General features: G+C 43.0%; 1 protein-coding gene across 1 annotated transcript; it reads right to left on the reverse strand.

Annotated features, from left to right (window-relative positions):
- Nucleotides 1–9,398: 9,398 nt before the first annotated feature.
- Nucleotides 9,399–17,579, reverse strand: TMEM179 (transmembrane protein 179). Its single transcript, XM_051622181.1, has 4 exons — nt 17,278–17,579; nt 13,469–13,606; nt 11,821–11,899; nt 9,399–9,957 (listed from the first exon to the last, which is right to left on the reverse strand). Exons 1-4 carry the CDS (start codon nt 17,577–17,579, stop codon nt 9,778–9,780), a joined length of 699 nt encoding a protein of 232 aa, XP_051478141.1. The 3' UTR covers nt 9,399–9,777.
- Nucleotides 17,580–72,089: the final 54,510 nt, after the last annotated feature.

Genomic DNA, 72,089 nt, shown 5'->3' on the forward strand with positions numbered 1-72,089 from the left:
ATTTCCAGCTGACCTCAAGGAATAACTCAGGAACCTCTAAGATAATAGTGTGGAATTGTTTCTTATTAATTCCTTGCTCTAGGATAGCTGTTGGGAACCTTTAGGCCCACCTCTGAAGAGACAGTCTGATCTTATAAGAAGAAAATTAACCAATTGGCATTTACAGAATCACAGAATCACAGAATCTTAGGGGTTGGAAGGGACCTCGAAAGACCATCTAGTCCAACCCCCCTGACAGAGCAGGATCACCCAGAGCACATCACACAGACACTTGTCCAGTTGGGTTTTGAATGTCTCCAGCAAAGGAGATTCCACAGCCTCTCTGGGCAGCCTGTTCCAGTGCTCTGTCAGTCTCACAGTAAAGAAGATTTTTTCTGATGTTTCTGATGTTTACGTGGAAAATTTTTAGAAATTAATTTTTAGAAAATTAATCTGCCCATGTAGCCTGTGGTCCCCCTCTACCTCTACAGCTGCTTTTCAGCTGAAATGGGAGCATACTCTCTTTGCCTCCCATGGCATTAGGGTTCACTGGTGACAGATGGTACCAAAAGGCCTAAGGCAGCTTAGGATTGTTGGCCATATCCTTGACCAAGCAAGCTATGTCATGGAGGTGCTGGGAAATGAGTACATGAACTAAAGTGCTACAACTGATTTTGAGAACTACTTTTTAATCTCATATTCAACAATTTAAATCCACCTTCAAAAAACAGGCACAGAAATACTGACTTTTCAGATAATTTAATAGTATATATCACCAAATCATAAAAAGCCAATACACAGTCCAGCAAAAAGCATCAATATATAAAACACAGTTAAATCTTTATCAGTAACACTAGAATGTATCACTTATACTGAACCCAGTCCAGCTCCTACTAAAGCCAAAGTAATCTCTGTCAGTGACTCCATTAGCAGAAGGACTGGACTCATAATTTTTATTCACAAGGTTTTTACAAAGGGCTATATTAAAATACTAGCAAAAAGCTTCCCTTTTGAGACTGTATCAAAACAATAATAAACTTTGCTCCAGTTCTGTTTCTGTCAAATGCATGCAATTAAAGCTCCAAATCAGCAGTCATTACACTGCAAAAGACCATACAAATAATGAGAGATAATATTCAAAACAGACCAGGCTGTATCCTCTGTGTGTGTGGACTGGTGTGGCTCCAGCATGGCTCACAAAGCTCAGCTATAAACACCAACAAAGGATCTGCCCCTCTACTGCTTTCAACAGCTAAACAGATTATGAAAAAGTGTTCAGTTGTTTTTTTTTTCCCCAAACACCCACGATGAGGAGAGCTCTTCAGCAGCATAACACAACAGTTAATCTAGACTCACGTAAAGCTTTCCCCACATGGCTGTAAGAAGAGAGAGTAGCTCACAAATACATAAGTCACAGGACAAGCATTTCAGAGAGACTGAAATGTTTTCAGGCACTGCACTAACTTATAAGTAAGAAAGAGCTGCTTCAGATCTTTGCAGGTGTTACTACACAAAAATCAAACCTTTCAAAACTATGGGTGTTAATGGGCTCCTTTCAAAAATGATGAGTCTACAGAGATTTGGGAACAGCCCTTCCTTCCCCACACAAGCCACAACCTGCACAGGGCCAGCTGTAGAGCATCTGGATCTGCCAAAGTGAAAAGAAGAGGTTTCCAAAGCAGCCCCTGCAAGCCAGGTGGCAATGCCAGCACCTTTGCACCAGGTATCTGCACAACTGACACAAGTGGCTCCCTCCAGAAGCCGAGTTTAGGCAAACACAGACTTCAAGGAGATGCTCTGCAATTTGTGAAGCCACATAAGGAGGCTGGACTGAGCAGGCCAAGCAGAAGCTGACATTGGTGTCAACGCTGCCACACCGGATCCCTCACATCACAGCCTGAAAGCTGAAATCCCTCATAGGAAATTCACTACCTGTTTCTGTTCTGATTTATGACACTCCTGTACTCCTCAGCAGTTCTTGTCCTCAAGGAAGTAAAGATGTGAGAATTAGGATCTGATCAGCTTGATAACAACAAAACCCTCTGCAAAGTTTGCAGGCATGTTTTTGGAGATGAAAGGATCCAAGGGAAGGAGATGCCAGTGGAGCTGTTGGGTTTTTGCTCGTCGTATTGTTTTGTTTTGTTATAAACCTTCAAAAACCTCTCAGCAGTGTAATTCAGATAAAAATATATTTATTTCTCAGTTGTGTAGCTTGGGCTGAAAAAGACCATGAGTTTTATTCAGAGAGTATTTTACCAGTATTGCTCTGATGCCCTCAGTCTGCACTGGCTCTGGACCTCACTGCCACAGACGTCCCCCTGGGAGGGTGTTGTTCAGCACAAAGCTTCTCAGCATCATTGCAAAAGGAGCATTTGAAACTCCTGAAGACTGTGATTTAAATAAGGAGACTTTGCAGCTTTTGAACTAAACTGCTAGACACTGTTTAAACAATGATGTTTTAAAACCCTTTCAGTAGCCTGGAAAGTGGAAAGGGTTAGCTGATGCAATCAAAATCCAGTGTGTGGCAGGAAGGAAGCTCCACTTCAGACACAAAGTGTTGGACTTCACAGTGTTAGCAGGGAATAATAATTCCCTCTGCTGCAGGAGTGAGTGGGGGAAGAGGTCTGGACTGTGTTATGTGGGTTAACATAAAAGATGATTTTCAAACATTTCCCTGCCTTAAAATTTATGGCTTAACATAACATTCATCTAATTCCACCAGGTTCCTCAAAAGACTGCTGGCACCAGCCTTGGGAACCTCTTAGAGCAACGTGGCACCCGAATCAGGCCTGGCTTATGTAAAGGGAAGGGTTTGATGCCACATCTCAGAACCCAAATGAGAATACGGAAAATCTGTGACACTTTTCCTTATTTTTTGACCAAAAGTAATGTTTGCCATAGGAGCTGCAATTTTTCTCATATTCATAAATACTCTTCAGAATCTGTATACAAACTGGAGACATATTTGCCCAAATCTATGGGGGGAAACTAAGGAGAAGATAAAGAGTAATTTTGTCACAGAACTGTTTACTCACTTGTGTTATTAATCACTCAAGTTGTCAACAGTAACAATGAATCTTTATTCCTACCTCCTGGTAGGTTGTCTCAACCCTTGCTTTACAACATTCTCAAGAAGAAAGGGGGGAACAAAAACTTCTCAAATTCGGTCTCCACCATATACAAATAATACAAGCTATTTCAGTGAGCTGCTCTTGATGCCCAGTACTTTATCTTCTTGATAAACACCAGAACTACCAGGCTAAAACTGCTATTTGGGAGTTTCAAGCCAAGCAGAAAAGATCCAACTGGAGGATTTGAGGGGCATCAAGGATAACACCATGGTGGCAGCACTTGCCATATAGATGGAGGTTTGTGTCTCCCAAGCAGTGGGAGATTAGCCCTCTGTCTCCTGGTAATCTGCCTGTGGGGAGGGTGGGGAAGGGCCATTACAGGCATTTTAACAAGTAGCTCATTGCTTTCTGCCACCCCTGTGAAATGCAGCTTTTCAGGTCACATATACAAGTGATGGCTTTCTGTTTTGGTGAGACAAAAATAATTGGAAAAAATTAAACAAACAAAAAATTAATAAATCAGTGTTTGACTAATTGAAAGGGGTATTCACACAGCCCTTCTTGGATGCCTATGCCCATTTTTTAGGAATAAGAATCTGACAGGAAGCTAATAAGAATTAAGTCCTAAATCCTTTAGCTATATATGAAAATAGGATTTGGATTCAGTTCTCCTGACTATTCTGTGCAATCACTGTTTAACCAGTTACTGCAGCTATGAGAGGTAGAAAAGTTTAAGCACTCAGGTGAATACATTCATGTTCATCTGCATTTGCAATACCAGTTCAATTACACTCTTTGGCATGGACAAAAGAAACTAAAGAGAAAGCATTGGTATGTAAATATCCTTCCCAACAACAGAATGGATATTATCAATTACAGGCCTGCACTGAAATAAGCAGTACCTGCTGTTTGTTAAGTCGCTGTCTATCCTCTCAGAAACAAATGTTTTCTGAGACAGTGCAGTTGTGTTTTTCCATCAAAGTGTTGCCTTTTGTGCAGTTGTTAGATTCATAAATTATTGAGTGGAATTTTGTCACTTAAAAAAAATAAATTAAAAATCTCATCTGTGTGTATTTGTGCATACTAAAATCAGCTCAGGTTAAGTTTCCTGTTTCTTATGGAGGACAAAAATAAAAACATGTACTTCAAGGCTTTAAGACCATGCAGAGAAATAATTCTAAATCAATTGCAGAGTTCATGAACCTACATGAGTGTTTTCTCACTGCATGTAGGTGTGGCAACTAGCCAGGCAAACCCTGCCTCTCTTCCTAGATTGCCTAAGCATAAGGAAAAGACATTTGTGGTCTCCAAAGAAAACATTCCAATGAGATAAAAATGGGCAATTTCCATCAGCAAAGGAAATGGTCTGAGACACAAATTTAGGATCTGGATATAGACAGGATTTGCATTAGCTTGAGGATATTCACACCTAAGCCTTCGATTTAGAAAAAGAGACAAAAGTTTTATCAAAATCCAGATTGGTTGTCATAAAATACTGTAATTCTTGCCAGTAAAAATGACCATCTGTATTTTTGTTAAATTTACCATTAAAGTACCACAACTGATTTTACATGCAATGTGCTTGAGGTGGGGGCCTTTGGAGAAGGGACGTGATAAAAGCCACATTCACCCAAACACTAGGTTTGCACTGAACATTTTGCAGGTGTCATCTGTTCTGAATTTGCATATTTGATACTGCATTTTCTGAGACCATCACATGGATCAATGTGTGATCTGAGGTCGTGCAGAAACCCTGTTTCCATCATAAAGCCTCTACACTGGCCTGTGGTTCACACTTCCCTGGCAAGGGGACCCATGTTCTGCACCCAGATCAGCCAGCAGAGACTTCTGTGCACATGCACCATTGCTCAGGAGATGGTGTCCAACCATCAACGTAAGAGATAAGCCACACGAGGTGTGAACAGCTGAGATTGGACCAATATGCAACAAAGACTAAAACATTCTGGAGGCAAAATGAAGGTGAAGCATGGCTTCATATTTCCCTGATGAGAGCCTTCAGGTGTCCAGGGGAATCCTGATTGTCCCCTCTCAACCAGCTGTGCATTTTGCATGCAACAACCATTGCACAACGAAAACAAAGCCCTCAAATGAGGAATCAATTTGTGCAATCTAGGCCTCCATTTCAGAGAACAGCACAGCCTTGAGCATTCTAACCTGCTATTTACATTGGGGATTTAGAAGAAAGAAGGCAAGTGCACATGTTTTCTTAAGGTGAATTTTCAAATTATTTTAAACACCAAGGGTTAGATTGTTTAGATGCTCAAACACCATCACTCAGCTTGGACACCCAAGAACTACACACTAATTTGCTACACCAAAGATCTGCTTGAGTTTCTTCAACCATTAAGACAATAACTAAGTTTTCAAATCAATTCTCTCATCTAAACTTCCACTACCAAATAACTGTATTATAGATACATCTTTTTTCCCTTTTGTCATCTTATCTTTTCTAACAGCAAATAAATTACTGTTTACAGAAACACTTGCTGGCAGCTTTGAGGCAGAATATTGTACTGTGTTACAGAAGAGTGTGGTTTGGCACCCAAAGAACTGAAGCTCCTACCAAATTTCTGTTTGTCGCCTGCAAGTCTGTATTTTAAATGAATTGATAAAATTACCATGTTCCTGCCAGGGTCATTGGCTATTTATGAGCCCATGGTACAGAATTCCTGAATTAGAGGAAAAGTACTCCTTGCTCATGCACTATAACTGTAAAGTGTGTGCTACTTTTCCTTGCAGCTCTGCTTCCATTCTGAATACTATATAGGTTAAATCAACAGTGTTTGATGTTGGTGAGAGAACACCTTGAAGGGAAATGTGACTCTGTTCCTAACAGAACTAATACAAGCTGATATAAGCAGGGGAGGAAACCTGCATTAGAAACCCATCTCACACCAACATCCACCTCTTGGTGTCATAACCTGTGTATTATCGTGCAGAGCCTAATACTAAGAAAAAGGCAGTGTAGAAAGTTAAGGAACCTCACAACTACTCTAACATAAGCTGTCTGTTAAAAGAGCCTGTATCCATATCACAGAAGAGCAGTGGAATTATTTCTGGCCTGTACTGTGTACACTGTACATACACACATACACTGAATGTTTTCATGGCAAGGTCTGTGTACTCAGGCATCCATCATTGGTTATTATAGCAACCAGTTTTGTAAGGGACCAGAGAAACATTACCCTAGCATGCATGTGCCCTGCAGCTTTTAAAGTAAATTATCGTGCTCTTATTTTTGAGATTCCTATTGAAAGTTCACAGCTGAAAGATGTCTCATGAATTAGTGGGATAAGAAGTTACGAGTATTAGTGTCCTTGTGAGGAAATTCTATTTAAAATAAAAAACTGCTTCAACTGTTTCTCCCTTATAATAATCAACAGCATTGATCTTAAAGCTCAGATGACACTTGTTAGATCAGATTTTTCTAACTCAATGTGGACTGCTGGCATGGAATTGGCAGGGAAATTAACCACATATGGTAGCCAGGACACAAGGAATATATTCAATGCAACGAAATCGTTTTGTGGCAAAACCCTGGTGCCTCAGAAAGGAGTATTCAGTTGCATTCAACCAATTAAGGCTCTCCCTACTGCTAACTAATACATTTTCAGCCTGGCAGTACCAGGTTGAACTGAGTGTGCAAGCTTTGGGAGAAGAGGTTGCAGGAAACTGAATGCAAAAAAAAAAAAAAAAAGCCCCAAATGTGTCCAATAACTGGGATTTGATGATAGATACCCTTCCTTCCCTTGAGTCAGCCAGAGACTTTCTCACTACAAAGTCTACCTTCTCACCTGTCCAAGGGCTTCCTTCAAAAGTAACTTTACTTTTAAGCATCACTGATGAGTGCAAGCTGGGTGCCAGCTTCACCCCATCTGGTCAAGTGAGAATAGCAGGGAAGAAGAGACTGTGATGCATGTGGGACTCAAAAAAGAGCCTCAGCTTCTTTTCAGTTTACATGCCAGCTCCGACAGTCAATGTGCTTGTATTCATGGGCACTGAAATACAGCTGGGGTTAGAAGAATACAGCCAGGTAAATGAATTGGAGAGGCTGAGCTTTGATGCCAAAGTTAACATGTATCTGTGTTGGGCTGGACTTCCCAAAAGCTGAAGTACTGTGTTCTTACTGACTGATCCTGGCTGCCCCAGGTACTTTAAAGAACCCACTTTTTTTCTACTGAGCTGCAGAAAAATGGAGAAAGTGTCAGGGATATAGTGTCAGGGTAACAATGCTACTAAAAATGCTAACCACAAAAGTCAACCTGCATAGAAACCGCAGGACCAGTGCTAGCTACTTCTCATGGAAGTGAAAAGGAGGAAAAGACCCTGAGAAAAGAGAAAAGAGAGGCAGAAGAGAGCATCAGGTCCAAATAACTTAATAAATGAGCAGCATCTTCCTCAGAATCAGAGACAAGGGTTGAGCCCTGGTATCTCGGAGCAAGGATGAGAGGAGACACTTGCTATCTTCTGCATCCTGGTTCTTCAAACCCCCATGCAGACCAGGAATGGTGGTCCCAACCCACATGTTCCTTTGGCCTAAGCCTGATTTGGCACACATAAAATATACTACACAAAGTAGCAGCATGATTCCACTGAGGAGTAAGGCATGCACTGAAGTAATTTGTAGGAAGAGACATCACTGCTGAATCTTAAATTCACAGTGAGACTGGAAGGAGAAGTAGCATCTTTTACAGTTAGATAAACAACTGGGGAAACACAGGAAGCAGGCTAAATTTCAGCACCCAAGTTCTTCTTCAGAGTATGAAGGGGAAGGTCCTGTCTGGGCGAAGGGCTTAGGTAACTGCAAGAGTGTGTCTCTTATTACACCAAACAAAACAAAACAAAAAAAAAGGCACTACAGCAGTCCTGATCTCTGAATTTTAAATTGGTATTAATTAACCTGATCTCTGATTCCCTCTTCAGGAACCTCTCCTCTGATGTCAATCCACAACTACCAAAAAAGCCAGTGCTGTGAGTAATGTTGACAGGACCAGCTCCCTGCTTACAGCCCAGAGAGGGTTTTTTTCCCTAAACCTATGAGAATAATTTGGCTGTTAAATGTAATGTTAGATTTTATGCCCCAAATACTTACAAATTGATGGATTTGTTATGACTTCAAATTCTGTTTCTGCTTAAGCAGGTTCTTATCTTCAAGCACCAATTAGTCCCCAGAAGAAAACAGTAAATCTACATGGTTGGGCTTGCCCCAGGCTCGAGTTCTAATGTAGCAGAGAAGACAGTAGTCTGCTGTCATCTCTCCACAATTTTCTTTATTACCAGGCAGTATAGATATGCATGGTTTGCACGTGTGTTGCAATAATTTGAGTCTCAGTTCAAAACCAATGCAGGCAGTGTCTGTGTGCTCACAAAAAATCATCTTCAATTTAAACTAAACTGCTTGCTTAAGTTTTCTGCCAATTTTGGCTCTTCTGTGTAACATGTACCCAGGGATAACTGCCTAATTTTACTACAACTTTACTTCTATGCCCTGCAAATCCTACCCTCATCGAAGTGACTCTTCTTAATTGTCTCATCTCAACCGTCCATCTCGTTTGTTGAAGCACTGGCCAAGCAAAACTGAACACAACAACAAAGTCACTAGGGAGTTATTTCTGAAAATAAAAAATTCACAGCAAAATTCATCAGCCCTGGAACTCCTGCCCATGAGTGGGGAGAACAGACCCATTCAACACTGAGTTACTTATAAAATAATTCAGCTGTTCAAGCTCCTTGCTATGTTTATAGATATATAGGGATACATACAGTGCAAATGTTTACAGTAATTTTGCATATCCCATAAGAAATAATGATCACAAGTAAATTCTAATACCCAAAACTGAATAGTATACCATGTTAGGGATCAAGTTACATTTATAAATGCACAAGCAGTAATACTATCTATTCAGCCTAAATGTTTAGTATGCAAGCTTCAGCAATTGCTAGCTACACTACACTTCAAGAGTCACAATAATATTTGTCATGCCAAAATCTAAGAAGAAATAAAACCACAAAAATTCTCCACCATCCTTCCAAATTATACAGGTTTTGACAGGTACTGTAACAGGATAGTGGTTTCATGAAGTTCATTAACACTGTCCAGTATTAACTGTCAAGTCTGGAACACAGGTTTCTATGTTCTAGATGAACTCAAAATCAGAGCAGGAGCAACAGGTTTGCTAACACTGTCCACACACAGCACAAGCAGAGACAGCAAGAATTTGTACATGGACCAGAATTGGAATTACCCAGAATAAAGTGAGAACAGGGACAGCTTTACTGGCAAAGGGAGGAAAGCAAAAAGCAAAGAGGGACTGGACACAGCCCCTGGTTGCAATGGTTGTTGCAGAATTTTTTTAAGAAATGGCCTTGACTCTGTAGCCTGGTTTTGCCAGCACAGCCCTGAAAAATGACCCCTTCCCTGAAAGGCAGTGATAGCACATAGGAGCTCTGCTGGCAAGAGCAGGTTACAGGTTGTGCTTACACAGGATGGAAAGCTTGCTGTGCAAAAGGCACATGGGGCCATTCCTTCTCTGCATCCTAAAATAAGTATTTCTGCCAACAGTTTCTCATGGAGGATGTGGGGGATTCATAAGTACATCTCCTTTCAGGAAAGAAAATATCTCACACTTTCAGTACCCTGACTCAACCTCAGATCATACTGCTGAATAATAAAATCTAGATCCTGCCCTGGAAATTTGCTTACACTTTAGATCATGCCACTTTTCTCATCTTGCAAAGAGGATCGTGAAGAGGATCTTCCGAGCAACAGTTCCTTCTCATGGATCAGGCTATCTAGCAGGTCCTCCTGTCTGTAGTTGTGATAAACCTTCAGGAAAGCCAGAATGGTAATTCCCAGCCAAGTCAGCCAGGCAGCCCAGAGACCAAACTAGAGAAGAAAAGAAATTATTAAAAAGGTCAGTACTATTTTGTAGAAACAAAGTCAACTCTCCAGGTGAAGATCAAAATCTCAGCTGGACCAAAACCCATGAAGTCAAGCCAAGTCACACCCTGTGAAGTTCTGGCCCCACTGTTCCTCAAGTCTGTTAAGTTATTCCTAGCTTGAAAGGAAAAACTTCTTATGTACTATAAAAAATGTAGAAAAAATGCACTAAATACAATAATTTTAAAAAGAAATTTGTATAATCCAGATGCATCCGCTGAACTTCCCATATCTGACATTCTGGTTAGCCTAAAATTCTTGGGATTATTTCACTTTTTTTTACTTTAGAACTTCAGCATTTTCTAAGACATTTTCCAAAACTTTGTTCCCAAGTCCTCCAGTCCTACTACCCCTGGAGAAGTATACATTTGTAAGCACTTGTATTCAAAATATTATTAAGAAAATCTTACCAATTGAACACTTACTTGTTCACATGACAGAATCATGGAATCATAGAATTATTGAGGCTGGAAAAGACCTCTGAGATCATCAAGTCCAACCTAAGTCTTAACACCATGCACTCAGACAGGAAGAGAAACCCTCTCCCATCCATCCACTTATACGTGGCATGACATAACTGGGTTTAAAGGCTCAAATCTGCAATAGGCTCCACCACTAACTTGCCAGTCCCTTTTGCTTAACTTCATGGAAATAATTGCACTTTGACTCTTACAGGTACTTGAATCGTGACCTCCCTGTCTCAGGGAAGGCTCATTTGCAGTAAGGCTTCTGGCAGAAATTCCATTTTAATTCTATGATGCCTTTAGCAAAGAACCATTAATTGAATCCTTGTATTTCAGTTTTGACACACTGCATTTTTTAATTAAAAAAATACAACAGTATAGACACTTCCAGAAGGTAATACAGCTGTTTCCTCTAATAGCCAATTTAGATAAGCAAGGACAACTATTTTTAAAGGGATTTTATGTTCCTATATATCTTATGCACTTTGGAAATTCTCTCAGGTATTTCTGCCCATGCTTGCAATTATCTCAGTTCAACAGCAAATAATATTTTGAGTTACTCTACAAACCCTGGAAATAAGAGATATTATTTTGGCTTCATATGATCCTATCTAAAGAATTGGAAGGTTTGCATTAATTATTTAAGCACCACTTCATTACTGTCCAAGAGGCAGAGTTAACTTCAAGGAGTGCCCCACACAAGCTAATCCCTCTTCCCATGCGGAACAACCTCGTGCTTATGGATGCAGCCCTGCGTGGACATGGCTGTCCTTCTCAGAGAACTGGTAAGTGCTCATATGTACAAATGCTCAGTGTTGACGTAGAGCTAGCATACTCAACAGAAATGTCTGACAGCCTTAAAGGTCTGTTCTCAAAGGTTCTTCAGAAAACAGCCCTATCTAAATGGCAGTAATCCACCATTATTTTCAATACTCTGATATTTATACAGGCTCAGATAATTTCAGACAAATTCATGGAAAGCAAAGCGAATATCCCCATCAATCTGGTGCAGGTCAGACATTATTCTGAACAGAGACAAAGAGCTCCAGGACTCAAAAGTGTTGCAATATTTGCAGAGCTCATCCTTTGGAGATACAGTAAATTTTCTATCATGAGCAACAGGGTCAATGGCAGAATCAGGTTTTGACAAGTCCACATTCAAAACTACCTATTTTGAGTTTAAAATGCAAATGTGCCCACCACTATCATCCTGATTCAGCACTTGCTGAAGTCAGTGGAAATGTTCCCATCGATTTCAGAGGATGTTAGTTCAGCTCCAGCAATCCCAGATCAAGGAGTAAATGGTAAATGAGCTGGAATAAGACCATGACCTAGTCCGACCTACCTGTGCAATAGCAAACTGGTCATAGAAAGCAGAGTTTTCTACGTTCAGTTCAAGATCTATATCCTGTAACTCTTCACAGCTACCCAAGGAAGGCATTTGCAGGGGAAAAAAAGAAAATTATTTCAGAGATTCTACGCAGGCAAACCAAACATAAAATGAAGCAACATCTTAAATGTGTTTCAAACAGTCATAAAGGCATGTTCTATCAAAAGATACTTTAAGTTATTGCAGTAACCAGGTTGCTTGCCAATCTTCTCTAAAACTAGGCTAAAAGAGGCATGTAATTACTCTCTTAAAAGAAAGAATGTATAATTATGTAAGTGATAACACAAATCATTCATAAGTGGAACTGTAGTAGCTATTATGAAAACAGTATACTTAAAACCCTCATCTCCCACTACCACCGAGCCTCCCACATACACACATCTGGCTTCACCCCAGGCTGGTTGCTTCACCCCTCAATGAAACAAAGTGCATGAGCCTCCATTACCTTTTGACTTCATCAGGAAAAGCCTCAGAAGAAGGAATTGTGTGGGTGTTTTTGTTTCGGATGCTCCAGCAAGGAGATGATACTCTGATGGTAAGATAGAGGCTGCCTACAGGTTTTACAAATAACTTGGACTTTTACTGGTGTGAAAAAAATCCCAGGATTTTGAGGTTGTCTTTCTATCTCTTGGTTGATTTCTGCAGCCTCTTCTCTCTCCTTTTCAGTGCTGTCGGTCATCTTGGGTTCTTATCCGAATATTCGATTAGGTGGGTTTTGTAATCAAACTTTTAACCGAATATTCGAATAATTCGATTAATCGTTGCAGCCCTAAACAGAACATTTACTATGGCATTTTACAACATATGGCAATGTGCAACATAAATGTATGCTTTAAATAGTACGTTTATTCAGTGTCATATGACAAAAAATGTCACCTTTTCCTCCTGCTTCATTGTTTGTTGGGGGGTTTTTTGATAGGAAAAAACCTACCTCAGCTTATCAAGTCTCCTATAAGGAGAATAAACATCATGGGATAGAGTAGATCATTCTAGGATCTGAGAATTTTGTGCACTGTACCAAAGTATCAACTATCTATACTTTGCACTTATAAAGTACTTTTTATTCTTCAGCTCTCAGGGTGTCCACAGCACCACTACGAGGCCAGCATCTTTATACCAGTTTTTGGATGATGGTGCATTGTGGCACCTGCAAGATAAGCGACTTGCCCACTGTGTGACAGTGGGCCAGTGGCAGGGCCAGGACAGCAAGTTAGGAGCCCAAACTCCCAGTCCCCTGTCCTGGTCACAAGACCACACTCCCCCCATTCTCCCAGCATTTCCAAATCTAGTTCTTATTTAGAAATCAAACTTTTTAAAGTAATGGATTTCTTTTGTATATGATCATGACTCTTGAAGAGACCATGAAATACCATGGAAACCATGCTTTTCTTTGTGGGGAACTAAAAGGAGAAAAAAATAAGGTTTATTTGCATTTTTAATTCCAGATGAAAAATTCTGGATCTTCACATTACAATGCCTTCTCCCCCTTCCTCACCTTGCATGTAATATCCACAGTTTATAATATCACTGTTCATTTGTGCACAAATGAAGAAAATGAAGAAAATAAATAAATAAATAAGAAAATGTTTTCTTTAATACTAACCTATTTGGCATGCTTCCTTTTTCAGTAATTGCATCACACCACATGTTAAATCCTACACTCACTATAGTGCTAGCAATAAATGTGATGAACACCACAAAGGAGCTGATCAGCAGATTCAGGAAGGCATAAAAGAAAGAGCTGCAATAAAAGGGAAGAAAAATGTAACTCATAAACAGCTGAAACACAACATCAGCAGTCTCTCTAAGCAGCATACATTGGGCACAAAGATATCAGTTTCCATTTGAAACACAGCTGCTTTAATTAAGAACACCTAATACAGTGAAAAACTATGCATTATGATTTTGAGTCACATTATCTTCATTTGTAAGTGCTTTTGCTATTGCTTTTTTTTTTTCTACCATAAGAGGGTGAAGTTTTAAATCATAAGTACTAAGTGGTGGCTGTTCATACACAGCATGGTTTTCATTAGCTGTAATGATGAAAATCACCATTGTTAAAATAAATGTCATTAGCCCAAATTATATAGTAACTGGAGCTAAAATTATTTCATGACTAAAGTGATAATTGGGACAAAAATTGCCTAGGAGAGGGAAACTAAAAATAAAGCACCACAGTACTGATAACTACAATCAGTTTAAGCAATGTAACACAAGGTACTACCATCATAGGACACGAATCTCAGTTTTATGGGCAATTTGCAGAGCAGTCCCAGCTTCTCCTAGGACTTGTCTGGCTTTGGTGTCAGTATGTTATTTCTGCCAGCTGAATGCCAGTTTACTTTGGACCCATTAAATCTGCCCAAGCACGGCCAGCCCCCAGGCACATGCTGTGTTTGGAGTGGTAGGAGGTGGGATGCTTACAGTGGTCCCATAAGGACAAGGAATTGTCTACTAATTTTCCAACATCATTGTAAAATGCTCCCCCTTAATTCTAGTTAGTGAAATCTTTCTAATCCTTTTCTCATTAATTGAACCAAGCCCTTCAATACTTGAAACTCCTCTAGGTGGCACTTGGAAAGTCTTATTACCTGAAAACTGGGCATCTACTTTAGGGTGGAGAAAGATTGGCAAGTTCAGGAGGCAGGTCATCCTCTTCAGGTTAGGTGGTAAGGATGAGTCTGACCAATTTGCCCAGTGCTATTTTCATTGTGCTTTGGTGCTGTGGCTTTAGAGGGGCTGTCTAGGCTCTCCCCAAAGTGGCAGTTATCCCATCCCAACACTTAGGAAAAAAGTGAAATAAACCACTCTCCAGAAGTGCCCCTGCAGACTGTAGTGGGAGCTGGATGCCAGGACACCTGACTTCTAGATGAACATTGAGATTAATCCTGCTCTTTCCCTTTGGCTTCACTGGACTTGGTGTACTAGATCAGCTCACCTCCACAATGTGCTGGGGTCACCTGTAGAGCAGAGGGAGCTGGTACAATCACACCAGGGCTTTGTATGTTCATGGTCCCTGCCCTGATTTCACACTTGCCTAGATTTCATTCCAAGTGTTGCCAAAGTCGTATCCACTGGGTGCCCCTAGCATGATATGCTGGCCTGAGAGGTAGAAAAGTCTTGAGCCATCCCCTGAATAAAACCAGAGCTGGCATTAGAATTAGTAGCACCTCTAGAAACAGAACAGTTCCCAGGCGTATTCAGTGGATCATAACCAACCCAGGACCTCTAGTCCTCCCTCTACTTAGAATCATAGAATCATTTTAGTTGAAAAAGACCTTTAAGATCATCAAGTGAATGGTTATTAACCTAGCACAATGCCAAGTCCACAGTTAAATCATGTCCCTAAGCACCACATCTACAATGTCTTTTAAATACCTCCAGGGATGGTGACTCCACCATTCCCTGGGCAGACTGTTGCAGTTCCTGACAGCCCTTTCAGTGAAAAAAAAATTCCTAATATCCAATCTGAGCCTTCCCTGATGCGACTTGAAGCCATTTCCTCCTGTCCTATCAGTTGTTATTTGGCAAAATGAACCAGCACCCAACTTGCTACAATATCCTCCCTACCTTGCAGTACAGAAGAGGTGTCAAGGTCCAGAATTGGACCTTCCACTGACAAAGCAGGGCTGAGAGTTGCATTTGATTTGTACTGGGCAAGCAGTTACTGTCACCATGTGCTGGGGGTTCCTCAGGCTAGGGCATCCTGATAGACAACCATGCCAGTTAGGCTCTCTACCTCACCTAGTTGTTTTTTTTGCTTAGATCAGAATTTCAAGCCACACATTCCAGATTGAGTGGATGTCCTGTAATGATAAATGCTAACACTCAAAGTAGAAGTTGCTTTGTAATCCTACTAGTAAATTATCTGAGTTGTAACTCTACTTGAGCTGAACAGTCCCAAGCCCAGAGCATGGCTGGCACTCAGCACCTTCTTCTCCTATCCCTGCAGGTGGCTTGAGCCCAAACTACCCCTGTGTCAAGGGGTGGGTGCTGAGGACCTGTGAAGAAGGATTTTTATCAGTCCTAGTCATCTAACAGCGATTATTTGAAGCCATTGCACATGAAGACTGGCCAACTTGCTAGGATGCATAGCGTGATAACCCTGACTTCCTCAGGCCAACTTTCTCCAGAACTGACTCAGCAGCAGTGATCCTAAAGGGACAATTTTCTTCCAAAAATTAACTAGTTCTGAACTGCAAAACTAAAAAGAACATCTGGATTCAACTAATCCTCTGTATGAATCTGATCACCTAAGGAAGCTGAATTTAAATGTATTAAGAAGTCCATGGTTACATTTACATCTTGTAAATTTTAATACCAAAATTCTGATCTATGATGGCTACAACATGCTTTGTACTAGGCAGCTTGAGAGTGGTCAGAAAGAGCCAGAGAGACAATGTTGCTACCCAGTCCTGCAGTATTACCAAAATCAGGGCCTTCTACAAGCCCACATGTGCTTAACAGCCACTGGCCCATGAAACCTCCAATCCAAATCGATCTGAACACGAGTGATTTCCTCTTGGCATGGTCCCTAAATAATGGGAATCTGGCTTTTCTAGTCTAGCCAGCCAACAGTGTTTGCTCCTGCCTTCCCACCTCTGTGCAGCTTGGGGGGCCCTGACCCCATAGCACCCACAGGCTGAGTTACGTGTGCCAGGGTCTCCAACCCAAGTGGAAGGATAGGCCACCAGAGCACAGCACTCCTGAGCTGCTGCCTTGACCATGAAGCCTCTCACTTATTTCTGCTGGGGTCTGATGTCCCTTGGTTAGTCTGAGCATGCTAACTGGCTGCCAGCACAGCCCTACAGCTGCTGCAGGGAGTGCTCAGTATTGCTCTCATGTCGTAACCAAGCAGTAACTCTTCCCTGCAATAGTCACCATGTCCACCACAAAAGCAGGATAAAAACAGAGGGGGAGCACCAGCTGCTCCTCTCTGCTCCCCCTCACACACAACCACGTTGCTTTAAGGCTTTTCAGGCACCTGGTGTATCTCCTTGGAAGGATCCCTTTTTTCAGGGACATGTAGTGGGACTATGGTCAGAAGACACCTGGAAGCCCCAGCCTCCAGCATCGCCCCACAGCCCCCAGCACCCTCCATGCCCACCACAGCCAAGCTGGCCAGACATCTCCCAGACTGCTGGAGGGCAGCTGGGGTGTACCAGTGAATCTGGCCCCCACCACAAAACCCTGCAGCAGGGCATCCTCCAGAGAGGGCCCTGGACACAGGTGGGGGTGTACGTGGTGCGTGTGCAGACGGACACAGGCAATACACCACCTTGCCCAAACCCCTCCAGGAGCAGGATGATCAGGATGGTGCAAAGCCCAGTGCTTCCCCCCCACCGGGCTGCTCCCACTTGCCCCAGCCTGCAGGAGGGATGGGCAGCCCCTGCTCTCCCCAGGCGTACTTACTCCTCGTGCCCTTTGCAGAGGAAGAAGAGGGTCCTCCAGGCCTGCACTGTGGCCAGCAGCAGGGAGAGGAGCCCGGTGAAGATGCTGAAGCGGCAAGCAGCCTCGGGCCCCCACTCCTGCACGGTGAAGCGCTGCCTCTCCACCGTCAGGTTGGCGTTGAGCCACATGCCCTCGGTGAAGAGCAGGCACCGGCCGTGGAAGTCGTTGCCATTCTCGGAGAGCGGCACCACCACAATGAAGCTGAAGAGGAAGGCCAGGAAGTAGCAGATGCACTGAGCGAAGAGGAAATTGCTAAGCGCCATGGCCGCGGCTCTGCGCAGGCAGAGGGAGGGAGGGAGGGATGCCGGAGGGAGGGATGCGGGAGGGAGGGATGCGAGGTAGGAGGGGGAGGAGGATGGAGGGATGGAGGGAGGATGCCTGCAGCAGTGGGGGGTGGGGAGAGAGGATGCGCAGTGCAATGCAATGCACGGCGATGCCTCCTCCGGGCACGGCAGCTGCCTCCCCCACGGCCCGAGCTGCCCCCACGGATGGCTCAGGGCTTGCAGCGGGAGCAGAGAGGAAGAGCTGTTGTGGGGATACCTTCTCTTTGGGAAAAGCTGGCCGCTGGTACACCCTGGCACTCAGGGAGTTAAATCAGTCTGTTCACCCCCTCCAGGGCTGGGTACCACCGGCTTTCAGTAGGGTATCCCACTCATGACATAGGATGCTAATGTCACCCGCAATGGTGGCCTTGATGCACACCCCTCCTCAGGAAAACAAACACAAAAACAAACAAACAAACAATCAATCAAACAAACAACAACAAACAGCTTCATCTTAGCTTCAGGATCCCAGCAAGTTTTGGCCCCAGTTTCTGAAAGTCTGGCCACCAACCTCAGGTGGTGGCAGTAAGGGACAGGTTGCACAGCCACCCCGAGGACCTCCAGACAAAGTGGTTTTGTTCCTAGCCCACCTGGATCTCTGTCCAACCCATCTCCCAGGACATTGCAAGTGAAAGTAACATATTCACAGAAGTTGAAAAAGTTTTATTGAGCCTTGATGTCAGTTAGGGACCACCCAAGGTTGGGATCACCTGCATTGCTCCAGAGGTGAACATCCACCCTGCTACGCATTGCCAGGGACCAACTCTCTGCTCTGCACCATTCTGCACCCGTCAGCTATAGAGCCAAAAACTGCATGGCCAGGATACAAGAAGAAAAAAGGCATCAGAGAGAGGAATGTGACTTGTGCTCAGCAGCCCCTTCCCCCCAGCACAAAAATCCAAAATAAACTGTCTCCCATTTAGAGTTCCTCCTCCACCCCTATTTTATATTTCCAACTAAACATGAGTGTTCTTTCCAACACAAGACACCACAACTCCTCCCCAGTTCCAGGTAACATAATTTCCTAATCCACTTTCCTAGCTGTATCCAGTCTGAGATCAATGGCAGGTCTCAGATCACTTCTTAATTCCAAGGTTGTTTCTGCTCATTTTAAGTACTGTGCCACTTCCTGGGCAATGTTCAGAGGAACAGGTGAAGGACAGGGACCCCAAATATACTGCACATGGGATTTCAGGTTTGTGTTTCTATCGGGCAGCAAAAAAATATTTTTCTTCTCTTTCAAGAGAAGAGGTTACAGAGATGTTTGTGAAGAAGGAGCTGGGGAGATTCTCAGAGAAGACATTAATTCAACTTTACTGTAAATATTTATTTTTTAAAAAACTTGCTCTGTCCATACAAGAATGTATTTTTTTGTGCAGACCCTGCTTCTTAAATAAAAGCTTCTGTCAGTATATACAAAATGTGACATGCCATTTTTCTGACCCTTAACCAATTCTGATCATCAAAAATTGTATTTCAGTTTTGCAAGATGAGTTATAGAGCACTGACCTGACCCTGTGGGGATAGATGTGCCCTCTTAATAGAAAAGATTTTGCTGATATTTCAGGCTGGTAGTAAGGAAGAAGCTCTTGACCTTGCTTCCAAGAAATGCTGGGTTCCCAAAGGGTTTTGTCCTTTATCTGCAAGGAAATCAAACCTGGATTGAACTGGAAAACTCTTTTCTTTAATACTTGACACATCAGATTTGTCAGATAACATTTTCTGAAGTTAACTTGAGAGGTCAACACCAATATAAAAGCTCAGTTATGGCTTACACTGGAGCCCACAGAAGGGGCCAGCAGATGCCAAGGGCAATTTGCCTCGGGCAAGCCCCATGTTCAGATCTTACCACCAGCAACCACAGGGCTCTGGTGCAGGAAGGTAATTGCAGAGGTGAAAAGTGAGGGTCACTCGTAGAACATAAAAAATTGTCTTTGAACAAACTCAAGTGAACATTTACTGAAGAGTTTCAGAAAATACAGTTAGACATTTGCAAATGTTAACAGACACGTAAAAGAGCTGCACTTAGGTGGCTGACAGCTACTGATACACAGTACTTGGTCAGATGGAGCCACCACAGACTGGAGTGAGCAAAGAGGTAGAAATCAAACCTGTCACTTGTCACTCATTTGGCAGCTGCCTGGATTTCTTACAATTTTCTTTCATGCAAATCCTAAAAAAAATAATACGCTAGGCTGGAACTTGGTGCCTGAAATGTACAGCTGGTTTAGTGAGGTTAATTTGATAGTGTTTTAAAAAAAAAGACTTAAACAGGTTTAGTCTCCTTAAAATGGTGAAAGTGGGGGAGAAAGACAGAAGGCAAGGTGAACAATTATTCATTCTTTCCCATATCACAGGGAATGGCTGACATCAAATCTACAGGTCAGGCAGAAATTTTAAAACTGAGGAAAAGATGCACATATTTCACACAGTACGTAATTATTTTGTGGCACTCATCACAGGCTGCTGTAGAAGTAAAACATGAATAGCAGTTCAGAAAGAGATTAAAGTAACTAATGGAAAAAAGCCCATCAAGGGCTGCTAAATGCAGAGCTGGGGCAGTAACCTTCAGCTCAGGAAGTCTCTGAGCAGCCAGTTGCTGCTAAGGAAGCAGAGTCACAAAATGATCACTCTGCATTTGCCAGACTCCTCCATTCTTCCCTAATCTTCTTTATGGTAATGTCACTGTCCTTGGAGATGGGATCCCAGGTGAGATGGTCCTTTGGTCTGACACACAATGGCCATTTCAGGTTCTTATTCCAAGAACAGGTTCTTATTCCTAGTGCTGTCTCAGCTTTGCCATCCAAGCAGGGAGAGCTGTTCCTCCAAAGTATCCCTGCTTACCTTGGCTTCTGTAAACATATTTTGGGGGGGTTACCACTGGAGCAGACACATGGTCAGTGTTTGGTCCCCTTTGCACTGTGGAGGAAGCTGGGGGGTAGTGCTTGCAAATGCCTAGGACAGAGAGAAGAGATGGACTTGGGACTAGAGGAGGCTGCTCATTCTCCATCTGGTGGTGCCAGCACAAGGAGCACTGTACAGATGTCTTCCTACGATGGCCCCACCATGAACAACAGCATCTCGCACACATCCCAGACCTCCTGCCCACTCCAAGACACCCACCTGGCCTTTCTGCATGTGAATTAAACTCCCATCTCCTGTAGGAAAGAAATCCCAAGGGGACCGTGTGCTGACATGAGACTGAAGATTACTTGCTTAGCATCAGGCATGGTGAAGCTCAAAGTTTGTACATTCTATGTGTCTAAAAAAAGTTACAACAAAGCAAAACAAGCTGCAGGATCAACTGTCATTGCCACTTGAGTGATAAGCAGTAAGCCAACTTGGATAAATCAAGATTAGATTCATGTAATTTGCCTCTATTCCCTTCAGCCCCATACAATCTTCTGTAGATCAAGTAACACTGTATGAGTTGGACTGATGTGGAATGACTGATGAGGACTGTGGTTTTTGGTTGTGTTGCTCCACACTCCCTCTCAAGTCATTAATTATGCCATCTGACATGAGCAGTGCTCTCAAGTTGATATTTGTGAGATAAGTGATGAATTTCCTCTCCTCCTGATAGCTCATTAAGACGTGTTTTATTATGGGAAAATTTGCTGAGGAATTAATTATTCAAGCAAAAACATTTTTTGTGAGCAATCTTATTTATTTATATGCTTATTTTACCTTGGATATATCATTTCTGTGATCCAAGAAAAATAACAGCTGCATGTCTAGAAGGTGACTACCATCCTCATACCAGGAATGTGTTGCTTATTTCTGGGGAGGAAGCACAGTCAGAGCAGTATCTCTGCAAAAGTTTGCTCAGGGAGCAATATGTCTGTATTCTAGGCAGAGAAAACCAGTCCAAATGGCTGCTTTTGAGCCAGCCCTTCAGTCACCCAAAGACAACTTCTCCCTGATTTATTTGAGCTTAAATAGCTGCCTCAGCTCATTCTACCAAATGACTTAGCAAATGCAGTTTGCCTATTTAATGCAGCAAACCAGCTTCAGGCTGTGGAGTCTATTTTATTCATATGATATGTTTTGTTTTATTCTTATATTAATCCATTATTGCTGTTCTACAAGTCTTGACCTATGGTATTTCTCCTCTGAAACAAATAGAAAGGATCCAGGCATCCCTCATATCATCTTGTGGTAGTTACTGCGAGTACAACCTTTTGGAAGAGGCTTCTCATGGCAATCACTGTCTTTCAGAAGGTGACTGCCACTAGTTCTGGGGGATTCTAGACAAAGTACTTAACTGTCAGCATCTGTCACATCTGCATTTCTTCACAGCAACTACTGCATCATAAATCTCTCCGGGCATTATCTCATCTGGGAACATCTTGACATTTTGAGCTCTCTTTTTTTGTGGTTGTTTTTGTGCTTTTGTTTTTTCTTAAGTATCTCTATTCTGCTTGGAAAGATGTCTTGTCTGCAAGGAACTTATGGGCAGAGCAGGTACCGTGTGGACAGACATTAATGGAGCAGTTATCAAGAAGCAACTGAGTGTCATTCATGTGTCCAGATACAATAACCTCCATATTTTAATACCCAAAGGAAAACAAACATATTACAACTTATTCACATACTGAACTGAACAATTCCAGACTGTGGCTAAAATACAAATAAAAAAATTAATAATAACCTTTGAGCTTTTCCAAGCATTATTAACCTGAGATCCATGCATGAGTCAGATTAGTGCATGTCAAGACTCCACACAGAACTTTACAGCCTGTGTGAGCTATGACAGTTGCAGGGACATGGTCCCAAAATGGCACATTATTTACTCATCTGCTTCTCCCATCCACTTTTCAGGGGACAGAGGTAATGACAAGGGTAGGACAAACTCTAGCAAGGCTCTGATCACAGGTTCTGCATAACACAAGAGTGCATCATAAAAACAAGATTCAGGAGTGAAAGCATATTTTCCTCTGGCACCAAAAAGATGTTAGAAAAGCATGGGAGAGTTGAAACAATAACAGGAATGAAAGAGGGCAAAAAACACAACAGAAGAGAGATCAGTGAATTAGAAAACCACAGGGTCTGAGCAATCAAAACCCAGCCTGAGGCCAAATGTAACTCTGCCTCCCTTTAGATTAAATGGGGTCATTACATATTACATCAGTATCTGACATCTGCAGCTTAGCCTGTGACTGCCAGGCACTGTCATATCACCAGATCCAAGAGTCAAGCAGACACTGAGGTCTTGTGCATCTGGACACTGCTGAGTCTGCTCAAAACTCAGCCATTCAGGGCCTGTGCTTTCTGTTCATACAGATACTTAACATCCAAAAGCCCCTCGCATGTGTATAGCAAAGTTTGTCACAGTATTCTGCTCTATTTTTACTGTTTTTTCTACATGGATAAGTACTGGGAGACACTATTTCCCCTGATAAAATGACTATCCTGTCCCTCTTTCTGAAGCCCCTGCCTGCTCTGTAGCATTAGAGGCACTGAGCGGAACCAGCAGGCAGGCTGTGGATACATTAACCACACAGCAGCAAAGACCCTTGTGCTGTCCATACTCCTTCTCTATCTATTTTTACTTTCTGCAGGAAGATGTGTTTAACGGGGCTACTTCTTATGATATGCAGAAATCTGGCACCAGTTTTAGCAAAGACCTCTGAACTCTTTTATCCTCAGGCCTTTACTGATGATTGACGCTTTGCAGAAGATTGCTAGAGGTGCCCAGCACCTGCAATGCTGCTGCTCCACCTCTAAGCCTTTTGAAAATTATGCTCGGGTCTTTTTTTTTTCCCTGAAGATCACTCAAATATTTTGAAGCCCTAATATGACTTTGAAAAAGAATGTCAGCTTTTGCTGGGTTTGGTTTTCTTTGTAAAATCATTTTTAATGGGCAGCCACTAACCAATTTGTATCTTAAGACTGAGTAATTTCCCTGGGAAATTCTCAAGGTCAGTAATCAAGGATCCACAACAAAGACAGCTGAAAAGCAGATAAAAAACAACTCCCTCTGTAAGCCACGTCATGTTTTTAAATGAGTTATTTTGATTAAAAAAGGTTTTAGGTTGCATGGGGAGACATATCACAGAATATCTCTGCTGTTCATTCTAATTAAAGATATGTCAAATAACTATTAAAAAAGAAAAGAAAAAAAAAAGAAAAAAAAGAAAAAAAAAAAAGCCTCTCAGACCCTTGTCCAAGTAACTGGGTGCCACAAATCAGCATATCTTAATTTGTTCCAAGGCTGATGCACTACTTTTATTCCAAAGGAGGTTCTGACCCACCTGTCTTGAGCAGTTTCTGTCCCACTCACGTAGACACATACTAAGAGCAGCTAATGGGTAGCATGCCAATTAATAACATGTAGTTGCTTTATGTGTGACATATTGTACCATGCATTGATTTTTAATCTGCTCAAACTAGCATTTGTCATGCAGGTTGAAAGTCTGATGTGAGAAATAGCCTCTTCATTTTCCCTGACAACTATTAACACTGAGCCAGTCTTCAGTGCGTGTGCCGCAGGCAACTGCTCCTGCCAAAAATAAATGCAAAGACTGAGGAGAGAGACAGTTTGCAAAATTAAACTCTTGCCTCAAAAGTGAATAAATCAGGACACAGAGGCACATCCTTAATTCCTGGAGACAAGAGGATCTTCACAACTGTTTACTTCTGATGAGGCGGTGAGCAAAAAAGAAACCCAAAATATTAAGATGGGGCTTTGCTACTGCCTGTGGATGGGACAGTGCAGCTGTAATGGGGGAAAGCAGGCTCAAACTGATTCTGGAGCCATAGATTAAGGGTGAAGTACAAGGGGTCTTGTGACTTCACAATCTTCTCATGACACAATCATGTCACAGCCTGCACTCACCATCCTAAAGACATGCTCTCTCAACCTGAGTAAAGTCCCACCTCAAAAATGCACATTTGCTGTGAAAGCTGAGAGCCAGCTCCAACATAACACAAGACAAAAAGACATAGAGGGAAACGAGGTGACAATGACCCTCAAATAGCTCTGAAGTGGATTGTGGCCTCATTAGTCACATTGCTAATATGTGAGATAGAGACAATTCTTCCTCAGCTGAAGGTGCTGGTACTAACCTAATTAGATCCAGCAGCAGGTCTGACCTGGTACTTATCTCTCGAGGAATTTGAGAAATAAATTGAAATAAAGAAATAACAGAGCCCTAGATCATCATATTCTTGGTTTGGTGCAGTTTTAAACCCAGCAGATGAAACCACACAAGCCAGGTGGTTTTGCAGAGCTCCATTTCCCAGCTCATTCTCTGCATGGATGTCAAGTGTGCATCAGTTGCTGTCACTGGATTATTTATTAGTTATTGGTAATCATTAGTTATTGGTAATAAAAAAAAATTGGGTAGATCTGTTTGATTTTGAAAACAAAAAAAACCCATGGGCTTTCTCAAGGTCAGAGGACCCCCAAATGTTTCATGTCATTACGGCCTCTTATCATTAGCCTCTCTTGTGACATTACGAGGTGTTTGCAAAATGTGGTCCCTCTGAGGCTGTAGAAACATTAAACGTTCAACTATTTATGCTCCTGCTCATTAGGGAGTTATTTGTTTGTAATGTACAGGGATTGGTTATAAAATGATGTGGTTGGCTTTGTATTTAAAGGTTTGTGGAGGGAGGATAACAGCTCCTGCTTAGGTAAATCCTGAGGTTCCCAGAAGTTACTACATAGCAGAGATGCAGCTGTTTTATGCAGATTTATTGCCAAAGGCCTTAAAGATTCTGCAGGATGCTAACAAAAAAAACCAACCCTAAACTAAACCAAACCAAACAAAAACTAAACAAATAAAATATAATTTAAAAAACCACACACACACAAAACCCCAACAAACAAACAAGCAAGCAAAACACAAGAATAAAAAAGGGGTAAATAAAAATAGGGTAAAATAATTATTGGCAAATCAGAGATTCACATGTGAGCTCAAAATTAACTACTTTGTAGGTTCAAACAAAGGTCCCACCTTGTGTCAGGGACACATGCATTTTACATTGATCAAAGCAGAGCTTTGAATGCTTGACATAGAAGATGAAATATAGATCTGTGATTTACAGAGTCAAAAGACAACAACAGCAATAATGAGACTTCAAAATAGATCTGAATGTCACACTCCTGGGTGCAACCATAGTGATACCTTTTCTTGTGGCGGAGATGAAAAGACAGGGAATATGAGCTCATTATTGTAACAATTACTTTAATAAGCTTGTAAAAAGGGGATTTGGTTGGGTTTTTTGCTGTTTCTTGTCATATTTGATATTCATTTTCCTTGTGATTCATCAACAATTGACAAATAATGCCTCGTACTAAAACGCACAGTATGAGCAAGATTTTCAGGTTTTGTGATGTTTGGATGTCCCACTAACACTGCCTCAACACAGACAGTAACAGACAGACTCATTCAATTCTGTCTATGCTCTGAGCTTGCCATAACTAGGACACATTTAGCTAATAAATTCATTTGACAGTCTCCTGCTATGAGATGCAGGACCTACTAGCTCTGACATGTTGTTACATGGCTTGCAGAGTAGAGGCTGACTGTGTCCAGCCTGCTCAGCACAGCCATTCATGTCTGTCTGCATCCTCCTCTGCGGCTATACCCTAATGCCTACCTGTCACTCCCCCTCTTTAGAAAGGGCAACCTAACAACCTCCAAAAATAACCCCTCGTATGGAAATGAGATTGAGAATGGAAAAGTGCAACAGTCCAAAAATCAATAATCTTGCACAAAGGATTTCTCACCACTCATTCTATAGCTACTAACCACCGTGCAACCCAAACTTCGTGGGATCTCCAATCCTTTCCCCTCCCCAAATGCACATATTGTGGTAAAAATGACAAAATATTGAAGGAAACACAATAAACAAAACAACCATTAGTGACTATGCTGTAGGAGGTCTAAAAAAATTAATCACTTGACATCAATTTCTTCTGCTGCAGACACCAGAAATGTCTATTGAAAATAGCTGATTGACACAGGGCTGGTCTTTTCCTGACCATGTGAATTCTTGTTGTTTAAGACAATGGTCTGTACTCCAAATAAGTATAAAATTTGTCTCTTAATTGAGAAGTTTCTGCATTCTGAAAAACATGCTATATAAATGTGAAGTATTTTTATTAACATTTAATGGGGAATTGAGTGCTAGTGAGTGACACTAGAAAATGGACTGTATTATTTTATACTGTGATATGCAAATATACTCATTGTTATTGCAGATTAGGAGACTGAATTTGCTAATGTTTTTAATAATGTTTATTATATTTCTCTGACAAAAATATCCATTAAAATACTACTTAAAGAACATGAAGACTGCAGACATCTGAAACTAATTCTGATTATATTTTTTTTAAGTGAGTTTTAAAAATTCAAATCTGCTTTTTCCTGGTCTTACAAATAGCCCACCAAATCAATATTTCAGGAAATTGAATCAATATTTCAGTACACTGTGATATAAAGTAAAAAAAAAATTGGTCTATTAACATCTTTTTATTAGCATGTCAATTGCAGTGCACAAAATTTGCACATATGGGTAAAGAAAATGTTTCCTGGAAATGTGCAAATTGCTACTTCACTGAATGTAAATGAAGTGCTAATTGCTCTTTGCAAACAATATTTATGCAAATTATGCCCTAGTATTACATAGCAATGTGGAGTTTACATTAACATTTGTCTCATGTTTTTTTCCATCCATTTGACAGTGCCTGGACCTCAGGACTTGGGCTAATACTTTCTTTTCAAGACATTTTATGGAGATGTGAATGGGTGAAGAATGGGAAAGGACCTGCAGACAGTAATGTACCATGACCTAGAGGAGCAGAAGATCAAAATCTGTTCTGTTATTCTGGTTCATTGCTTGCTAAACAAAGTATTTACAATAAAAGATTTATATTAGATTTGTCTTTTAATTTGTTTGCCTTTTGACTTATGCTGAAAAATTGTCTAGAAAAGGTATTTTTAAAGAACCCTCTACTCCCCCACATACACAGAAAATATCTTAAAGCAACAGTGTCCTGGTTTGAGCCAGGACAGAACTAATTTTCTTTCTTGGAATTTTAATTTTTGATTAAGACTCTTCTAAATAGCTGCAATTGCTGAAATTAAGGGTATGTTCTTCAGTCAATATCTGCCTCTAGGACTGGTAGAGCTCCATGGTTATGGCTAGAGAATGGTATGCAGAACGAAGGCCACTGCTTGGCTCTAAAAAACAACTTCTGCTCCCAAAACAGATGGCAATAAAGGGGTCACACCTGCAACCTGCTTTGGAGAGGAGCAGATCAGACCGGTGACCAAAACTGACTGAAGTGCTCCATCCCATATGCATCATACTCTTTAGAAATTTGAGGAATCATGAGCATCAAGCTCTTCTTCGTTCATGGCCAACCTCCTGGGAGTACTCAGTCTGTCCGCTGAATCACAGAATCTTCTGGTTGGAAAAGAGCTTTAAGATCATCAATTCCAACCATAACTTAATTATACCAACTACTAATATAACTCCACCAAGTTCAATGCTTACACCATGCTCCTAAGCATCACATCTATAAGTCTCTTAAACATCTCCAGGGATGGAGACTCAAACACCTCCCTAGGCAATCTATTTCAGTGCTTAATAACCTTTTCAGTGAATAAATATTTTTCTAATATCTAACCTTTGATCCTGATCTATGTGTTCCTGAATCCCTGCATTCCTGCATCCATTTCCCATCTACCACTGACTCCAGAAGACCAGTGTAGGACTTTTCCATGGCCTGCCCCGCAGCCTCAGTGGTGACGTGAGCATTACTGGAGGGCAATGTGATAGTGGCTTTGTATATATTTGTATATATTTCATTATTTTCCTTTTCATCACTACTGTTTCATTAAAGCTGTATCCTTTTGTTTCCAACCAGTAAGTCTCTCTCCTTTATTCTTTCCTTTCCAATAGGGCAAGAGAGAGGGGTTAATGAGGAGCATCTGTCATTCAATTCATTGCCTGCCCAGTGTTAAACCATGACAAACAGACACCACCAGACCAAACACTGAATTCAAATGAACACATTTATATTTAGTTGTTGGGGTCTTTCTTCTGATGTTAATCTAGTTTTAATAATTTGTCTCTTTTTTTTTTTTCCCTTTTAATGTATCATTAATTCTGATAAGTCCTGTGTGATGTACTCTAGGTGACCCTGCTCTGGCAGGGGGGTTGGACTAGATGATCTTTCGAGGTCCCTTCCAACCCCTAGGATTCTATGATTCTATGATTCTATGATTCAACATGCATTTTCTAGCATTTCCCAGTCATAAGCAAGAAGAGCACTTAATCACTTAAAGAATATGTGTTTGGTAATATTCATAAACATAGGCTGGAAATTTTCATCTTAAGCCCTTGAAAAGTTACTGTATCATATCAATATTGTATTTCCTGAGGTGAAATCCTTTTACACTTGATGTTATTTGTTTTCCCACCCACTTTAGTGGCATTCATATTGGCCTTTCATAATTTCATTTCCTAAAATTTGTTCTCTTATATAAAACATGTCTTTTTTTGTTTTTACAGTGTTATTAGCTACCAGGACTTCAAGATCTCAGGGCTTCAAACACTGCTGGCAACATGCTCCTAGAAACAGAAGAGGAAAAATCTAGTGAAGGTGTTGATTTTACTTCTTTTCAGGTTATACCACTGAGGAGTCAGACACAAAGCCATTTTAAAATATACATTGTGGGAGGAAGGGAACAAATATGCCTGGATGAGTTGACCAGAATTCTCACAAATGATAGGAATTAGCTTTTACTGCTCTCCAGAAGCAGATGAGCTGCCTTCCCAGGGGCCTGGGTTACCCTTTCTAGCTCCACTGCTCTTCCTGGCTGAGAGGCACTGATGTCCACAGGATAAAATGTCAAATCCTTCCTCCTTTTGTAGCCACGAGAGGTTGTGCTGCATCTCGTGGCGATGGGGCTCACTCCAGCCCAGCCAGCCCTCAGGGAGCTGCTCTCCCAGCAGTGGGTTTTCAGCAAGATTCCCCTTTCTGCATCAGGGAAAGGGCAAAGAGGTAGCATGTCATGAAACCCTATCTCACAGGACAGAAATTTAAAAAAAAAAAAAAGCCAAACCCCAAAGCCAGCCTTGACTCTGCTTTTAATTTTAGAAGAGTTCCTCAAAACAGAGAGGATGTATCAGGCACAACCCAACATCAGTGGTGGGACTCCAGGCCTGGAGCAGAATGGGGTGCAGCAAACATGGGGGCACAGATGTGTAATGACCCCAAGGAAAGGTACAATTCACTATGCAGTAAATGTGAAGCTGAGCATCTGATTAAGAGGCAAACACACAGCAAGCAAGTGACATCAGTTCACTGAAAGAGATTGTGCTGGTGGGAGCTCTCACAGCTTTTCGTTTTCGAGCCTCTCTGCAGGTCTCTCTCTTTGTAAAGCTCTGCCTCTGAGTGTTTTCACACCCAGTTGCTTCTTTCTTCAAGGAGAGGTGGGAAACAGCAATCTTCTTCCTTTTCCACAGAGCTTTCCAGCATGGGACACTTGAACTTCCCTAAGGAAATATGGTATCTTTTTCTATATTGCTGGTAGCTGGAGGCTGTGAAACACAGCTCACGTAAAAGAAGAGAGAATCCTCTTCCTCCAGCCTTAAGGATTGCTCCTCTGTCTCTAGAGCTACCCAGTCCTCAGATATTTCCCAAATAAATTATCAAACAACCCTCAAACTCAGCTCTAGCTCAGGAATCAGGATTTCTTAGGGCTCAGAATCATAACTGAGTTCTGCTGGCTCAGTGAGTTACCTTGCCCCAGCTGAGCTGCAGCAACTGTTTCTGTCCACATCATAAAATGTCTTAATTCAAACACTCTACAGTGTCTTAATTCAAAATTTATTAAGAGAGCTTTAAGCCAAGGTGGTTTATGCAAAACAAGTCTTCTGTCTTCTTCCAAGTGCCATCCTTTCTGGTGGTTAACACAAACTGCTGCACCTTTATCTGTATTTGGGACCACAGATAGATGCCAGGCTCTTTAGCTCTGGCTCGACTTCAGTTTTCAGTAGCTGCCTCCAGCAAAACCAATCTGCCCAGGTTCTTCATAGTGATAAAGTGTAAACAGATTTCCTTGCATCTCATCAAACCTGTCTTGCGTGAATATGAAAAGAAAAGGAGTTAAAATGCTGCCGATTAACTCACACTTGAAATGGGCTTGGAAGCCCCCAAAGAGTTTTCCAATTCCTATTTCCTCCAAATATCCTGTCCTGCTGCTGGAGGTAGGTCCCCTGGTAACACATTCTACCTCCAATGAGTCAAACTGTGTTTATGATCACATTTTTAATTACTCCAGAGAACATATGTTAATGCTCATTCATCTTCTGATCAAGGAACATTGTGAAAGTCAGGAGCCATATGGCTTCCATCTACAGAGACAGAAAAGGTGTGTCAAATTCCTCACTCCGTTAGCTCCCAACAAGATTAAATTTACATCCACGGCTGGGCACAGCTTTGGTGCCAGCCAGATAAAGGCTGGGACCTGCAGCCAGCACAGCCGCACAGCCTGTGCATCCCTTGTAGCTGCTTGTCTCTCTGAGGACACATCAGAGCTGCAGGGCACCATAAGCCCAGGCTGTAGCCCCAGCACAGCAACCACAGCTCTGTCTGCCCCCAGGGCCTGTTTCAATAAATGTTTCCATTTGAGCATGTCCTGTGTCAAGTACTCATCAGCTGCTTAAGAATTCTGTATAATCAGGGTCAGCTAGAGCCTGTTTTCTTCATGGGAGTGTCCTCTTTGGGCCAGGAAAGCCTTTGGATTTAAAGTCCTCAGGTTTAAAGATGTGCCTTAAAAGCTCCAGAGTTAGTTTCTTCTGCTCCCCATACTGAAAGGAGACTTGTGAGGGACAGTAACAGCAACATCAGACTTTGACATTTGTCAGCCCAGGTGCACTGAAATGCACATCTTGACCTCACAGCAAAATCAGCACTTGCCCAACAGATGAATAATGTTGATGCTATATTACACCTAGTAACAGTGAGGTATTACATGTAGTCTTGTCCCCATCCCTTTCATTTTAAATGTAATTGTTTTACTCCTCTTTTTCTTTGGCTGTCGAGGAAAATACAACACAAAGCAATCTGGGTTCAGCCCCTTCTCAGGCACCCAGGACAGACAAGCCATCAGGATTCCTACCCAGGGATGATCACTTGCAGATAAAGTGGTTGTAGAGGTATCATCAAGGGCACACTTTGATCTTCAGGTTTTTATTACTGGTGATGATATGTGAGAAGCCAAGGATGTTGTGTGCTCTCAGACCTGAGATTGAATTTCTAGTGCTGGCAGTCGGGGAAGAAAAAAACCCAAACATATCCTTGGGAACACATGGCATCTCATAAGGCAACCGGGGGAATACAAAGGCATACTGCTATTTTTAAAGTGGATTTTCTGAGAACTGCAGTTTAAAATATATATATAAATAGCAATCCCTAAAGCCTGCTAATGCCAGTCTTCTCCTTGGCCAAAAGCTTCTAAATAGTTTTGGTAGAAGGTGTCACATTCCCCAATACCTCTCACACTGGTGTAAAACCAGTCTCACACACACAGACACAAACATGCACCCTGATGTGAAAGGAGCTGATTGGGATTTACACTGAGAACAAGCTCTGACCCACAGTGCCCAAGTGTGAGGGAAATATGTGTTTCCCCAACAGATGAATATTTTATTATCCCATGAAAAGACCTGAGCTCTCATCACCCCAGAGCAGGGGAGATGGTGCCAGCTCTGCTCACAGAGCTGGCTGTCGGTCTCCCAGCATATGCCAGCTCCTCAGCATCGGCACCCTGCTGCTGCAAACCTCCAGTATGGAGACAGGAAAGGTCTCACAGATGGGGAGCATAAAATCAATCCACTCCAGAGGATATTTGATGGTGCTTCACAATTAGGATTCCCTAATTTACCCTCTCTTTGCTCTCTGAGGGCTACCTGGGCAAGGTGCTCTTCCTCATGTGATTTGCCATCTGCTCCCTGCAGTGCAACAAGAGTAACTTCAAGCCAAAGCAGCCACACCTTCCTTCTTGTTTTGTTAAAGTGATTAAAGAGAAATCAAGAGAAGGGCCTAGTTATGCAAAAGCTATCCCCTAGTGCCCCAGGCATGGTGAGGAAGGTGTTAGATGCCCAGCCTGCAGTGGGATTACCTGCTCCACAGAGTAGCCAGCACTCAGTGCTGAGGGATAATTAAGCAGGGAGGAATGGGATTCCTGAAAGCTGTGAGAGCTGAGTGAGAAGCTGTCTGAATGCATGAAAAGAAAACACCCTGCACTTGCTTGCTGTTGTGTTAATTTCTGATCACTGGGAGGAAAATTATCTGGCAGGGTAGACACCTCCTGCCTCCCTGATTGGGTTTGTGGGTGCTGCAGAGGTGGTTTGCTATGCCTTTCTTTCCTCTGCAGGAAGGAACTGTATTGACTGATTCAGGCTGCAAACTGTATTAATTTGTTTGACTTTACAATGGAAATTATTAACAAAAATATGTTCCAAGGGGTGGTGCTTTGCTGATGTGACTCAGGGTCTGCAGTCTAGTGATACCTTCTCCAGAGTAGGATATAATTCAGAGGCCAACTTTGTCAACTGCCAGCACACAAAATTCCAAGATGTGTTGTAATTAATGTAAGTTATTCAAGTGACAAATTAGACTGCAGGGTTTTATTTATTTCAGTAAAGTCTGCCTCTTTTCTCCATTTCCATTTCTAAACTCTAAACCTGGAGATGTTTTAAAACAAATGTATCACTGTCAGCAAACATCCACAAAAAGCCAAATTTAGTCTTGTTTTTCATCCTAGAGCAGAAGTACAAATGACCCGTTTCCAAAGGAAGGTGTAAATGTAATTAGTCTTAACTTATAATATTTTACAATACTTTATTTTTTCCCCTGAAAGCTGTTGTTTTTCTTATAAAACTGAAGTTTAATTTCCAGTCGTGATCACAGGCCAAATCATTTGCCTCAGCTCATAAACACTGTCTTTTTCCCAGTGTGTTTAGTGACTCTTGGTCAGGGTCCCATACTGTCCCTTCAGAGGAGAGTTTGTTCTCTCCCGAGCCTCTCCAGGAGAAGTTTGCTGTAGCAGGCAAGGGTCAGACACCTCAGGAAAGCATTTCTCCTCAGAGTGCTTCCTTTGCTATCACATCATCTTCACCACAGGACTGTATTACAGCATCCCAGGTGTTGTCTCCTCAACCAGTATTTTCAGAGGTCACATTTTTCTCCTCCTTAAGGGGAAGGAGAATGGAAGGAGGGAGAAAACCCAAATCCCATTGTTTGCAAATACATAAGCTGAAGGGACTCTTAGTGGCTGAGGGACAACTTGTAGAGATGTGTAATAGGTAATTTGTCACCTAAAATCACATTGGCCATAGAAAGAAACTTAAAAAAATGCTCTGGACTTCTCTTTCAGTTAGCCTCCTGTCTGGCTGTGTTTTTATTCTCTCCATAATAGTACACAGCTGCACTTCACACTGACATATGGAATATTTAAAACTATGTCAGTGATTATTTCTGTTGGCTGAGATTTATGTTGTATAAGTTTTTTAATCTCCATAGTCACCTGTTTATGGAAGAGACCACATTATTCAAACCACAATGATGTAGTCAATTAAAAATATCTCCCAATTGACACACTTGGGGATTTTGTTTATTCTATATTAGGTAATCCAGGAATGTAGACATCAATCTAGTTTCAATGCTAAAGAGTCCCAGTCAATTTAATTGTTCCTCTGATCACTTTTCTTTTTTTGTTTTTAAATCCAGGTTCCTTACTCCATAGGATGCAGGGCACAAACATAAAAAGCTTTCATGCAAAGCAAGACAGCCTTGAATCTCAGATTCCCTAGCAGTGTGACAGTTAAAACCCCAGCCAGGAGACAGAGAAGGAAAGAGATAAAGAAGAGCTTTGCACTTTCAGAACCTCTCTAACCTTCCTCATCTTCAGAGAAAACCTCAGAGATTTTGGCTGCACACTGTTTCAGAACAGATACTTTATCAATGAGAGTGAGTACCCTTTGCAACCTGCTCTAATAAGCAGCTGTGAGGTAACTACCTTTGCTAGTGGGGGACTGGCTTCCAAAAGTCCCTTCTTATAGTCCTGGAAAAGCCGCAGTTTTGGTCTCATTGTTCCTGTAGCAGAGTTCATGTAAGAACAGCTCAGCAGGCTGCCTCTGGTTGAGTTTGATGTTGTACTTTTATAGCACTGAGTGTCTTCATTTCAAACAAAAACCATTTTTGCTGAAACCATGTAACTGTTCTTTGTGTCTAGAAAACATAATGCTACGGTGAAGTCTTTGGTTCTAAGTCACTGCTGTTGCTCCCACAGCAGCAACTGCCTCAAATTTGAGCCCTGGAAGCAAGGGAAATATGAAGTGGATGCAGAGAGGGAATGTATTGCTCTCCAGCTGACAACTCAAGGTTACTTCTGAAGTAAATAAAGCGCAGCTAAAGAGGTTTCTCTCTCTTTTCTGATAATAAAGTTGCAAAATGCTGAATTTGGCTGCTTTTCATTATAGAAGAGCTGAACAGGTCAGAGGGTGGACAGATTCAATTTGTTGTTCCAGTGTACAAGTGCCAAACAGCTTGCTGTTTTGCTGAGGGAGTTAAACTAACCTTCAGTCTCTCCTAAATGCAGACCAGACAGGCAAGGTTTAACAGAAGGCAGGCTTCCCTTTCTGCAAAACATCTCCCTACTTTCATGGCTTATAGAGGTTGAAAAGGGATTGAATATCAAAATTTCAATATGCTAAGAGCTGTGGCATCTTTACAGGATGAAGGAAAACACTCAGAGCCCAGGTCATCTCTACTACAACATGACAGCTTCAACAGACTGTTCAAGCATAGCTGAGAGCAGCTGAAGACCCCAGGTCCTGTATTGAGCAGCTGGGCAGCATCTGACTGACTGACATATGTCATTTACTGATGTCTAAACCTACAGAACAATTATTCCCTTTTGCATCTTACAGGCTTTTACTCTAAAAGGACTCTATAACCTTTCAGATTGTGGTGTCATACCATCCTGCCCAAATCAAAGAATGCCAGGAAAGAACTAACAGTGAATATTTATCTATGAGATCACTCAGTAGCTGCACAGAGTGGCAGGGAGCGTTGCACATGCAGAAAGGCCTCCCATGAAGGAGCTTGTATTGCCTCTATGTGTTGACAGGGAAGAAGTACAAGTAGTTTTCTCTGGCACTGGTAACATCCCATAAGTGTCCCTCTGCTACTTTTCTCCTTTCCAGCTGATTTTGTAGTTACTAATGAAAAAGAAAATTAAAATTAACCTGATTAATTTATTTTGCCCTCTATGTCTAAGTATCAACCCTCCAGGCAGGTACTGAATTGCCCATAATAACAACAGCAAACTGCTGCCTTCTCTTCTGCTGGTTCTCCCAGCTTCATGTTATGTTTTCCTGTGTTGTAGCTGTATCCTTAAATGACAATTTAAAGGTTCAGCTGGGCTGCTTTAATGGTTCACTGCCTTGGAAAGGGGTGGCCCTGCTCCCTCCACCCCATCATTTATTTTTCCTCATTCTCCTTGCTGTATCCTGCTGTTTCCCTTTACTTGCCCTGGTCATCAGAGGACCTCTCCCTGATCTCATACAACTGGCAGAAAATTAAGGGAGTTTAAAATCCAGTTAATTTGTGTATGCGTGTGTATGTATGTATGTGTGTATGTATGTATGCATATATATATATATATAATTTTTATATTTGTTTTATTCTAGATGAGTGAGTCAAATTGGCTCAATGAAGAGTCAGAGAAGCATTAAATCTGTCACAAGAGAGAAAAGTCAAAGTCACAGCACTAAGGGTAGAGGGTAGAGAGGATAGAGAAAACAGAGTAGGATGGCTCTGCCAGTCTCGAGGTCAGTCCAGCCCTGCTGGCAGACCATGCAGAAAATGTCTTTTGTTAGGTAGGCTAAGGGAGCTAAGAATGAAAGGCAAGGAAAAGAGGCCCATGAGGACCTAAGGCACTGGCTAGAAATAGATGCTGCTGTGTTGGCAGGCAGCTGTCTTCTCCACTACAGGTCTTCAAAAGTTGCACACCAACAGCCTGATCCTGTGATGTGTCTCATTCAGCATGGCCTGGTAACAACTAAAGTCCTGAAGTGGAATAATTGCACCCAAATTCCACACCAAGAGAATGGCACGATTTCCCTCTTCTGGGAGGGCAATGAGATTTTCTGTGTAATGTAGGGGTGACGACTCCTGCAGGGTTATCACCTGGCAGAAGAGGACCAGAGAGGAGTGCAGCCATGAGGTCATGTGTTGTGGGTGCTGCTACAACCCTGGCAATGACAAACTCTGTCCTCTGGTCTTCCCTCCCTGTGAGTTCCCAGTCCTCAGCTCCAGCACTGGAGGGGCTGAAGGACTTTGTTGCTTGTAAAAGGTCAGGCCAGGAATTACTATTAAATTTATAGATAACAGTGAAATGGGGAAAGGCAGGAGCGCTGGAGGTCAAAGACGTGGAATGAGTAATTCCTAATTGAATTTTTTTAGAGCATTCCTAGGTTGCATGGAAAAAACAATTAAGTGGTATACTTGCTGTATCTAATATTTTAAGTTTGCTTTAATAGTCCTTTACATCATTATGATCAGTGCTGTGAGTGCATAAATATCTCCATCTCTCCAACATTTTCCTCTTGACAGGTTAGTTTTCTACCCACAGAGATATTGATGAGAGACTTTTGTGCTCCAGATATGTGCATTTTTCTGCATTTTCAAATAGGAACCACCATTATCTTTCTGCAAGCTGAATATTTTTTATACATCATTTACTAGTGACTAATGTGTGCTTCAGCCATGGGCTCCAAGGACTGTCATTTATCTTCCATAATGACCACAAGTTCTTAAACAACCACCAACATACTGGCTGCAAAAGATGATCACAGGAGGCTCTTAGTTACAGCAAACGGAAACAGAACAAAATGTATATTGATATATTTCACTTTGGAAACAAAAAAAAACCAAAACAAACCCCCTTCTTTCTCTTGTGTGAAACGCATTATGAAGTCAAAGAAGCTTTTAAATAAAGTAAAAATTTACAGTTTTATTTCTGTTTCTGAAATAAGTTCCTCACATGAAAAACACCCATGTATGTTGAGTAACATACATGTAAAAGTAAAAAAAAAATAACAACTACAATAAACTTTCTACTGTGCTGGCTTCCTGTGATTTCTTACTGCCACTGAACATTTTCTACATAAAAATTATAAGTAACAATCCTTGTACATGTATTTAGGACAATGCCACTGTGGTCAGAGAATACTAACTTTAAGCCAATGCTTCCATAGGAGAGTAAACTGGATGCAGATTTCCAAAGCAAAATTTCTATCCTTTTAAGGAGTCACAGTAACCATACAGCTTTTCAAAGCACTGCAGAAGCTGGCCAAGTTTGTGCCAGAGCCTGCAGCCGCGTCTCCTGGATGGAAGTTAATAAGCAGTGAAATCTCCCCTTGGGTTAAACATGAGCAAGAATGATGGCATTACAGGCAGAGCTCACCCTTCAGGCCTCACAGGCTGAATTTTGGGAACTCTGCCCAAGCTATGCCAGCCACTGTGCTCAAAGAATAAATTTGGAGACGTTCCCTGGGTGGTAGGAAGCTATTGGGTCCTTACCAACACATGGCATTTCCAACCGTTGTCTGTGTCATTCCCAGTGACAATACAGGCTCATTCTTTCAGGTGTTTCTAATGATTTCAAGTGTTCTATTTGACCTTGATTTTCATGGGAAGGAATCTCAGTGCTTGTTTGGATGTCTTCTTACAAGTATTTCCTCTTCTAGATTTTTACTGGCAGCTCAACAAATAGTTTCCCTAGTGCCAAATAAGTTCCAGCTATGCAACAATTTTTTCACATACTTTCAGATGCTATAAAACAGCTTTATCTCCATTCTGTGTCTTGGGGTTGAGTTATTTTTTAGTATCTTTCCTCCTATTAATAAAGAGCAGTGGAGTGATAAATGTGTATTTTATGCAATACACATCACTATTTATGTATATAGCTGCTTCCAGTGGTGCAGCCAGCTCCTGCTGTATGCAGAATCCATACAGCCTCCTCCTGTAAACTGTCAAACCTACAGTAAACAGAAGCCCAGGGAGCCTTTCATCAGCCTCATGGGACAGGCGATGCGGCAGGCTGCCTACAGGGAGCACCCACAGCCAGCTCTTTACCTTCTTTGGTGTCAATGTCCTTTGCTAATGCTCAGAGAAGTGCAGCATGTATTTTCCAGTCAGGCCTGCCTATAATCAGTAGCATTATAGATATTGACATCAGCTGATTACATCAATGGTCACACTTCACATGTGTAAACAATGTGTAATTTCTGATGTCAAGTACCTCACAGTTTGCTATCTTAGCAGTTTCTAACTTGTCCCTGATGTCCCTAACTGCTTTCCCTATCCATTTTTTCATTCTACTCTGCAGAAGCCTGCCTGCACTAGGTAAGGATTTTTTATAAAAACTGTTTTTTCCCACCTATGCAGACACCTTTCATTGCTTTTGGGTGCTGAGGCCCATGGCATTAAGTTAAGGTGAACATTTTCTAATCTAATTAGTAATTTGGAATCATTAATGTGTGGGTTATATACCCACAATATCTTTAAGATAGCAAAGGCATTTGATTTTCAGAGACTGAGAATTTGGAAACTGAAGGCCATGGAAATTTGAAGTCCCTGAAATAAACTTTTCCCACTTTTAAAAGTTACTAACTGAAAAACACAACGACAACAAGGCTTGTTTTCATAGTACAGCTTGTGAGTGTGTTTGCCCACGTATGTTTCTTTCATTCCTCCAAAATATAGTCACTGATAAAGATAGATGGCTTTTGACAAGGATCATCAGTCATTTTCAGAAATCTGATGAGGCAACTGTGTGCTCAAACAAACGGTTTTGCATGAGCCCAACAAATGCTGAGCTTGGAGAAGAATATCTTTGTCTGCATGTGTGTTTTGTAGCATCAGTAATATGTACCTTGGGAGCATTTAATCTATAGTATCAACACTATTTATAGCGTCTGGAGTTTTACATGGCTGAAGTAATTACTGTGATAAATGCCAGCAATATTTTAAAATTAACATTGAAGCTTCCTTCGATTTAGAAGAAAAAGACACTTAACTGACAAAGATGGGATTGCAGTAAATTCCTTTGCTATTTAGGATCAGATTCTGCATAGCTGATGCCCAGAGAGATCAGTATTTTCATCCTCAAGTCAGCTGGTTTTCTTGACTTCTGCAGTGCTGGAGTGGCCACAAGATCTGGTGTGGTGACTGTTTTCCCCATTCAACTCCTGAATGATTTCAGCTTCATCTTTTCCCCCTGGTGTAGGAATCAATAAGTCTTCTGTCCCTCAGAGTATAACCTACAGCTTCTCTGCCAGATGGACACATAAATCCAACTCCATCTGTTCCTTCTCCTCTGTGGTAACATCACACAACCAATATCAGCAGAGAGGCCCAAAAAGAGTCCCCAGCTTCCTTCAAACCGCTTCCAAAGCACATATGTTTAGACCTAGCTTTTGTCAAAAAAGTAGTTCTTACCACCTGGAGGTTACCAAAGGATTTGGACAAGTCAAGGAGAGCTTGGAAACCACCACCACAATCGATAAAAGAGTGTAACTGAACAATGATTTCCAAAGGAACAGGTTCAGCCTCTGCCATGGACTGCTCTGATATTGCATCAGATTGTTTGCAGCCCAGGAGAGGTTTGCTTAAGAAAGGATTTCAGGATCATGGTCTAATGTTTGTGTGGCACCCCAATAGATTAAAACACTATCCAAGACGATAACACTTCCTCTGAACTGGCAAAGAGGTATCTCAACTGTTGTGCTATCAGAAAGTTGTCTGAGAAGTTCAACATTCTCCAAGACCTTTGGATCCCATAGTTGAACCAGTCTAATGGTCACTGCACTGAGAGAGGTCAGTCCTTGTCCCTCCAGCCCCTCTGCTTTCCTACTCTTAGTTGGGTGTTTCTGCTTCTCTCTTTGCAGCTGAGGTGGTTTTCCTGGTTCTTGCTGAACTGATGGAACTCAGTAACCTGGCAGAAAACTAACCCAGCAAAACAGTTCCGTTGGGTTGTGCAAGGGTCAGGCTGGCAGAGCAGGGATGCTGCTGGAGTGCAAGTGAGGGCAAGGAGGAAAGGAAGAGAAAGGAAAAAGAGATCTTTTTGAAGTGAAAATCAATCACTGGGCCAGCTTGACTGCATTGTGTCATCTTGCCATCCACTGGTGAAGGGAAATTTCTGTTTCAGAGAATAGCCAAGGTATACAAAGACTCTTCCACATTCATCCTTTCAAATCTACTGCAAAGTCAAACTAGTTACAAACTATTTCTTGGCAGTAAGATAATTTTTGGCACTGCTCCATTTTAGTACTTACCTATGCAGAAGATACAGATATTCATGGAAAGGCAGGACAAGGAACTCTCCACGGCTCTGAGTTCATCTCTTTCCATGAGCAGCTACAGTTGTATAAACTCAGGAAAAAAAAATAAAAATTGTTTCATTCTTTTGCCAAATCCCCTGATCCTGTCTGTAGTACAGCCCTGCCCCATCCTTCAGGATCACAGCCTGTAAACACCAACTATTCCTTGCAATCATTGAAGTATTACTAACATATGAACTGCATTATAAAGTGAATACTAAATTATATACAGGGAGAATTTCCCCTTCCCCCTCCTTACCACCAGTGAGTCAAAGGAGCTTATGTTTCATAGGCATGTCAAAGAGCTGTAGTTCATGCCTGGGAGAAAAATACAGGACAGTTTTTATAGCAATCCAGGGAAGGGATCCCCACTATGCAAATAAAATACAGCACATCCATGCAACATGCCTTGACAGCCTTGCTCAGTATTTCATGGTGATGACGGGCAGTGGGTGGCTGTGTGGAGCCTTTCTTCTCCTGCAGATCTCCTGTGTGTTCCTACATGGGTATCTTCAGTGCATGGGAGAAGGCTGGCTCCAAACAGCAGAAGAGGGAGAGAGCACCTGCCACATCCATCCCTTGACCTCTTTCTCTGTGGCAGGGTGCCTGAGCTCAACCAAGTTTTTTAGGCATTTATTTGTTTAGGTTATGGACCATGCTTTCTACACCATCAGTGTACTCTGCCTCTGAGCCCTGTTAACAGGCCCTGAAATTGTTAATAAAGAACTGTCCAAGTTGTTTCAAGATGAACAAAAATGTCAGTCACTGAAAGGAGCTAGAGATACCTGATATAATCATATATTCAGCTACAAGGTCTTCATTTAACCTGAACACAAACTGCAGGGCCTTTCCCTTTTTTCCTCAGGAGTTACTCCTGTTTTGCATTCCAGAACACTTGTCACCCTGGTGAAAATTAATTAAAAGTTGTAATTTATTAAAATGTCAATTAATTCTTTTATTTTATTCTTCAGGGTAATCTTGTATTCTGTGCAAGAGAGAGCAGCAAGTGAACTTACCAGAATGAAATAAAACAAATCTCAGGGTAAGCAGCACATTGTGGATTCAGAAAAGTGATTGCCTGGCCAGCATTTGGTTGAGGGAGAGAGAGGGTTAGGGAGCACATCCAAGGCGGCAGATAGACCAGCACATTGTGACAGTTTGGGGACCACCTATGGCCAATTTATGAATTCCAGCTGCGATTTTATGAGTGCTCTGTGCATTTATGAGTTGTGATAGTCATTTGTTGCAGTCTCACAGCTTATGTTACAGAGAGATGGGATTGTGACTCAGTGACCACCTCTCCCACCATAAAGAGTGAGCAGCCGTCCTTCAGGAGAACAACATCTGCTTATGGCCTCAGCAAAACTACTCTTCTAAAACCTAAATTCTACCAGGGTAGAAACCAAGCAGGAAATCACCATTTTGGTCACAATGATCACAAGGAAAGAAGGAGATGGAAGCTGAAACTAGAGAGGTTTTTTTACTGGAATCAAATGCTTTAACTAATGCAAATGGGATAAAACTGCAAAAGTCAGCAGAAATGCAGTAGTTACCATGATGAGCGGGTGCAAAAGAGTTCCTTTTGGGATAGCAACAGCCTTGCTCTGTGGCATAGACTTATCCCAGGTGTTGCTGAAATGAAAAAGACATGTTGGCATATTTTCACATGGAAATTGAAGAGAAGTGAACTTTCTATCTAGAATATCACCATGGGAATCAGAATGTCTTTGTATAGAAGATGGGAATTCTTATTAATCCATTCCACAGACAGTGCAGCTAATCTTTAACTTGTTTGGGAAGAACACTAATCACATCATTACCCATGGGAGTTTAATTATATAAGGATGAAAATTCCCATACGTGTAAAATCAACATATTGGCATGTTATTTACCTGGAATTGTTGATCTTCTACTCTGTTATTGTTTCATTTCCTTGCAAAGTTTCTCAGAAACCACAGTTATTGTGTCTGGCTTCCTCCCCTTCCTCTCCAGGGGCAGTTCACTCCAGATCAAGGCAAACAATGAGTTTGCACAGCATCCCCACCAGACATTATGAAATACTGTTTTGTAGACCTTTCCTGTCAGCTCACACAGATGATTCTATTGAGACTCTTGGGTTGCTTTTCAAAATGTGAATTTGACTTTAATAATAACTGAATAGAAAAATGAAGTGCAATATAAATACAGCCTTTCCTTCTATGTTTTGTGTTTTTATATAGTATTTTTTTCAAGCCAGTTACATCATCACCAGAATTTTTCTTCCCGAAAGAGGTCAGGAATATGACTTCTGTGTCTAAACAAGTCACCTTGACTCTGTCTACAGGCACAGAAGCACTTCCAAGGCATCCTTAATATCAGTCTGAAAGAGATGAGGTGAACCTTGGCCTTAAATACCTTCCTTCTATTCACTGTAGGAGGGGCCTTGCATGACCAGCTTTGAGGTAGACAGGTGTTACAAGCCACGTGGTTACAAGTCAGGTGGCGTGCAGCTTTTTCTGTAAATCTTTATTGGACCAACAAAATCCAGGAAACCAGCCTCATTTTTTGCTTCTAATTTTGCAGCTGTAACCTCAATTCTGTAATGGCTGGGTTTCCCATAATACGTGACATTAATTTGGGTAAAAATACATAATTACTTTTCCTTCTTATCCAAAAATTTGAGAGACAAAATGTCACCTGAGATTTCTGAGAAGGTTTGCCAGACTGTACAAACTCTAGGACACTTCTAAATTCAGGCTGTCCAATGACAAGTAAGTATGAAGAAATCATATGTTGGATTTGTCCAAGTATTAATTCACTCAAGAGTTACACTCATCTAACAAAGAAACAAAGGGATGTCATGACAGTCTCACAGATCACCAGCAAGAGTTCAGCCAGCAAGTTTCTCACAAGCAAGACTGGCTCTGAGTTTCCAGATCAGAAAGAGGGGAGACACTGTTTAAGGTGGGGACTTCAGACCTTTCAAAGACTGAGCTGGGAAATCTGCTCAAACCAGCACTGCTGCTGAGAAATATGAAACTGCACTAAATTAGATGCTGCTTCTGAGCTGGGGTTTTAGTGGCCGAGCACTAGAAAATGTCTTCAAACCTCCATCTGGGACAGGGCAAGACAGCAGGAGCCTGGATTTCATTAGCAGCTTGCCCTGTGGGTCACCTAGAAGATCCTTTCACAATCACCCAAAGGCATAACATGCATCTCACATACAAAGGAGATGGCATTTGCAAGGTATGCCACAATTTACACCAATCTGCCTGCAAGTTGGATCAGGCCCTTCATATATCTGGAGATCACTGGAGTGCAGCTTGGGCAGTGTGTTGCTTTTGCTGTCAACTCCAAACAGTCCCTGTCCCCACATGTTTCTTCCCTGCTATTTTGAGACACGCTGACAATGTCTGCAGAGTGGTAGGAAAGCAAAGTACAAAATTACTGTCTTGACAGGACTTTTTAAATAAGGTAAATTGATTGGAAAAGTAAGCACCTGCTTAAGGCTGGTTACTCTGGAAGGACCCACCCTGCTTTGCTGCACATTCTTATAACAGTATTTGTCCAAGTTTCCTCCTGTGATAGCAAAAAATGACTAACTAGGGAGGGCAGAACAGCAGATTAGCACACAGTACACCAAATAAAATCCCAACATCTGCTGTCACAGATTTGCTGACAGCTGTTTCTGCAGAGTAGCTGGAAAATCTGATAATCCTAAACATGAAATTTCTTGTTATCTGTGCAAAGGCCAGTGCCAGTCTCTAATAGGACCCTAAAGGACAATCCACATCTTTGAGTAAATGCTTCCAGATACACCTGGACATCTCCTTCAGCATCTCCTCTGAGAAAACACAGCTGGACACAGCTGCACAAGGGCTGCTTCCCACAAGGTGACACACCGGGAGGCACTTTTGGTCCCCAAGGTTTGTTTTCCATATTCCATGGTTTAATTCTATTTGCTGCTACAGAGAGGGTCCAGTTTGAATGTCTCTTTCACAGCGAGCCCAGGAAGGACTCATTACTGGTGTGAAGACTCCATAAAAGCTCTAAAGACTGTGGAATAAGTACAAAAACTTTTCCTTCATTGGGTCCCAGTTATCCTGGGTGGAAATTGAGCCACTACACTCCTGTGCTCTCCTGCTTAATAAACTGGTGTCCACTTGGCCTGTGAGGAGCAGAGGCATTTAGCACAAACCTACTCCTGGGTTTATTTTGCAATGAAGACCCACTCTTGCTGGCACTCAGAGGAATCATGCGGGCAGGTTTGGAAATCAGGCACAGGGCTGTGTGAAGAAGACTGAATTCTGCTGCCCCCAGTCTACATTTAGCAGAGACATGACAATGCAGTGTATCAGGGCAGAAGTGCTGTCAAACACTTCCTGTCTAATGAGCTCAGCCCTATACTGAGACACGTGTCACATTTGGTGGCTATAACTTATTTTAACTTCCATAGTTAGGAAAGAGAGCAGGCCAAAACTGTGAAGTTTTTCCCTTAATTATCTTTTAAAACTTGTTCTCTCTGTAAATGACACAGAAATGTGGGTAATAATGAGAGTCAATCCTAACAACATTTGTGCATTTTTGCAAATCAGTTATCTGCATGGCAGCCCACAATCAGAGGTAATGCCAGAAATGTGTGAAATCCTGAGTACGTGCATTACTTAAGAGGCCCATTAAGCACAATTCTCATTCTTGATTTCACAGGTTAGCAAGTAGCTGCTGTTCCCAAATGCTGTTTCATGGCCAGATAACACTGCCGGAGAAGCAGAAGTTCCTTCTGTGATGGGTAGACTGGAGCCTGTCTGAAGCTGGGATCACGTGTAACCCTTTAAAACACAAAAATCCTGAGGAAAAGATTTAATCTCTGAAAAGTAGTATTAAAATTTCCAAGCACTCTTGTAGCAGTGTCAGATGAGCAGACAATGGGACTATTTTTGCTCTTGGTATTTTGCCAGGTAAGGGCACAGTTCTGTGGTGCTGCTGTTCCCACAGTGCTTTAGATTTTGGATTCACCACTGGTGAGTCTCAGGGATATTGCTCTGAATACAAACAAGTTGATGTTTCAGTTCCTTCTGAGTTTGCTTTTAAAGACATAATTTGCCTGTCCAAGATCTTATTTATGCCTCATGGTTGGAGACTTCCAGTGCCCTTGCAACTAGTGACTTTGTGTTCCCAAACATTGTGGCTCCTGTTAACAGGCAGAGTTGGCCTTACCTGGCTGCTTTGCAATGAAAACTGTTGTCCTCATGATGTTTAATATACATGCAACTGATGCGAAAGAGACAGAAAGCCTCAAATCTGCTTGCTCCAATGAAAACAAACAAACAAACAAACAAAACAAAATGGTGCCAAATTCATAAACCCACATGCTGATTTTAGAAGTCAAATGTATGTGGCTGATGTCTTAAAGACTACGTTTTAAAGCAAAAAAAATGTAAGTAAATTAAAACACTACCTGATTCAGATGCCTGGGTGTCCATGTTATCTTTGCATCCACAGGCACATTCCTAACTTGCTCCTTTTGCTGCCAACTCTCTAGTATCCAGAGATGGTGGGGGAGCTGGAACAAAGCAACTCATAGAGGAGTCTCCTTCAAAGGGCAGGGAACTAAAATATAGAAGGGAACTGCACTTCAGTACTTACATACAGAAATTATCACCATCCCCAAATACACCTGGGTATCTCCCATTCATGTTCATGCTATAGCAATGACAGCACAGGCCAACTCAAAAGCTTTATGTGGGTGCTACTAGAGAAGGTCTTTATTGCAAGGTGGCTGATGCAGTTCTCTGATACCTCTTATAGCCTTATAGTAACAGTGATTACCTGACTTGGGAAATCTGTCTCATACAGTGTCCTGTAGTTACCAGCACCACAGAGCTCGGCCCCAAAAATCTCACAACACAGTTTGTTTTGACAAGACAACAGAAGAGGATGAATCATCCCTGAAGGCACAGGAAAGGTGATACTCATGCAGAAAATTAGTTTGCAAGTAATCGCTGCTCTTTCCCAGGTCTAGCTCACTGTAAACTGGGCAAATATCCCACAGCAGAGTGTAACTGGGGGGTAAATTTCAGTTTTTCACAGTGACAAATTTATTGGAAGTGTCATGCAAACATATGGACATATTGCCCATATAGTGAAGATCTGATCTTAGAAGGGGAGAGGTGGAACTCATCATTACAATCATGCATGTCAGACTGTAATTAGTCCCCACACACAGGTTGCTGTTTGGACTTTTCAGCCTGGACAGAGACTTTTTTTAATTTTAGCAAAATGTATTTTATTTCATTAGTTTATTACAGTAATTATTTTTGTTATTTCACATTTGTAGTGCTTTGTAATGAAGCCAAGAACTGTGACAGAGTGTGAGTTACAGTGCAGCAAGTCATGCTTGTGTGTTGTTAACCAGCAGCCCGAAGGCTCCGTGTGCCACCAAATGTGCAAGGTATGAATTTACTGAGCTGTAAATGATATCCTCATGTGCCTTATTGAGAAGATAAACCAGCTCACAAAGCAGAGGATTCCAGGACTAAGGATCCCTGGACTAAACTCAGAAGCCGTGCAGGAACAAAATCAGAATATATGAAAAGGATGCTACTCCTTCCCTGTTATCCCAGAAACACAACCACAGATTCCTCTTTCCTCCTTAACTTGAGTGGAATACACAAGATACTCTGTGAGTGTGAAGTAAGGAAGTTTCAAGTCTCCAGGTCTTATTTATAGAGTTCTGTGGCTTCCCATCAGCAGAAAGTGAGAGTGGCACTGGGCCATCCATTTAGGAGGAATACAGTGACAATCTTTCCAGCTGTGAAGTTAGCTTAATTTCCTAATCACAATCTCACAGACTTAAGAGAACCCAAAGGAATAAACTTCTGAGGCACACAGACTCTTAAATCCCATTTTAAGCATGATTATGGTGTAAGTGCCTGAGCTTCGCTGGCTTCACTGGTTTTCATGGGCAGTTTGGGTCGAGGATCCTGACAAAGCAGCTAACACTTTAGGTGTTCCCCTTTTATTTATGCAACTAGAGGTGTGTTTGGCAATAATAATAAAACCTATACTTTATCTTATTGATTTAGTAGGTTTCAGTTTCAAAATCAAATCAGTGTTCAGTACTTCAGCTTAATGACTTTGCAAAGGCCAGGAAGCAGAGCAAACTGACTCCCTCTGTGCTTTAACCCATTGCTCACATGAGAAAAAAAGAGCCAGTTTATAACTCTTTCAGGGGTAGTTGTGTCAGTAGGTTTTACTTTGCGTTTGCCCTGGCTAAGAGTACATGCACACTCAGGGAGACCCTGGCTTCCCATGGTCCTGCAAATCCTTTCCACTGACAACCTCTGGGTACCCAAACCATGCCTTGAATATGAGGTTTAGCCTCCTGGCTGATGCAAGCAATAAATCATTACATTGTTCTAAATAAAAAAAGAAAGAGCATTAATTAAGGGGATGTAGTGGGGATTGGCATCTTTGGAATGTGAGCCACCTGTGTTACTACAAAGCACAGGGCAGTATCTTCATGAGCCACACAGGCAGCTCAGGGATCTCCAAGATCTCCAGACAAATAACCATGCCCACATGTAGAGTTAGCAGGATCTTCCTCCCCATCTCTAGCTCATACCAATCTTCTTCCCTTAAAAAACCCCAAACAAAACCCAAGTAAAAAATCCCACAACAAACCCAAGTCTTGTCCCTTCGCCATACCAGGGAGAAGGTTGTCAACACTTCTCCTTACCACAGAGCTGTCTCTATGGCTCTGGGAAACAACTACGTCATTTATGTTCTTATGAAGTATTCCTGTTTTATATATGATGCATTCAGACCAATCAATCTTCTATCTTGGTGGCCTGTTTAGAGACTTAGGGAACTGGCATTGATTAAATGCCTATAATAGAGAGCATTAATTTACCCGTCAGTGGAAAAATCACCATTGTAAATTTTCCCAGTTGGTTTGTGTCTCACCAAACGATACACAGTGTGTTCTGGGTGGATGTACTGAGCTGCACTCAAACGAAAAGCACATTCAATTAACAGCACCAGCATCACTTCAGACTGCCATAGGTAAGAGATCTGGGTTTGATTCTGCTGCCCTCTTTAGGATTTGGGCCTGAGACTCCCCAGCCTAATTAGAAATGGAGTGCAAGCCCACTCAGTGTCTGAAGCCCTATAGGGAGCCCACAAGGAAGATCACAGTGTCATAAGGAGAGAACCAGTTTTTCTTTAGCAGTGGAGTTCACATTAGATTTGCATTGCCCTAACAAAAAACATTCAGACCCAGCCCATAGTTAGATATCTCAAGAGGAGATAGCCAGCTCCTTACTGTGGCTGTAGAGAAGAACATAAAGGAGACAGAGGAATGAGCTGAGTATGAAATAACTGGTTTTGGCATAAGGAAAAGCAAGGAAATGCCTTATATATGCACCTGGCTCACTGAGGACAGAGATACTCAGGAGCTGGCGTTGGGTGAAAAGCAGGCAGAATGGGTGAACCACAGCAGCAAGGAGGAAGTAAGGAGCAAAAGAAAAGCTCACATACGTTAGTTAGCTTAAACCCCTCACCTTGAGTCTTTACCTAGCTCTTGCTCTCACTTCAGGCCAAGTTTGGTTCCCCTATAGCACTCTCAGAACCCTCCAGCTGCTGCAGTCTGCTTCCCTCCTCCTCATTTGTGGCACAGCCATGCCTGCCCCTGGGCACAAACCTCCATCCCTCAAGCCAGTAAACAACTAGCAAAAGTGAGATCAAATCCATCCTGCCTTTCCTTTTTAACAAACATCCCACCAAAGCAAAAGGAGATTCTTCCTGTGAGAAAACTGGCTGCTCCTGCCTTAATATTTCCTTTACAGAGGCAATGACTTCAGATCCACCAGTGTTTCTCTTCCCAGCCTAACAGCACAAGTGTGGTTTCCGCAACCCTGCCAGCTTGTCTGTGTCCACACTTCCCACCCTCAGGCATGCAGGAGCTGTGAGGGCTTGAGGTCTGGGTATTGCAGAAGTAAAGTTACCACCCAGACCTCCCAAGGACTCCCTTACTCAAACCTCCAGGCGTGGGAGTTAAGATGTGTTCTTTCTAACTGTCAGCCTTGCAAAATTAATCAAAGGGATGAAAATCCCTTCTGCCATTTATCATCGCTGATAAAGGTCCTGCCACCAGAACCGAGTTTCCAGTTTTGCTGCTGATGCACAAGGAGGGAGGTGACCCTGTTCACTCTTGCAGAGCTGCAGTGGATCTGCCACACAGGTGCTACAAAAAGCTTGTAAGCATCAGAGACCTGCATAGGCAGGGCTTCAGGTTACATATGTCTGGTAGGATTGCCTGAGTTATGCAGAAGGTAGCATCCTTTCAGAGATTAAGGTCAAGGTTTTGAAAAGCCGTTCATGATTTCAAGCAGGTCTCTTTCTGTGTGAGCAGATGAGCTATTTTTAAAGGTGCATATCTTCACAAAGGACATAAGAGTATTCTGTAGCTTCTGGAAAACAAATCTTTTCAAGGGCAGAGTAAACTTTTGCGTACAAACACTAGTAAGCTCCACAATGCTGGGCAGGGAGGTGTAAGCCCAGCTCAGGGCTGGAAGCTGTTGAATATCACTAATTACTGGGAAGCAAAGTGGATGATTCCATCATAGTCCAGCACTGATGTGCCTATAACAGCTCGCAGGCTGGGACTGGTCTCATCCCACCAGCTCTGACCTCTCATGGGTCTGGGTCCAGTTCAAGAGAGCTGAATATCTGAAGCTCAAGGTATACAGTATCAGCTGTCGGATTTCCACAAACCCAGCCCAAAATCTGAGCAGTCTAGCACTAAGTGCTCAGAATCTGCTTCACACTACCTGCAGACCTTGAACAAAGGGTTAATTTATTTGCAGAGCTCCTCGCTATGCACAAGTAAATCCCAGTGCGTTTTTATCAGCATGATTTATAAGTCAGGTTTAGAAAACTCTGGTCTCAGAAGCCTGTTGTCAGAGTTAATGGAGCAAGAATATGAACTGCAGCATCTTCAGGTTACAGTCACCTCTCAAGTGGATCCTCTGGACAGTTTCAGACCCAGATCTCCTCTGCATTTGTCCAGTCTGCAGTCACACCTCCAGCTTGGTATGGAAATGCCTTTCCTCATGGCCTGCAGGGCCAAGATGGGACAGAAATTTCTTCTTGAACTTTCCACCAAAAACCTAAATCAGCTGCAGCAGGCTGAGTTCTGCATGACTTTCCTCCTTTCCTACCATCTTGCAGAAATGGAGCAAACAGAGCTCTTCAGTCTGTAAACTGCACATTGCTACCCAAAATGAAGGAATGGAGGTGATGAGCACAGGGAGGGAAAGGACTATGGTGTTTCACACAGCCATGTCTTGTTTGCACCCATGGAGAGCAGCACAGGTATTGTCAACCCTCCCAGAGTAAGAATCCCACATAACAAGATGAAAAGCTGTGCTGTTAGATGAAGACACTCCTCATATTGGATCTTTGTACTTGAGAGTGGCTCAAATTACCTTACATAAACCCTCTTACATCAGATTGCTTCATCAGCTGACAAATTTCCCAAGCTCCTGTGCCTGCTTTATAAAAGGTTTCAAAAAGAAAGGAAAAAAAAATATTAAAAAATGAAAAATGGGTCTCTCTATCTAAAGGAAAGGCAGGGAAGAACTGAAAAATCTGTATTATCCCCCAACTTAGCTCTCTAGCCCCAAGAAGCACAGACAAGATACAAGCAACAGGACAAAAGGAAACAACAGCATCAAAAAACCCACCCAAGCATCAAGAATGACAAATACGAAAAAAAGCAAAATCCTGTCTAATAATTAAGTCATTGATATGTCATTTTCTGAATTATTGGGGAGAAAAAGAATGAGAAATGTGCCAACTTGCACACTGGGGTCCATGTCGGGAAGTAGGGGCAGGGTGTTCAGCCTCATATGCTAGCACTGTCCCTTCTGTGGCAAGATCAAGAAGATGACCATGTCCTGGGCTTTAAAATCGATTCTGTCTCCAGCCAGCAGCAGTAATAAAACGAGTAGATAATGCCACCTTCTGGCTATAGTTGAGGACACAATAAAAACGTTGTCAGAAAGACAGTGTTCTGTCCCTCCAGCACTGGGGAGGATGATATATATCACTTGCTTGTGGAAGTCAAATTTCTTTTGCTGACTTAATCCCAGAGCCAAAATTAATCAGACATCCTAGCTAACAGGATCAGGAAATGCCATAAATTATGCTGCCTGCAACCTAACAACGGCATTAACAGCACGAAGAAGGTGGAGGCTTTTTTTGATTAATTGCTGTTTAAGTTGCCTAAAGGACCTATGAAACCTCCTGCTGGCTGACAGAATGAACAACATTTTATATTAACCGATATAAGGAAATGTCTTTAAAAGTGATGGATTATGCAGACACGAAATGGGAGCTGTGTGATGGGGTTACCTAAGAGCTACAAGCTGCATGATGGTCCCCTCTGCTGCTCTCAGCCCCCATCTGCCCTCCTCACTGTCTACAGCCTATCCCAGAGAGGACACTTGTCACCCCAGTAGCTGAGCACCCTCAGGAAAAGCCACACAACACAATGGGTTGAGCTGAGCTCACTCCAGACAGAGGTAGAAAGTTTATGCAAACAAAACTACCAGCAAATTTTGGCTTGTGGATTTTTGTGGGTTTTTTGGTGGGGTTTTTTTGGCTTTTGGGGTGGTTTTGGTGCACAAGGTTGTTGAGGAAACACTGCATCTTCCTGTAGTGCTGGTTGGGTGCTGCTGTGATGGGAGCACAGCCTGCAGTGGGGCATACAGAGTAGACAGGCCGAATGGAGGGGTGTAACAACACAGCCCCAAGCACATAAAACGTCCCCTTCTGGAGATGTAAGTACAGCATCCCTCATCAGACGTGTTGTTTTCTCTTCTTTTACGGCAAGTGAAGAGGTTAGCACCAGCCCAGCTAAGTAAGCTCTCACTGAAATGAGCAGCCTCCCATCCACTGCTCCTACTCTTGGCTCTCATGAGAAGTCTCAGCGCTTAGAAAATACACTTTTATTTTCAGTCTCTTGTTTAAAGAGATCCACTTTGTGGGGTGATGGGATTTTCAGAGCATCCTCCACTGTGCTGCAATGCAATTCATCATTCTAAATCTACATGAAACAGGTAACTAACTTCTCAAGCTGGAAAAAGCTGCATTTTATACTCCTTTTGCTCTGGTACCATCACATGCAACATAGGCAAAACAGCTGAGAATAAAGTCTTGGTGTCAAGACAAGCAGTTATTGTTACCAAAACCCCGCTGTCAAATGAGATCATGGTTGGACAGACCCTTTAGGGATCTGCATAGTTTTAGGTGCACACTGATTAATACAGCCAAGAAGTTTTGTTGATGCCCTTAATGAGTGAGCATTTCTACACAGGCTGAAGATTTCCACCAACATTATATTTTTACAGTAATTAATTTGAAGTGGCAGAGGGAAACCTCCACAGCAGATATAGGGATCGTCAGTGGACCTGAATTCAGCAAAACATTTCAGGAGGACCTCTTGTTAATCTTCATGATCCTTTGATGAAGGAAGTACCTCAGTCCCCTTCCTAACCTCCCAGGCTCATGGACATGTCTCCATCCCCAATGACACAAGGCATGGCTAGGAACTTATTCTTCCTCACTGATTTAATTATTTTTCTATTTAGTCAGGGGCTACTGAAAGACATATTATCCTACTTGACACTTTTCTGGTACAACATCCTGATGGTTATTTGCACCTTGATGCCAGGCTTCCCACTTGACCCCACTGCCATGTCTGTGCCCGCTCTGTCTGACAAACAGACACCACCTCACCCCACCTCTGCTTTCTCCCTGGCTTTTCCAGCCCCCCTGACTCCTGCACCAAGCTCCCACCCATCCTGTCATTGGGAATGTCTTCAAATGCCTGTGTTGGTTTTTCCTTGCCAGAGAGGGAAGGGTACAATTATACATCACTCCCACACTGTCTGGGGGCTTGTTGAAGGTACAAGCTTAGACACACTTAAAGCAACCAGGTCTTCCTCCTGCAGCTTAAGGCAAGGGCTCTGGGGACAGCCAGAATAATCAAGACAAATCATCAGTAGGGTCTGATCCTGTGAAGAAAATGAAGGGGCAAGAAATTATGTCCCTTGAAGCCTGACTGAGAACATCCCTGCAGGAATTTAACAGGCCTGGAATGATGTGCACCTGTTTCAGACCTGACTCATATTCAGTTCCCTCAGCACTGACAAACCCCAAAGGCTGCATCCTCCACAGAGAAGTGTCTGATTCCTTTTGAGACTTGGAACACCCCAAACCTGCCAAGGAGGCAAAGAAAGTAAACAAATCAGTGATACAACTTACCCCTTGCATCAGCATTGTTAGGGCAAGGGAAATGCCTAGTGTCTAAAAGGCTGGCTTTTCCCTTTGGGAGTCTTGATTTCTGAAACACATATTTCACTCTGTGCATACTTACCAGCTTCAAGTGAGACTTTCCAGACCTCATGGCCAAGGACTGTGGGGAGTTCAGCTGCTCCCATCACAGGAGCTGCTTTAAGTGCAGTAACACATCAGCGTGGAGGCAGCAGGTTGAGCCACAGCTTCTCTTCTGCAACTTCAGAGTCATCTGGGCTTGCCTTGTCCCCTGGGAGGCTGAGGGTGCCCATGTCAGGTGCCCTCCTCACTAGCTCTGCCAATTAAATTAGACAGGACACTGCTATTGCCTTTACTAATTGATGCAGCAAGCACATAATTAAAGGACTCCCCATCGCTTTGCAATCTTACCTGGCTATTTGACCAGGTGGAGCCCTATCATGCACCTTCCTCTCAGCCTGCTACCTGCTTTTCCAGCTGCCAGTCATTAAATGTCACCCCTCTACCAGGCGATAGGATGATGAATGCTCTCTCTGCTTCTCTGCATATCAACCATGCAGGAGGTCAGATACCCCCTCCACTGCCATCTCCTGGTTCATCTGATCCAGCAGATGGATCCCTCAGTGTCTTTGTCTGCTCTGACCTACTTCTCCCTTTCATCATCTGTCAATTGAATCTCTGGGGTGTCTGACCCACCACAGATGTGGGGATGCTGTGCCTGCCCACACACATCTCTTCTCTCCTGGTAGAGAATTAACCCTTCATTTTAGGTATGGGGCTGACCTGCATTGATTTCTCCAGCCAAGCTGAGATCTCTTCCTCGCTGAAGTCAGCAAGCACAAAAAACACCTGCCCTCAGACCACATCCAGCATGCTGGCAATGCCTCTCCCATGTTTCTTTGTAGGATGGGACTCTCAGAGTAAACAGGATCAGCTGTCTGGGAACACTCCTGGCTGAGGAGTCCCTGGGGTATTGTCATAGACATTCGTTCTTCTCCTCTCTGGTTGACAGAAGGGATTAATTAGGATGGAGACATTGCTCATATCCTGCAAGTCTATTTGGAGTTCTGGAAGGTGACAAGGTACAGGGGACACCAATAACACCTACAATGGCAGATTAAGGCTGGCACAAGTGTCTCTGACTAAAAGGACCCCAGGGAGCATGGAGCAGAGGCTCCCAGGCTGTCTGGGGCATCACAGAGGAGCTTGAGCTGGGCTGGCACTGCTGGAAGGAACCTGGGCCAAGCCACCAGCCATGCTTTATGAATATGAAAGACCAAGTTGCACACACAGCTGGGGCTTCTCTGAGTTCTACCAGAGGGGTCACAATTATCCACCTTATTGTGACACCTGCAGGAACCTGCTCATCCCCTCTTTTACAGGCAGCAGACAGAGGAGGCAGCAAGCAAACCGTTGCTATCAACTTCTTGCTGCAGCTGTGCAGCATTGTGTTGACATTTTGTTGGGAGAAAACCAACTCAGACATCTTCCTAAGCATTTGACATGCCTAGGCCACCTTTACTGGCTTTTACTTTGTTAGTATTGTGTTTTTCAAGTAGAATTTGGTCATCTCATTTTATCTTCCTCATCCTTCATGAGTCCTTGGCATTTTAAGCTATATCTTTTGGTTTTAGGTTGTCTTTAGCAGGGATTCATAGAATGCCACGTTAGAAGGGACCTCAAGGATCATCTGGTCCTATGTTTCTAGGTAGGAACACAGTTTAGACGAGATGGCCTAGCCCCCTCTCAAGCTGAGTCTTAAAAGTGCCCAATGTTGGGGAATCCACCACTTCTCTGGGGAGATAATTCCAATGTCTGAATGTTCTCACAGTGAAACTTTCTTCTGGTGTCCAGTGGGGATCTCCACAGCAGTAACATGCACCCATTACCCCTTGTCACTTCCTATCACTTCATGCCCTTGTAAAAAGCCCCTTCTCAGCTTTCCTGTAGCCTCTTCAGGTACTGGAAGGTGCTATAAGGTCTCCATGGAGCCTTCTCTTCTCCAGGCTGAACAACCCCAACTTTCTCAGCCTGTCTTCATAGAAGAGGTGTTCCAGCCCTCTGATCAGCTTCCTGGCTTTCCTCTGAACTCACACCAAGAGCTTCATGTCCTTCTTCTGTTGAGGGCCCCAGAGTTGGACACAGTACTCAAGGTGGGGTCTCACAAGACCAGAGTATGGGGCGAGAATCACCTCCCTTGCTCTGCTGGCCATGTTCTTTTGATGCAGCCCAGGATACAGTTGGCTTTCGAGCTTTTCACCAACCAGCACCTCCAAGTCCTTTTCCCCAGAGCTGCTCTGAGTCCATTCTCTGTCCAGCCTCTTCTATGTGGCATCTCAGTTCTGTGTGTTGCCAGAAGGAGGACCAATGGAAATCCTCTTCTTCTTCCAGACTCCCCTGTAACAGGAGCCATTCTCAGCAGCCGATTCAAGCCTGGATTCCCTGTACAGAGAGGAGACAGGAGGGTGGGCAAGAAGGAGATCTGTCTCCAAGGCACTTGTATTAAAAGGTGAGAGATGGCTGCAAAATGCTGCATGATGATATATCCTAACATAGTGAGAATCCACAGGGAAGGTTTCACCAGGAGTCTGAGTCTTGGCATGGTTACCACTAAGGGTTGGATGCTGGCAGGTGTGCACTAGCTGAGCTGCAGGCACTGAACCAAGTCTCTAAAGGATTCAGGCTGAGTCCAGGCTTAATTTCTTCTTGCTGAGAAGTGCTTGTGTTGGGTCTTAGCATAGATGCATTTAACAGGAGGAAAACCAGGCACTCCAAGACTTACTGCCAGAGAACATACACAGGGCAAGTGAGAAGAATTTTTATTAATTGCTGTGTATTCATTTGCTGCTGCAGCAGATGGAATATTTGCTTCAAGCTTTTCAGAGAGACAACACAAAAGTGTTTTACACAGCTGAGTGGCTTCACAGTCAAGCCCGTTCATTTGCTGCTGGTTAACTCTCAGCCCCATGTTAGTGAATGAACAGGACAAGCAAAAACATCTTTTCACTTCCTAAGGCAGCAAAGCTCACTGATCTAGCATAAAAAGTAGTGAACTATAACATGAGTTAGTTTAGATAGACTCAAGGGAATATGCAATCCCCCTTTAAAAGCCTGGCTACTGCTCAGATCCTCATTTTGTGTTTTTTTTCATGGAACATGCTCATGATTTATACCCAAACAACCTAATCAGAGATAGTGTCAGCTCTGGAGGAGGAAATGCAGAAACCCAGAGCTGAGCACGGGCAGGTACTCTGAAAGCAAGCACTTACATCTTGTCAGGAGTGGTTTGTTTGCATCTTCTCCAGGACTGCAAGGAACCATAACCACAAATACTTCACATGGTACTTTGAATTTAATAGCTCACATGGGCTACTGTCTGAATTACTGCCTTTTATTTTATGACTAAATTAATATTATATACACAGGAGCACGTTTAAAATACCCAACAGGGTAAAAGAAATGATTGCTGTGTTGAAAAATATAAATTTTTATGCACAGAAGTTATTAGTAAAGCCACATTCTCCAGTCCATTAATGTGCACACATTTAAATTTTCCTTTTTTTTTTTTTACTTTTGACCTTTTGCTTCAGATACTACAGCATGCTATCCTATAGCTTTAATAAAACAGTAATTCACTCATGGTTTTTATGGCCTACTAATTTGTCTGTTGTGCCATATATTTTGTTTCATAACTTTTATATGCAAATCAATAAAAACTCCTTTGATATTTCATTTAAATCAGTGAATAATTAACACATCTCAGCTCCCAAGTCAGCTTTACTCTGAAACAGAGAGCTAGCACTCACAAAATTTCTAGTAAAAGAGAGTAAAGCTTAAGACTTGGAGAAATCTATCTTATTTTTTTAAAGATGAATAGAAAAGCTGTGCTTATGAAAAGGGAAAAAAGGGGACAAAAATATCATGCCTGGTAAAAAATAGCCCGGGATGTGTATGGTAGCTGCAAATGGAAAACAAGGGAAATGGAAGCAGATAAAAATATCAGTAGAAACCTCTTCAAGTGGGCTATCTGGATTCTAAGAAATGGAAAATGCAGCACAATGTTTATGGTTCAGAATTTCCCAGCTCCATCCTTTGCACCAGGTTTGCACCTGGGCTCTGCAAGGGCTTTGCAGCACAGCCTGAGCTTGCAGCAGCAGCAACACACACCCAGGCTCCAGGTGTGCTGCTCTTTCACAGAACTACAGAATGGTTTGGGTTGGAAGAGACCTTAAATGTCATCTAGTTGCAACCCCCCTCCATGGACAGGGACATCTCCCACTAGAACACATTGCTCCAAGCCCCATCCAACCTGGACTTAAACACTTTCCTGGCTTTAATGCTTTTCCCCACATAAGCAAAGATATGGGGCTGCTCCTGACTCCCTGAGTTGCTCCCTTTATTCTTTTTAGGTCAGTTTCTTGCAGAAAACAGAAGGCTGCAATCCTACCACTGCCACAGGTCTTCTCCTGGTAACCACTAAACATGGGGGCCAAGTCCACATTTCATAAAGTGGGAAGATCTCAAAATTGTGCAAGTTCCTGCAGGTTTAATGAAAAATTAGAGGTCAAGCAAAGGCAAGAGAAGTTGTGTGTCCTAAATGCAAATGCTGATTCTGAGCCCACAGAGAAGCTAGATGGCTCTTGCAAGGGAGAGACTCTGGCTTAGGTGTGACTTGGTGCTGGGCTCACAGCAGACATCAAGTACACCAGCTCTCAGCCTTGATCCACAGATCTGTAATTAAAAAAAAAAATAAAATAAAATAATATAAAAAAAAAATCTCATGATTCACTCCAAAGATAACCCTGGGATCATGAAGCCTGTGCAAAGGAGTCCTGGAGGCATCATGGAGTCTGCAGGCAGCCTGAATCCCAAACATCAGGAAAGGGCTCTTTGGTATCCTCCTTGCTCAGCTGTTACACTGCCTGCACCACAACACAACAAAAAGCCAGCTCAGTAGTTATGGGAGAGGATTTAGATGTATGGCACACTTTTTATTAAAGGGAAAGAAGATCTGATGGATGCTAAGCATCAGCCACCTGGGGACATCTACCTGAGTGAGGGACAAAACCTCTTTTGCACTGATCAAAGCAGTTAAAAGATGTTCCTATCCTCTCCTCCCTGGACCACTTGTGTCAGCCAGACCCAGCTGCTCCTGTGCATTCAGGAAAAGGGACAGCAGAAGTTGGCAGTACAGGGACTCATGGTTCTGAGGCTTGCTGGAAGTCACACAGTAAAGAAAGCCTTAATCTCACTGCTTGAAGGATGGAGGGTTTGGTTCTGTGAACATCCGCTCACAGCTGGCTTGGTTGCACAGGCACCAGTTTGGGCATCAGTGTTTCATGGCATTAGGGTTCATTCACTTCATTGCATATTTAGTAAGTCCTTGCCACTCAGTCTGGTGTTGGACTGTGTCAACCCAAAACTGTCCAGGCAGTTCATTAAAACACTGAATTCTTCTGAATTTTGCAAACCAGTATTGTTATTGTCTCCTGACTTTTGCCTGTTGTAGATGCAGAGGGAAGAATTAGCTGAAAAGAAATTAAGGACAGACTTTAACTTTGTCTTTGCCTAAATAATGAGTGTTTGCTTTATTAAGATCTGTTGCATCACATTGAAAGGAGAGCACCATACTGCAATAAAGGTTTGGACCAATGCAGGATGCATGGCAATACCACAGCATTTTCTATTTGCTTATGTCAACCACTGACAGAGAAGACCATTCTCCAAAAAAAGCAGGGGCTTACTCAGGGGATGCTAGTTTAATTCTCTGTCCGTCCAGAGTTTTGTTCATTATATCAGGGTGAGCAGAGAGGAAGAGAGTAAGCCCTATGCTGGCTTGCCATTTTGTCACCTAATATAGAGGCCAAGGACAGAGAAAAAATCTAATCTAAACAGGCTGCTCCACACATTACTGAGTGCTCATACAGCCTATAGAGAGAGCTGGGACACAAGGCTACTCGTTAAGCAGATGCATTCAAGGTTGAGTGTGCACTGTTAAAGCTGCTTGGTTTTACATGGGCATTAGAAGAGTGCTTGACTACTTTCATCATTATCTTGGAATAATTTTATGTTAATTCTTTAAGTGTCAGTTATTCAGATGTTTCTATGCTGCACTTCTAACTTCCAAGTTATTTCTTTTAAATTGTCTCATACACCATTTAACAGGTACTGTGCTAAAGGTCCCATTTTTATTTTTTTTAATATTGATTTTCTTTTATGTCCTGGCAGCACAGAATAAGCCTGGGCTCCTACCGGGAGTCCTATCATTGGTTTGTCTTCATTACTTCTGGTACATTTTAAATGTTTTACATTTAAATTTGTGCTCTTCATTTTTTTTGTGCTTGTAACCATCTTAATTTATTTTCTCTCTGTTTCCTCTTTCTAGTTAAAATGGACACACTCATGGACCAGCCACTGTTGCTGAACCAAAGAGCACACATCATCTCAGGGAGCTCACTAGGGAGATACCTGCAGCTATGGTAAAGAAGCCTAACTCATGTACTTGTATTTTCAGACCTTGCAGGTTACTAATCTCTGAATTTTGGGTGCAGCCCAGCTGGTTTTAATGAACTCATGTCTTTGTATGCTCCATCAATCTCAAAATGGGTAAGAAAATTGCTTATTAAATTCTTCAACGAGTAATGTTCCTGTAATTACATGAAGCCCAAGATAAGAGTACCACAATAAATGTGTTATCTGTTCCCCATCCATATTAAAGCCCTGACCCCTCAAAAGCTTACACAGGCACATCCCAGTGGGCACTGGGACTCACCTCATTGAGTTTTAAGACTGTAGTTGCAACAGATCGTGGGGTGTGGGGGTCATGGTGGAGCCATACTAGGATGCAGACACTGACTTGCCACAAGGATTAAATTGCCCAGTGTGCTTTACTCAGGGTTGGTCTCACCACCTTTAGTCTGTAATTACTGGCTTAACAGAAAATAGCTGCAGAGCACAAACCCAAACCACAGGACAGCCAGACCTCCCTGACTCCCCCAGAGCAGGGAGGCACCACAGACGTTACCATCAGTGGTTTGCATGAGATTACACAGAATGTCAAGTGCTCTCTTTTTGGCTTGAATTTTTTTCCCCCCTTCAAAAACTCATAAATATCTATAAACTACATTATACCCAAAAGTGAATTCAGTTCCTGGAGTGTCTTAGGCCTGTTTACCCCTTAGGTGTTTCCTTCACCACTTGGCAATTTCACCTTATGATACTCCACCTGAGCTCCAGCACTGCTGAACCCACAGCTCAGCAAAATTACCTTTTCCCCAGTGGTACCACTGGCCTTTAGTTGCAGGGCCCTGATGTTTGGGGCTGCTTTGTCTGCTTCCACCTCCTGAACCCAAGGAAGCAGCAACCCAGAGGCCCCAGATCACAGCAATGCTGCAGCCAGAGCCACTTGGGACACAAGACAGCAGCAGCCAGGCTGGATCACAAGGCACAAAACCTGGTCGAACCACAGCATTGGAAAACCCTCACAAGTGCCCCAGAACAGTGAGATGACACACAATGAAAACAGCAGCAACTGGAACAGCAGTTTGAGACACCACAGGGAAGACTTGAAGCTGATCCACAGCTCTGTGGGGACTCACCAGGTCTCACTCCCTTGGTGGAGGAGGAAAGTTCATCTCTGTAAACCTCCTTCCCAGGTGAGTTTAGCAACGTGCTCCAAAAAGTGATAAACATGGACATTACAGACTCACAGACTTTAATATAAAATGCCTCACAGAAGCCTGTAAAAATGGCAATTTCAGGTGAACCTTCAGGCTGCCAAAAAGCACATAAATGTGAAACTGCAACCACAGGCCAGAGAATCAGCTGGTCTAAATGAGTCCAGGTACTACTGCTGGCAGAGCTGTGCTGACAGGCTGGGAATCCATCCTCCTCTTTGTATTGGAAATCAGTAAAAAATGGAGTGGGGGTGCACAACTAGGAGCACAGCAATGCCTTGGTTTTGCCGAGGGCTCTTTTCAAATTTGTTATTATCTCCTCATGGGAAGAAAAAAAAAAAAAAAGGAAATTAATTCACCCTCTCTTTGAGCAATTGCAATCAAAGCAAAAAGCAAGATTAACCCAGGTTGTCTCCTGCTCTAAAATTGTATTCTTGTCACTGCTTGACCAAAGTCCCAAGCAAACAATGATGGCTTTAATACATACATTTAGAAAATGCAAGGGTTTTGCTTTGCTATAAAAGTTTAATTAGTAATTAATATTTATGCAGCCATTGGCTGGAATTCTGCAAGTCACATAAATAAATATTAACTTGTGGATGATTTTAAAAAAAATCGTTGCATCTGAAATTTATTTGTGTGACTCTCTATTACTTATTCATTAATTCATGTATAATTCCAACTCCTCTTCATTCCAGATGGAGTGGGAGGGAAGGGGGGAACTCCCTTGGGACTGATGTGCATGGTTTTAATTCTCAATTTAGTCTCCATCGCTACAAATTAAATGTTTAAAAAGTCCAAACAGAGTGTTTAGCGATGCTGACATGTTCAAATCCATCAGTCTGTGAGAACTGGCACTTCTTTAGATGTGTAATGGTACAAGTTTAGAGCAATATGCAGCACCTGACCAGAAAGGCCACCTTGTACATTGTGCTTTTGGCCAGTGATGGAGTCCCTGCATCTGAGCTCCTACCAAGGTTAGTGAGTTCTTCACCTTCTCCAGTGTATGGGTTAGAGGAAAAATCAAGGTCTGAGGCTGCAGCAAGCTTCTGGATTTTGAGAAAAAAAAAGTATATAAAAAGAAGGACCTTTAGGTGGGTTATTTTGCTATTAATTTTTAGCATGGCATCAAAAATTCCCAGGGCTTCTCATCCCAGACTGGGAACCTCAGGCTGGCAAAAGCAGAGCATCGTCTTGGCCAGGCAGGTGACCTGGTTGCACACACCATCCTGAGTGCTACACGTGTGCATGCAGCCCATCCTCAGCTACCACATTCAGCAAAGGGTTGCTGCTGGTTGAGGGGCCCTGAGAATCATCTCTGCACCAGACAGCTGACTCTGGCTAAACATGTTTTGGCAAACTACATTTGATACACTTTGCCTGGCCCCCTTTTCCTGCCACTGGAGTGGCTGAGTGGAGGTGTGAACATGGGAGAGACAGAGAAGAGCACCACCTAAAAAGCACAATTATAGATCAGCCCCAGTATCCCTGGCTCATTAATTAAAAGCAGGGGTGTTGGGGCTGGTTTTTTCACCCTTGCCTGAGCCACTACCAAAGCCCCAGTCATTCCACTTCCCTGAGGTCCTCATAATTCTCTGATGTATAATCCTTCTCAGGGGGCCCCAGTTCCTACCAGGTAAATGCCAACAGAAAAGGAACAACAAATGGTGCACAGTTAATTACTGCAGGGAGTAATTAAACAGTAAGGGAAGAGTCCTTGGGAAAAAATAGTGCTGCAAGGGATATACAGGTGCCTCAGTGGCACTACTGGGCTCATCTCACAGGAGGAGAGGAGGAGAGGAGCAGTGTTATGTCACATACATCTGGAAGACGGAGATGTCTGCCTAACAGTGATGCAGCCCAGAGAGACTTGGACAAGAGGTTTGGGGCCAAATAGCTGAAAGAACACAGGCCTGGAGGCCAGATCCTGGGAAAGCCAGATCTGCTGGTGACCTTGTTCAGATTTGCTTGTAAGGACAAGGTCAGGCCATTCTTAGTGTTCACCCTTACACACGTGCCACCTGTCATACCTGTAGAGGCACTGCTCTCCATGTTGGAAGACTAGAGATGAGCTCCATCTGTATTTCACCAAATCACAGAATGTTAGGGGTTGGAAGGGCCTTCTGGAGATCATCTAGTCCAAGCCCTCTGCTAAAGCAAGTTCACGTAGAGCCATTTGCACAGGATTATATATAGGCAGGTTTGGAACATCTCTGGAGAAGACTCCACAGCCTCTTTTGGGCAGCTTGTTCCAGTGCTCTGTCACCCTCAAAGCAGCAAAGTTTTTCCTCACGTCCACATGAAACTTTCTGTGTTCCAGTTTGTGTTCATCAACCCTTGTCCTGTTGCTGGGCACCACTTAAACTAGCCTGGCCCCATCCTCTTGACAAGCCCCCTTTAGGTATTTATAAGCATCGATAAGATACCCTCTCAGTCTTCTCCAGGCTAAACAGACGCAGGTCCCTCAGCCTTTCCTCATAAGGAAGGTGCTGCAGGCCCCTAATCCTCCTCATAGCCCTGCAGGAACGAGTGCATTGCCTCCCTCCTGATTGGATCCAGGGTCAGGGACTGAGGCAGTCTGGTTCAGCAAGGCTGGTATGTGAGGAAAACTTAAGGTCTGAGATGCACAAAAGTCAAACCTCTGCAGCCAGAGAAGGGAAGTGAACACATCTCAGCTCTTTTAAGACCACAGGAAACAAAGAGGCAGCACATCTTTTAAATTTCTCCTGCTGTCTCACTCCAAGGACTGGCACCTCTCTGCTGTTCTTTCTGAGCTAAATTTCTGAACTAAATGCATTAATTTCTGAGCAATCACCTCCTTCTCTCAAAAGAGCTACCTTATGAAAACAGTCTTGTGTGACCTTAAGACCCCAATAATTGAGGGCTATAAATTGTTAAGAAACAGACTCTTCCAGTTTAAACTACACTGTGTAAGCTGCCTCACAATCACACAGCACCACAGGGTAGGACATTAGACAGGAAAGATGGGGGGCATTAAAAGATGGTACTGGCAAGCTTTTAGGGTGGATTTTGCACATCTTCTTATTAAAACCCACAGTCAGCCATTCAAAAATCCTGCAGAGATCAAAACTCCAGCAGCTAAAATGATGCCTCACCTATATCTCTGCTCCTAAGGGAATGGAAATAAATTGAGGTGCTGCCTTACAACCTCAGTAGCCCCCAAGGCACTGACAGGCCTAATTTTTTTCTTAACTTAGAAGGAGAGGAGTCCCTAAAAATATTAGCAAACTACCCACATTTTCTTGCTACCATTTGCCTTTTGTCTCTGTCATTGAATAGAGTGGATGTCTCCTGGCTTGGGAGGCTGACTAGAGTAGTGTTAGTATTACTACATATGAGGAGAGCAGAACTGTTTATTTTAATCACAAAGCTGCTGCCTGGCACAGCCAATTCCTCTTTCTGTGCTGATGCACTAAAAAGCTGTGTGGATGCAGACACAGCTCTATTTTCTGCTTTTCCATCCCATTTTGTCAAGGCAGTGATGGCTGGAAACACTTGTTAGTAGCACAATTTCTGCCTCACGCTACCTGAATTCCACTGATAAGATTAAGCTACAGTCCAAGACCTCATTGGTTTATATTTCACAGCTACCAGGCACCTGCTAGAAGGCAGCATTGATGCTATATGGATTCCCTCTATTACAACTGGATTGCCAATAAGAATGCACAAGTACCTTAAAACAATGCAATTTGAGGAGATGTCACAGAAATTCCATCTAGGTCTATAAAAGAGTTTATATATTACAGAGGAGGAGATAGCAAAGCTATAGCATTATTGAGCTATTTAAAGTAATATCCCCCATTACTGCAGAGAGCACACATTCATCTGGGATTTTGTGTGGGCTGACAGCAATTCTAGCTTCACTCCACCTCAAATGAGCAGTGTGCCTCTAAGACAAGGGATGTGAATGCACCAGCCTGCAGATCAGGCACCTGCTAGCCAGTGTTGGATGGGCTGCAAAATGCTTTCTAGGGGACAGGAGAGGATGCAGAGAGCACCAAGGCACCTCTTCACTTCTTGAGTCTAAAACCAGCTATACAAGGCTGTGCTTTCTGAATTTTGCTGGCTGTGCTGTGATCCTTGATCAGCAGCTACTGGCTTATTGCTGCTTCTTTTTTTTTTTTTTTTCTTTTTCTAGGAATTTTAATACTCTATATAACATTGTAGACATTGTATTTCCCTACCTGATAAAATTTCCAGGTAGTTTATGCTTGGCATTAGAGACAACTTGAAGGCAGTCCATGCCTGAGAATTTAGGTGCATCTTCATACACCTCCCCGCTTCATCCAGCTGGTGGTTTGTTGGGTCAGATTTGATCAGGCAGATTATGTCTCTGGCTCATAACCAGTGATCGTTAGGAGACAGAAATTACTATTAGGGCAACATGTGCTACCCTAACAAACGAACACTTTGATGCCTGCGTTTAATGCCGGGGACCACCCCCACCTCCGTGTGGCCAGTGGAAATAGGGAACCGAGCAGGAATGCACCATGTCCGTATAGAGCTAGCACCTAAAAGAGGTCTTACACAACCTGAGACGATTCCCAGAACTGCAGTGTGCTGCTGGGAGAGCTGAGCACCCCAGGAGTGAAAACCACCCTGCCGGGAAAGCCCCGGCTGGACAGTAAGTCTGGGAAATCCCAGCTTGTCTGTGCCTCCGTTTCCCCAAAGACGAGCTGGGGACCACTGCCATTCCCGGCCTTGTCCTGTTCCCCGAGCCAGGGCTGGAGCGGGAGGTGCCGAGCAGCAGCCCCGCAGCAGCAGCCCGGCAGCAGCAGCCCCGCAGCAGCAGCCCCGCAGCAGCAGCCCGGCGGCAGCAGCCCCGCAGCGCAGCGCTCGGCGCCGGGCCCCGGCCGGGCGGCTCTCCGGGCTTTCGGCTCCCTCTGCTGCCACAAACCGGCTACTGCTGCAAGTGCTGTTCGGCCCGGGAACGGGGGTCATCGAGCGCACGCAGCCTCGGGCCACCAGAGGGGACGGGTAGAGCTGCATTCCCACCTGGAAGGGCTTTACAAGCGCCTTTCCAAGGGCTGGAAATGAAGGGGAATAAAACCCCCCGTACATTAGATTATTTGCCAGGAAGTACTCGGGAGGGTAAGAAGGAGAGAAGTAGGGGTCAGTGTCTGGACCTGCCATGTCCCTGTCCCACTCACTTGCTGGATGGCTGCGTGACCCACACTTGTGCCAGCTCTGTCTCAGCCAGGAGAAGCAGGACTCATCTGCAAGGACTTGCACACAGGCCCAGCCTACACCACTGCCAGCGCTACCCTCCTCTGGCTCCCCTAAGGGTGGACCTCAGTATCCTGGCACAAGATTACACTGGCTTGTCATGGTTTTTTCTTTCCTGGGAAGCTCTTGCAGACCTGGGACAGCTTGGGACAGCACTCCCGCGGGAACATACATCCCTTCTCTTTGCTTTAGGGGTAGAAGCCAGACAGACTTGCTCACCAATTTAAAAGCCAATCCAGCTCATTTCCACTTATTCTACAAACTGCAAACCAAGGCAGAATTAAAACTGATCAGTTGATACCCTCACCTTAGCTAAGGACACCGTCACCTAAAAAATAGTAGAGACAAAAATCTGCTGCATACACACAACTTGCAGAGTTGTGGAGACTTTACTTCAGAGTGGCAGCTCTGGGCAAGGTCACTTGGTGAAATGTGAGTTAAAGTTCTTGTATCACTTAGAAACCACAGGGATGTCTCTCAAGAACAGCTTCACAAAGCATGTCCCTCCAGGTTGTGCAGCTTCTCTGGAATGACGTAGCAGCCACTTGTGAGACAAAGCCTGCAGAGATGTATGATCCTGTGTGGTGGTAATAACAAAGGCTTTGTAAATGGAATAAAATCTTAAATAAAATAAAATAAAATAAAATAAAATAAAATAAAATAAAATAAAATAAAATAAAATAAAATAAAATAAAATAAAATAAAATAATTATATCTATTTAAGACACTTTTTTGATCCACTTGAGTCTGAGAGTGCCCTTCTTCTTCTACTGTGTCCATGCCTTCAGCATTCCTGGAGGCAAAACTCTGTTATCTCTGTGTACACTGCAGGGAACTGGGAGACAGAGGATATAATGAGAGGTTTCCAGAAGCAACTGGTAATTCTGAGTCCCATATTTGGGATATGTTACTTGAAAGAGGCCTACTTAGAGAGTGAGGTTGGCAGCTTTGGCTTGAATACAGTTTAGTTGCCCCAAGCAAAACAATCAAACATGAAAGTGCTTAAAAAAAAAAAAAACAACCCACCAGTCACTGTTGAAATCTCAACCCAAATGACTTGCCCCAGGTTATAAAGAGGAGACTGGGATGTGGCCAGGTAACTGAATTGACTCTTGAATTGCTGAGTAGCAATCTGAAAAGCCCAAATCTCCATCCTTTGGGACACTGTATGTCCCCACAGGACCTGTGTCTGTGGTCCTGGTGCCCAGAGCTCAGGTCCTGAGTCCTGCACCTGCACAGCTTCCAGACGAAGCATGTTAGTGTGAGGGATGCTGAGGTTAATTAATCATCAGGGTGCCAACAGATGAAATAGTCTGTTAAAAAATGGCTGCACCAGAGAGATACCGTGAACTTGAAAGCTCCTATCTTCTTACTTCTCCTTGTACACCCATAACAAATGTGAGCATCCAGGCTTCAGCAGCATGCTGCCCATCACTGACTGACACTTACCTGTTGGTGTCATATCTGTGCTGTGTCATCCAGAGTTGACCTTGGGAAAGAGATCTAATATATATTCATAACTCCATTTAATTTCATCATTAGCTCTTCTGTATACCTAATTTATCACCATAACTATGTCAAAGTGGGGAGCCTGCAATTTCCTTGCCAATGTATGTTGATATAGTAAGAAGACATCAGTGGAGTGGTTACAAATCTGCTGCTCTTCCTTTCTGACTCCCCCAGCTGGGGGTAGCTGCAGAGGAGGCAGGTTTTCTCTCTCAGCCATGCTCATCTGTTAAACTGAATGAAGTTGTTGCTCCATCAGTTACTCTGTTTATACCTAGACTCATTAATAAGGCTGGAGTTGAGGGATACTTAACAAAAGTATCTTTATTAAAAAATTAGAAAGGTGGTAAGAGAACATTAGCATCATAAATCACAATTTGAATGAGATGTCATGTCAGCAAGGAACTGATGTGTAAACCTCCAGTTGATTTCAAGCGTGGTTCAGCAGCTAGTTCAAGGTTAGCTCTGCTGGAGGAAACGTTGATACAAGAATAAGGCTTATTCTGTGTACTGCTATCAAGCTGCTGATCTGAAAATACACCATAAAGCCACTATAACCCAGTGTAACGAACAGAAAAATCCCAGTCTGGAGAGCATAGTGACAAGACTAAGGGCATTCAGCAAGGCAGAAGTAGAGCTCAGCCCAAGTCCCATCACACTGTCCTGCCCACAACATAACACAGCCTCCCATCACCTCCAAGAGTGACCAGCGGCATTTGGGACTGCATTTGGGTCTGCTTCACCCACAGCTCTCTGATCTGTACATCTCAGGACCACTGCAACCACCATCGTGTTCACAGTCACTTCCCAGCACTGCAATGCCTGATGCCAAAAGCATCCTGGTGCTCTGAAGAGCTTCGTGCCCCTACCCACTCAGCCCTGCTCTCTCCTGAGGCCAGTGACTGAGGTCCCTGCTTACAGTCACATCTAGGAGGAGGGGGAGCAGCTGCCAGCTGTGCGTGGCTACGTGCAGAGGGACGCGCTGCAGCTCCTCAGCTGCATGCACACAACCAGCACCTACACAAGGGCACCATGAAAATATGCTCCTGGGATCTCCAGGGCAAGGCAGGGCCACCAGCCACAGCCAGGACAAATTCAATCACTTGTTTCAGAGAGAATTCTAGGGTCTGTGGGCTCACAACAGAAGGGGAAAGAGCCTCCCCTTGACAAGCACCAGAGGCGAGACCGAGATACCGGGACAGTCCTCAGAAATGCTCAATGAAACTACATTTGCCACCCAAGAGATGGAGATGTGCACAGACATAGTTAAGAGGAGACCCTCTAAAGGCAGCCTGTGTGAAGCAGACACAGAGCTGTTTTGCTAAGCAGCCTGGAAAAGTCCAGAAACACATTGAAAAACAGCACCAGAAGCTATTTACAAGGAAATGCAGAGGAAGACAAAGGGCAAAGCAGGGGAGGAAAATCTGGTACAAAAGAAGAAGCATTGCTTTACTTCTGAATGATGAAGTGCAGGTTGTATCATCACACACCACACAAGGTCATCAACAGTAATTACCGGAGAGAAATCATCTCAAAGCTTCAGGAAAGAGGAAAAAAATATTACTGATTTGAAGTGACATGGATTAAGAGGAAAGCCAAAGATAAACAGGCAAAGGGACCAAGAGTAAGCAGATTCCCAGGCATTTCACAGTATCACACAGAAAAGAAACCAAACATGCAATTAAACAAAGCAAAATTAAAGCTTGGCAGGATCTGGGCACCCCTGAGGAAATTCTAAATTATACACAAGATGTTCAGATACTGAACTATCTTCTTTGGCAGTATGTGAGTATACACCACCACAGGTGAGAGGGTCCTGGTGAGGTGTCACAGCATGTTGTAGAGCTGCCCAAGATGGCACCAAGTGGAGGCTAAATGACTGAGTCCCAGGTTTGGGACTTGACAAGCCTGAGAAATGAGGAAGAAGAAATTAGGGCAGCCACTGTTACCAGATACAGCAGCTTCAACTGTGTAATTTTGTATTCTAAGTGAGATCAAACCTGGAATGAAATATTCAAATGGTAAAAAAACAAGCAGAATAAAAATATGCAACTGAAACAAACTATATCCCCAATCTCCTCCAAAAACACTCTGCTAAAAGGCTCCAGTCTTCAAGCACATAAGCAGTCAGCAGGTACCTCCCTGACTACATGGTGCATTAAGAGAAAATATAATGACAGTAGCACAACAAATGGCAAAAGGCAGCTCAAGACAGAGTCTCCAGCCATGGCACAGTTATCAAGTCACCAAACAAGCTGTGCATTTGAACAGAATCACAGAATCACAGACTTGTCATGGTTGGAAAGGACCTCTGAGATCATGAAGTCCAACAATAAAAAGAGGGGGAAAAAAAAACAAACTCAAAAAAACCCAAAAAACAGATCAAGCAAGATAAATAGTGCAGTGAACACATCTCCATCCAAGTGCCTACCACCAAAAAAACCTTACCAGACTTGGCAAAAGGAAAAAAAAGACATCCCCAGTGTTGGATGCCAATGCTGGAGATTGGCATGAGCCTCCTTGCCTTGTTTTGAGCACCAGGATTGAAGTACAGATGGCTGAGACAGTCATTTGGGATCAAAAGTAGAGGTCCCGCCAGCAGGACACACTAACAAGACTCTCAGGGATCCATGTCACTGCTAATGACATTTAGGGGTAGAGATGAGTAGACAGCTTGCTGGAAGCTGTGACAGTCAAAGGGTACAACTGGCTTTGTCAGCCAAAGTAATAGGGAGGAAATTGGATCTGTTCAATAACACCAAGCTGAAACTGTATGTTGCTGTAGTTGGTGATCTTCCAAGGGCAGTGGAGGAGAAGCTGAATGCAGGGCAAACCTACTCAAGGAGAACTCAGCTGCTGAAGGTTCTGGTCTAACCATTGCCAGATGCCCCAAAACACCCACAGCTCTTACTGCTCAAGGAGGCACACGGAGCAGTGACTTGTTCAAATCAGCCTTATGAGTTATCCCTGATAGAGTCAAGCCTCACTGATCCCACAAGTGTGCCATTGCCTCACTCTCCAGCTCACCAGGAGTATTGTATCAGATAGATCTTGTGTCAGTACTCAGTCCTCTCATTCCCTTACCAGAGCTGGCAGCCCCAGCTGAGGCAGCCTCATTTCACCACTAGCTTCTCTTGTGTCAGCCTGGACTGGCCTTGCCACCAGCAGTTAGTCCTTCAGACAAGGGTTCACCCCACTCAGCTGACCCTCTGCTGGGGCCAGGGGTGCCCCAGACCTTATCAGCACCCTTGTGAGTTTTGGTCAGTGGAAAGCTAGCTCCAGCAGCATG

Source organism: Apus apus, chromosome 5, assembly GCF_020740795.1.
Source record: "Apus apus isolate bApuApu2 chromosome 5, bApuApu2.pri.cur, whole genome shotgun sequence".
Lineage (NCBI taxonomy): Eukaryota > Metazoa > Chordata > Aves > Apodiformes > Apodidae > Apus > Apus apus.

Coding starts and splice junctions, on each gene's coding strand:
- TMEM179 (XM_051622181.1), bottom strand. CDS start 17,579: ATGGCGCTTAGCAATTTCCTCTTCGCTCAGTGCATCTGCTACTTCCTG. Junction 13,607..17,277: donor CTCTGCAAAGGGCACGAGGA/GTAAGTACGCCT, acceptor CTTTTATTGCAG/CTCTTTCTTTTATGCCTTCC. Junction 9,958..11,820: donor ACCAGTTTGCTATTGCACAG/GTAGGTCGGACT, acceptor TTTCTTCTCTAG/TTTGGTCTCTGGGCTGCCTG.